Source organism: Orcinus orca, chromosome 4 (assembly GCF_937001465.1).
Source record: "Orcinus orca chromosome 4, mOrcOrc1.1, whole genome shotgun sequence".
NCBI classification, from domain to species: Eukaryota; Metazoa; Chordata; class Mammalia; order Artiodactyla; family Delphinidae; genus Orcinus; species Orcinus orca.
The window spans coordinates 58904158-58976246 of record NC_064562.1 but is presented as its reverse complement, the minus strand read 5'-3'; positions in this window follow the sequence as shown (position 1 = coordinate 58976246).

Sequence of the window (72089 nt, the reverse complement as noted above, 5' to 3'; positions counted from 1 at the left end):
TAACAAGGCTCCCAGTTCTCCATGGCCTGTCCTGCCTTTCTGGATTTTACACTTTTTTCAGATGGCCCTTTGGACCAGGTGGCAGTGAGACTTCATTGTAGTGCAGATTTCCTTTGCAAGCTTGCTTGGTTGGCCAAAAAGGGCGTATGCGTTTTTTCCTGAATATATTCAGGAAAAAACGCATACGCCCTTTTTGGCCAAGTGCATCATTGTGGACGTTCTGCCTCTTTTCCTATGCTTTACATGCAATTCCAGTCTACCTCCTGAAATCGGTTTCCTGCAATTCTGCCCCGCTTTCAAGTCCTCTTGGCAGCCTTACTTCAATATATTTTTGGACGATAGCCGTCATTTATAACTCTGCAGGTTTGTGAATTACAGTGCCCCTGAGGTCCTTTCTTCAACTCGATTTCTTGTGAGCTGGCCGCAACACTGCAGGATTGCTTCAGGCCCCAGTGCAGTTCTGGCATGACAAGCTGAGCCTTTGGTTAATTTCTCTTCCTGGTGGGAAATGAGAGTTAAATTTGCCCGTCCAGACACCTCCAGCTAGTCTCTCATTGGTTCTCCCTATTCCTGTTCATTTTCCGCAGAAATTACAAACTGGGCCAAACAGAAGTTTAAAGGCACTGACTCTCCAAGTGGGGAGAGTGTTAGTAACGTGTCTGGAATGTTGCACCCGAGTACCAGGGGACGAAAACTGAGACACATTTGAACACGTTTCCCGATCACACGGTGGATCATACTCTGGGTTCCACATGCATGTTTTAGCTGAAGGAAGAATCCCTTAAACCTGGAGAGTTGAGACCCATGGAATGGGTACCATGCAATATGACTTCAAAGGGTCTGCATTTGTTCACCGAACCTCACCAATCCTATCTCTGCTGCGTTTATGCCGCTGTACACACGCTTGATTCTCTTTCGGAGACATATAAATCCATAGGTTTTAAGATTCTTACTAGTCAGTTATATTCTAAGGCATTTAATATGGGGTGTTGAGTCCACTTCGTTGAGCAAGGAGTAGCTCTTGTCTATTATATATTTGGCTTATGGAACGATATCTGTGCTAATTTCAATCTCTGGTTTTATGCAGCACCCCAACTCACCTTTCCCCTTAAGCAAGCATAAGTTGGTTTTCTACATTTGAGACCCTGTTCTGTTTTGTAATTCAGTTCCTGGGTAGCCAAGTTTACATTCCGTGTATTAGTGATATCTTATGATGTTTCTTTTTCTGTGTGACTTATTTCACTTAGAATCATCGTACCTGAATCCACTCATTATGCTGGTTCGGGCCAGATGACATAGATTTCATTGCTGAGTGATATTGCATTGTACGTAAGTACCACAACTTCTTTATCCATTTTTCACTTTCTGTGATATTGAACTTGTACCGTAAATGAGGTTGTGTAAACAGAGCCGTCCCAAACTTTGGGGTGGCTGTGTCTTTTTGATTTTAATTTCCCTAAGCTATAGGACCATAAGTGGAAGTGCCCTAAGCTCTGTTGCTTTGTTTTGTAGATGTTTCAGGAAACACCATACACTTCTCCAGAGTGGCTGTTGGCAATTTACATCCCGCCCATCAGCATAACAAGGCTCCCAGTTCTCCATTACCTGTCCTGCCTTTCTGGATATTACACTTTTTTCAGATGGCCCTTTTGACCAGGGGGCAATGAGACTTCATTGTAGTGCAGATTTCCTTTGCAAGCTTGCTTGGTTGGCCAAAAAGGGCGTATGCGTTTTTTCCTGAATATATTCAGGAAAAAACGCATACGCCCTTTTTGGCCAAGTGCATCATTGTGGACGTTCTGCCTCTTTTCCTATGCTTTACATGCAATTCCAGTCTACCTCCTGAAATCGGTTTCCTGCAATTGTGCCCCACATCCAAGTCCTCTTGGCAGCCTTACTTCAATATATTTTTGGACGATAGCTTTCATTTATAACTCTGCAGGTTTGTGAATGAGAGTGCCCCTGAGCTCCTTTCTTCAACTCGCTTTTGTTGTGAGCTGGCCGCAACACCGCAGGATTGCTTCAGGCCCTAGTGTGGTTCCGGCACGGCACGCTGAGCCTTGGTTAAATCCTCTTCCTGGTGGGAAATGGGAGTTAAATTTGCCCGTCCAGACACCTCCAGCTAGTCTCTCATTGGTTCTCCCTATTCCTGTTCATTTTCTGCAGAGATTGCAAACTGGGCCAAACAGGAGTTTAAAGGCACTGACTCTCCAAGTGGGGAGAGTGTTAGTAAAGCGTCTGGAATGTTGCACCCGAGTACCAGGGGGCGAAAACTAAGACACATTTGAACACGTTTCCCGGTCACACGGTGGATCATACTCAGGGTTCCACATGCATGTTTTAGCTGAAGGAAGAATCCCTTAAACCTGCAGAGTTCAGACCCATGGAAAGGGTACCATGCAATATGACTTCTAAGGGTCTGCATTTGCTCACCGAACCTCACCAATCCTATCACTGCTGCGTTTATGTCGCTGTACACACGCTTGATTCTCTTTCGGAGACATATAAATCCATAGGTTTTAAGATTCTTACTAGTCAGGTATATTCTTAGGCGTTTAATATAGGGTGTTGAGTCCACTTCGTTGAGCAAGGAGTAGCTCTTGCCTATTACATATTTGGCTTATGGAACGGTATCTGTGCTAATTTCAATCTCTGGTTTCATACAGCACCCCAACTCACCTTTCCCCTTAAGCAAGCATAAGTTGGTTTTCTACATTGGAGACCCTGTTCTGTTTTGTAATTCAGTTCCTGTGTAGCCAAGTTTACATTCCGTGTATTAGTGATAACTTATGATGTTTCTTTTTCTGTGTGACTTATTTCACTTAGAATCATCGTACCTGAATCTACTCATTATGCTGCTACGGGTCTGATGACATAGATTTCATTGCTGAGTGATATTGCATTCTACGTAAGTACCACAACTTCTTTATCCATTTTTCGTTTTCTGTGATATTGAACTTGTACCGTAAACGAGGTTGTGTAAACAGAGCCGTCCCAAACTTTGGGGTGGCTGTGTCTTTTTGATTTTAATTTCCCTAAGCTATAGGACCTTAAGTGGAAGTGCCCTAGGCTCTGTTGCTTTGTTTCTTAGATGTTTCAGGAAACACCATACACTTCTCCAGAGTGGCTGTTGGCAATTTACATCCCGCCCATCAGCATAACAAGGCTCCCAGTTCTCCATGGCCTGTCCTGCCTTTCTGGATTTTACACTTTTTTCAGATGGCCCTTTGGACCAGGTGGCAGTGAGACTTCATTGTAGTGCAGATTTCCTTTGCAAGCTTGCTTGGTTGGCCAAAAAGGGCGTATGCGTTTTTTCCTGAATATATTCAGGAAAAAACGCATACGCCCTTTTTGGCCAAGTGCATCATTGTGGACGTTCTGCGTCTTTTCCTATGCTTTACATGCAATTCCAGTCTACCTCCTGAAATCGGTTTCCTGCAATTCTGCCCCGCTTTCAAGTCCTCTTGGCAGCCTTACTTCAATATATTTTTGGACGATAGCCGTCATTTATAACTCTGCAGGTTTGTGAATTACAGTGCCCCTGAGGTCCTTTCTTCAACTCGATTTCTTGTGAGCTGGCCGCAACACTGCAGGATTGCTTCAGGCCCCAGTGCAGTTCTGGCATGACAAGCTGAGCCTTTGGTTAATTTCTCTTCCTGGTGGGAAATGAGAGTTAAATTGGCCCGTCCAGACACCTCCAGCTAGTCTCTCATTGGTTCTCCCTATTCCTGTTCATTTTCCGCAGAAATTACAAACTGGGCCAAACAGAAGTTTAAAGGCACTGACTCTCCAAGTGGGGAGAGTGTTAGTAACGTGTCTGGAATGTTGCACCCGAGTACCAGGGGACGAAAACTGAGACACATTTGAACACGTTTCCCGATCACACGGTGGATCATACTCTGGGTTCCACATGCATGTTTTAGCTGAAGGAAGAATCCCTTAAACCTGGAGAGTTGAGACCCATGGAATGGGTACCATGCAATATGACTTCAAAGGGTCTGCATTTGTTCACCGAACCTCACCAATCCTATCTCTGCTGCGTTTATGCCGCTGTACACACGCTTGATTCTCTTTCGGAGACATATAAATCCATAGGTTTTAAGATTCTTACTAGTCAGTTATATTCTAAGGCATTTAATATGGGGTGTTGAGTCCACTTCGTTGAGCAAGGAGTAGCTCTTGTCTATTATATATTTGGCTTATGGAACGATATCTGTGCTAATTTCAATCTCTGGTTTTATGCAGCACCCCAACTCACCTTTCCCCTTAAGCAAGCATAAGTTGGTTTTCTACATTTGAGACCCTGTTCTGTTTTGTAATTCAGTTCCTGGGTAGCCAAGTTTACATTCCGTGTATTAGTGATATCTTATGATGTTTCTTTTTCTGTGTGACTTATTTCACTTAGAATCATCGTACCTGAATCCACTCATTATGCTGGTTCGGGCCAGATGACATAGATTTCATTGCTGAGTGATATTGCATTGTACGTAAGTACCACAACTTCTTTATCCATTTTTCACTTTCTGTGATATTGAACTTGTACCGTAAATGAGGTTGTGTAAACAGAGCCGTCCCAAACTTTGGGGTGGCTGTGTCTTTTTGATTTTAATTTCCCTAAGCTATAGGACCATAAGTGGAAGTGCCCTAAGCTCTGTTGCTTTGTTTTGTAGATGTTTCAGGAAACACCATACACTTCTCCAGAGTGGCTGTTGGCAATTTACATCCCGCCCATCAGCATAACAAGGCTCCCAGTTCTCCATTACCTGTCCTGCCTTTCTGGATATTACACTTTTTTCAGATGGCCCTTTTGACCAGGGGGCAATGAGACTTCATTGTAGTGCAGATTTCCTTTGCAAGCTTGCTTGGTTGGCCAAAAAGGGCGTATGCGTTTTTTCCTGAATATATTCAGGAAAAAACGCATACGCCCTTTTTGGCCAAGTGCATCATTGTGGACGTTCTGCCTCTTTTCCTATGCTTTACATGCAATTCCAGTCTACCTCCTGAAATCGGTTTCCTGCAATTGTGCCCCACATCCAAGTCCTCTTGGCAGCCTTACTTCAATATATTTTTGGACGATAGCTTTCATTTATAACTCTGCAGGTTTGTGAATGAGAGTGCCCCTGAGCTCCTTTCTTCAACTCGCTTTTGTTGTGAGCTGGCCGCAACACCGCAGGATTGCTTCAGGCCCTAGTGTGGTTCCGGCACGGCACGCTGAGCCTTGGTTAAATCCTCTTCCTGGTGGGAAATGGGAGTTAAATTTGCCCGTCCAGACACCTCCAGCTAGTCTCTCATTGGTTCTCCCTATTCCTGTTCATTTTCTGCAGAGATTGCAAACTGGGCCAAACAGGAGTTTAAAGGCACTGACTCTCCAAGTGGGGAGAGTGTTAGTAAAGCGTCTGGAATGTTGCACCCGAGTACCAGGGGGCGAAAACTAAGACACATTTGAACACGTTTCCCGGTCACACGGTGGATCATACTCAGGGTTCCACATGCATGTTTTAGCTGAAGGAAGAATCCCTTAAACCTGCAGAGTTCAGACCCATGGAAAGGGTACCATGCAATATGACTTCTAAGGGTCTGCATTTGCTCACCGAACCTCACCAATCCTATCACTGCTGCGTTTATGTCGCTGTACACACGCTTGATTCTCTTTCGGAGACATATAAATCCATAGGTTTTAAGATTCTTACTAGTCAGGTATATTCTTAGGCGTTTAATATAGGGTGTTGAGTCCACTTCGTTGAGCAAGGAGTAGCTCTTGCCTATTACATATTTGGCTTATGGAACGGTATCTGTGCTAATTTCAATCTCTGGTTTCATACAGCACCCCAACTCACCTTTCCCCTTAAGCAAGCATAAGTTGGTTTTCTACATTGGAGACCCTGTTCTGTTTTGTAATTCAGTTCCTGTGTAGCCAAGTTTACATTCCGTGTATTAGTGATAACTTATGATGTTTCTTTTTCTGTGTGACTTATTTCACTTAGAATCATCGTACCTGAATCTACTCATTATCCTGCTACGGGTCTGATGACATAGATTTCATTGCTGAGTGATATTGCATTCTACGTAAGTACCACAACTTCTTTATCCATTTTTCATTTTCTGTGATATTGAACTTGTACCGTAAAGGAGGTTGTGTAAACAGAGCCGTCCCAAACTTTGGGGTGGCTGTGTCTTTTTGATTTTAATTTCCCTAAGCTATAGGACCTTAAGTGGAAGTGCCCTAGGCTCTGTTGCTTTGTTTCTTAGATGTTTCAGGAAACACCATACACTTCTCCAGAGTGGCTGTTGGCAATTTACATCCCGCCCATCAGCATAACAAGGCTCCCAGTTCTCCATGGCTTGTCCTGCCTTTCTGGATTTTACACTTTTTTCAGATGGCCCTTTTGACCGGGGGGCAGTGAGACTTCATTGTAGTGCAGATTTCCTGTGCAAGCTTGCTTGGTTGGCCAAAAAGGGCATATGCATTTTTTCCTGAATATATTCAGGAAAAAACGCATACGCCCTTTTTGGCCAAGTGCATCATTGTGGACGTTCTGCCTCTTTTCATATGCTTTACATGCAATTCCAGTCTACCTCCTGAAATCGGTTTCCTGCAATTCTGCCCCGCTTTCAAATCCTCTTGGCAGCCTTACTTCAATATATTTTTCGACGATAGCTGTCATTTATAACTCTGCAGTTTTGTGAATTACAGTGCCACTGAAGTCCTTTCTTCAACTCGCTTTCTTGTGAGCTGCCTGCAACACCGCAGGATTGCTTCAGGCCCTAGTGTTGTTCCGGCACGGCATGCTGAGCCTTTTGTTAATTCTTCTTCATGGTGGGAAATGAGAGTGAAATTTGCCCGTCCAGACACCTCCAGCTAGTCTCTCATTGGTTCTCCCTATTCCTGTTCATCCTCCGTAGAAATTGCAAACTGGGCCAAACAGGAGGCTAAAGGCACTGACTCTCCAAGTGGGGCGAGTGTTAGTAAAGCGTCTGGAAAGTTGCATCCAAGTACCAGGAGACGAAAACTGAGACACATTTGAACACGTTTCCCGATCACACGGTGGATCATACTCTGGGTTCCACATGCATGTTTTAGCTGAAGGAAGAATCCCTTAAACCTGGAGAGTTGAGACCCATGGAATGGGTGCCATGCAATATGACTTCAAAGGGTCTGCATTTGCTCACCGAACCTCACCAATCCTATCACTGCTGCGCTTATGCCACTGTACACATGCTTGATTCTCTTTCGGAGACATATAAATCCATAGGTTTTAAGATTCTTACTAGTCAGGTATATTGTTAGGCGTTTAATATGGAGTGTTGAGTCCACTTCGTTGAGCAAGGAGTAGCTCTTGTCTATTACATATTTGGCTTATGGAACGGTATCTGTGCTAATTTCAATCTCTGGTTTTATGCAGCACCCCAACTCACTTTTCCCCTTAAGCAAGCATAAGTTGTTTTTCTACATTTGAGACCCTGTTCTGTTTTGTAATTCAGTTCCTGTGTAGCCAAGTTTACATTTCGTGTATTAGTGATATCTTATGATGTTTCTTTTTCTGTGTGACTTATTTCACTTAGAATCATCATACCTGAATCCACTCATTATGCTGCTACGGGCCTGATGACATAGATTTCATTGCTGAGTGATATTGCATTGTACGTAAGTACCACAACTTCTTTATCCATTTTTCGCTTTCTGCGATATTGAACTTGTACTGTTAACGAGGTTCTTGTAAACAGAGCCGTTCCAAACTTTGGGGTGGCTGTGACTTTTTGATTTTAATTTCCCTAAGCTATAGGACCATAAGTGGAAGTGCCCTAGGCTCTGTTGCTTTGTTTTTTAGATGTTTCAGGAAACACCATACACTTCTCCAGAGTGGCTGTTGGCAATTTATATCCCGCCCATCAGCATAACAAGGCTCCCAGTTCTCCATGGCCTGTCCTGCCTTTCTGGATTTTACACTTTTTTCAGATGGCCTTTTTGACCGGAGGGAAGTGAGACTTCATTGTAGTGCAGATTTCCTTTGCAAGCTTGCTTGATTGGCCAGAAAGTGCGTATGCGTTTGTTCCTGAATATATTCAGGAAAAAACTCATAAGCCCTTTTTGGCCAAGTGCATCATTGTCGACGTTCTGAGTCTTCATATGTTTTCAATGCAATTGCAGTCTACCTCCTGAAATCGGTTTCCTGCAATTCTGCCTTGCTGTCAGTGCCTCTTCATAGGCTTACCTCAATATACTTTTGGAAAATAGTTGGCCTTTATAACTCTGCAGGTTTTTGAATTGCAGTGGGCCTTAGCTCTATTTTTCAGCTCTTATTTTTATGATCCTGCCTCATATACACAGGATTTCTTCAGGCCCTATTCTTCTTCTGGGGTGCCTTGCTCTGCCTTTGGTTAATTCTTCTTCCTAATGTGAAATTAAAGTGACATGTGCCCATTGAAACTGCTACAGCTATTTTCTCACTGGTTCCCCCTATTTCCATTCATCCTCCGCACTAACTGCAGACTGTGCGATACCGGAACTTAAAGGCATTGACTCTCCATGTGGAGATGTTGTTAGTAAAGTGGCTGGAATGTTGATCCGGAGCTCCAGGAGAGGAAAATGAGGTGCGTTTTAGAAACCTTTCCCGATCATATGGCATACCATCCGCTGGATTTCCCATGCATGGTTTAGCTGTAGGAAGATTCCCTTCAACCTGGAGTGTTGGGACCCTTGGAATGAGTAGCATGAAGTATTGCATTAAACTTTCGGCAGTTGCTCACCAAAGCTCACCAATCCTCTCAGCCGCAAGTGTCCAGCCTTATGTCTTATCCAGCTGTGGGTTTATATGTGGTCATTCCAGGTTGCATCACAGCCCCTGAGCGAATTTTGTAAGAATTTTTCTCTCTTTCATTGTTTCTGCGTTTTGGTTTTAAAATTTATTTTTATAATGGGGTTTAGCTCATTTTCACTGCTGTGTTTGTGCCTCTCTGCGCACACTTGATTCCCTTATGGAGATATATCAATACATGGGTTTTAAGATTCTTATTACTCAGATATATTTCTCTGCGATGTATAGGGTGTGTTGAGGCCAGTTCATTGAGCAAGGTGTAGATCTTGTCTAATACCTATTTGGTTTATTGAACGGTATCTGTGCTAATTTCAAACTCTGGTTTTATGCATCACCCCACCTCTCCTTTCCCCTTAAGCTGACATAAGTGTGTTTTCTAAATGTGAGACACTGTTCTGTTTTGTAATTCATTTTTTGTGCAGCCATATTTATCCTCCCTCTATAAGTGATATCTTATGATATGTTTCTTTTTCTGTTTGACTTATTTCAAGTAGTATTATCGGACCAAAATCCACTCTTTATGCTTCTACTAGCCTTATTACTTTGATTTCATGGTGAAGAGATATTCCATTGTACATAAGTACCACATTTTCTTTATCCATTGTTCTCTTTCCTGGGATATTTAAGGTGTACTGAAGTTGAGGTTCTTGTAAACAGAGTAGCCCTAAACTGTGGTGTGCTTGTGTCTTGTTGATTTTTAGACTTCCCTAGATATACTTCCATGATTGGAAGTGCCCTATGCTCTGTAGCTCTGTTTTTTAGATGATTTAGGAACCACCATACACTTCTCCGGAGTGGCTCTCGGCAGTTCACACACTGTCCATCAGCGTCTAAAGGCTCCCTGTTCTCCATGGCCTGTCCTGCATTTCTGGTTTTTACAATTTTTTCGGATGGCCCTTTTGACTGGTGGGAAATGAGACTTCTTTGTTGTGCACATTTGCATTGCTTCCTTGCTTGGTTGCCCATAAAGTGCGTATGCGTTTTTTCCTGGATATATTCAGGAAAAAACGCATACTCCCTTTTGGGCCAACTGCATCATTGTCGAAATTCTGCCGCTTTTCATGTGCTTTAAAGACGAGTCCAATCTATCTCTTGAAATCTGTTTCTTGCAATTCTGTCTTGCATTCAGATCCTCTTCTTTGCCTTACCTCAACATATTTTTGGACATTAGTTTTCATTTATAACTCTGCAGGTTTGTGAATTGCAGTGACCCTGAGCTCGATTTTTTAAGTTGCTCTTTTGTGAGCTGGCCTCAAAGCCGCAGGATTGCTTCAGGCCCTATTTTGGCTCCGGCGAGGTGGGCTGAGCCTTTTTTTAATTCTTATTCTTAATGGGAAATTAGAGTGACATGTGCCCGTCCAAACCCCTACAACTATTCTCTCATTGGTTCCCCCTCTTCCCATTCATCCTCCTCACAATTTGCAAAATGTGTGAAACAGAAGTTTAAATGTGCTGATTCTCTAAGTGGGGAGATTCTAAGTAACGTGGCTGGAATGATGAACAGGAGCACCAGGAGAGGATAAATGAGGTGCATTTTAGACACATCTCCCGATCACATGGTGTACAGTCCTCTGGGTTTTCCATGCATGTTTTAGCTGTAGGAAGATTCCTTGAACCTGCAGATTTGGGACCCATTGAATGGGTACCAGGTAGTATTACTTTAAAGGGTGTGCATTTCCTCACCCAACCTCACATTTCTCTTAGCGTGAACAGTTTCCAGCCTTATGTCTCATCCTGCTGTGGGTCTAGATGTGTTCAATCCATGTTGCATCACCGTCCCTGAGGAAAAGTTGTAAGAGGTTTTCTCTGTCTCTCTGTCGTTTATTTTTTTCAATTTATTACTATATTGGTTACAGCTGGTTTTCAAAGCTCTGTTTCTTGCTGCTGTACATCCACTTGATTCACATACAGAGAGACATCAATAAATTCTTTTTCAGATTCTTACCAGTCATAGATATCCTTTTCCGGTGACTTGAGTGTGCTGAGTGCAGTTCTTTTAGCTACCGTGTAGGCCTTGTTGATTATCAGTTTGGTATTTGGAATGGTATCTTTGCTAATTTCAACCTCCTGGATGATGCCTCACCCCTCCCCACCTTTCCCGTTTAGCAGCCTTACGCGTGTTTTCTACATATTTGACTATGTTTTTGTTTTGTAATTTATTTCATGTGTAGCCATTTTGGATTCCACCTTTAAGTGATATCTTATGATATGTGTCTTTTTCTTTTTGAATTATGTCACTTAGAATGATCATACGTAACTCCTCCGGAGTTGTTACAACTGGCCATATTTCATTGATTTCCAGGCTGAGTAATATTCCACTCTACATAAGTACCACATCTCTATCCATTTTTTCCCTCCAGAGACATTTAAGTTATATCCTAGTCGAGGATCTTTTAAACAGAGAGGCAGTAAACATTGGGGTGCCTGTGTCCTCTCGATTTTTGTTTTTCCCAAGATATACGCCCATGAGTGCAAGTGCCCTATGCTCTGTAGCTCATTTTTTAGATGCTTTAGTAAACACAATACACATCTCCAGAATGGCCGTTGGCAATATACATTTCCACTATAAGCCTCACAGGGCTCCCTCTTCTCCTTGCCCTGTCCTGCATTTCTGGTGTTTACACTTTATGAGGATGGCTCTTCTGACTGATGTGAAGTGATATCTTTTGTAGTATTGATTTCCAGTGCCCACCTGTTTGGTTGGCTAAAAAAGTGTATGCCCTTTTCTTGAATATATACAGAAAAATACGCATACAGCCTTTTTGGCCAACTGCAATGTTGGCAATGTTCAGCCCCTTTTCTTGTGCTTAATGGCAAGTCCTTTCTACCTCCTCAAATCCCTTTCCTGCCATTCTCCCTTGCTTACCAATCCTTTTCTCTGACTTTCCTCAAGACATTTTTCAGTGATAGATATTTTCAACTCTGCAGTTTCATGAATTTTACTGCCCCTGAGTTCCATTGTTTAACTTGTGTTTATGGAAACTGGCCACAAAGCAGTGGGATTTCCTTAAGCCCTATACTGTTTCCATGGGCAACCCTAGCCTTTGGTCAATTCGTCTTCCTGATTGGAAATTAGAGTGACATGTGCCTGTCTGAACACCTAGGACTTGTCTCTCATTATTCCTCATCCTTCCGCATCATCCTCTGGACAAATTCCAAACTGTACGCAACAGGATGTTGACAGTGCTGACATCTCCAAGTGGGGAGACTGTTAGTAAAGACGCTGGAGGGGTGAACCCGAGCACCAGGAGATGAGGAGATGAGATGCCTTTTCCAAACTCTTCCCGATCAGACGGTATACAATCCTCTGGGTGTGACAGACATGTTTTAGCAGTAGGAAGAGTCCCATTCATGTAAGGAGAACACCAGGGCTTTTTCAAAATCAGTGTCTCCCCGAAACCCAAACTGGGGAGTTTTTTAAGCTATGGCTACACATATGTTCATTAAGGGCCTTGGGAAGTAGGCAGAGTCCAAACTTTAGATGATTGAAGTCTTCAGGGTCAGAAGCACTCACCACCGGCTTCCCTTAGGTTACACTTTAACTGTCATTGATAGATGATGTCAATAAAAATATCTATTCTTTTTCCGATTATTTCCCCTTATAGGTTATTGCAAAATATTGAGTGTAGTTCCCTGTGCTATACAGTAGTTCCCTGTTGATGATCTATTTTATACATAGCAGTGTGTATGTGCTAATTCCAAACTGTTAATTTATCCCTCCTCCCACCTTTCCCCTTTGGTAATAATAAATTATAAGATTTTATACTTCTCAGAAATGGGGGAGCTGAAAGAGAGGTATCATTTTCAATGGAAAAGCATTTAAAACAAGATTGAAGCTTTAACCAAGATTATTAGATGTACATCCTTGGAAAGAAATCACTTCATTTCTCTAATATTGACCTGACAAATAAGACAAACCTTTTCACTGAACTTGCTTATAATAAAGTGATGGAAATATCAAATGGAAGTGTTAGAAACATCTTATTTTACCCGAGCCTTATAAACTGTTCTATGTTAACTACAGTTTGGCTCACACATCTGTTCATTGAAGTTACAATAGTCTCAATTTCTGTTACTGATCCTCCAGAGTGGACCCCAACAAGTGTCCCCCTGCCCAGTGTCATTGGGGCCAACAGATCGAGACTGAGTTTGGTTCACAAGCAAAGGAAACTTTATATTTTGATCAGAGAATGGAGAGGTGAGAGCATGCACTACCCCGTGGGCTGTGGGCTGGGCTGCTGTGTAGAGATCCTGTGAGAGTCAGTGGGAGGGAGGGGGCGGAGCTCTCGAGGGCCAGGTTGGCTGCAGCTCAGGCTCTATATCTCGGAGTCTGCACTGGGCCCCAGGAGCTGAGGTGTCGACCCAGCCATTCTGCACTAGGAAATCTGGTCTGAAGTGCCGGGTGTGGAACCTCTGCATGCGGGACCCTAGGAGCACGTGAAATTAGACAAAGCACAAAGGATAAAAAAGATCAGACTTGACTTTATTGCTCAGATTCTATTTTTATCTCCCAGGGATTTTTAATGGGCTTTGCTGGGGACAAACCCCTCCTCTGCCTTTTGTCCCGTTCCTCATTCTTGGAGTGCTGAGGGTGCAGACCCTTCTTCTGTAACTGCTGAGTGCTGAGTTGGGAGCCCTCATACCAGGGGACGAGGGTCAGAACTTCTCCCCAGCAGCCTCCAGGTGACGTTGATTGGCCCCAGGACCCCTGCCTCCCTGCTCGTCTGCCTGAGCACCAGCATTGGAAGTGTTATAGATTCTAATGACCTTTAAGGGTCCAGGAAAGAGATGTGCAGAGACGCTGTGGGGGCCGATTTCACCCCGCCCCACATTTGTTCGGCCACCTTAGGCTGACCATTTCTGCCAGCCTAGATGCTCTGACCAGTAGTCTGCTCTTTCTTCAATTAGGCCCCTGAATTAACGTAAAAACAGCACCAGGTGTCAGAGCCCTGTCCGCTCAACTCCCAGACAGTCCAGGGTCAGTGGTGATCAAGGACCATGATGGCCACTGAGTCAACAGCCTTTTGAAGTAAACAGGAGTCCAGCCGGTCTTATTGGCCACCATCATCACGGTGTCTGTAGGCTCTTCTATGGTGACAGTGTGATATACGGTTCCCCCGCCAAGATTATTATCTCCCCTCCGGGTGCAGTAAGTCCTGCAAGCAGTAGTCTACTCCTTCGGGACACACTATTGTTGTTTTATGAGAGAAACTCCAGGTCAAGTGATGTTCACACGAGTCGTCATGGTGCCCTGTTGCCCCCGGTTATCTCTCTGGATGTTGGAGTTGGAGGGCCTCCTCACTCGAGGTCGGTGTGCCCACGGAGCGAACCCTGCAACTTCAGGGCATGGTTGGTGATTAGGATCACCACGTGGGGTCCTTTTCCCTTAGGAGGGAGGTGGCCTTTTGGGCTGCTGATTTCCAGGTTTTTAGATACCGCCAGTATCTTGGCCAGATGTGGCAGTGGGCCAAGCCCCTTGGTGACTGTAGTTTATCCTACCTGGATGGCATTCTTGCGTTGTTCCATTTCAAGTGGTCCCAGTTTTTGCACTAATTCTCCAATGGCGATTCACCTTTCACCGGGAATGGAAAGGTCAAAGGGTTTAGCTCAATTAGGGAGTTTCAGGACAAGGGTCTGAATTGACTGCTCTTTCCATTCTTGAAAGGCCACATCTGGATTCTGTTCAAAAGGATCATCATCTTTTCCTTTCAGTGTTTCATATAGAGGCCCAGCTAGTAGACTGTAGTTAGGGATCCAGAAGCAGCAAACCCTGGCCTCCCCAGGAACCCCTAAGCTGTCTTCTAGTTTTAGAAAGGGGTAAGGCTGCAAATGGTTTCTTCCCTTTCCTGGGATGGGCTTCTCTGACCTTGTGTGAGAATGAAGCCCAGGCAGGTCACCGCAGTCTGTGATATTTGAGCTTTTTCTTGGACAACTTCTATCCTTTATTGGCTTGGTAGTTCAGAGGCCTCCTTAGTAGGGCTGGCGATCAGAATGTCATCTGCATATTGAAGGAGGGTTTCCTTTTCCAGAGGTAGAACTTTTCGGTCTTTAGCTAAGCTTTCCCCAAAGATGGTGTGGGAATTTTTGAACCCTTGGGGCAAGACGGCCCGGAAGTATTGTTTTAGTTGTATGTTGAGTCCTGCCACTCACAAGCCAAAATTTCTTGTGACTCTGGGACTAATGGAATACAAAAGAAGGCATCATTGAAGACTAATACAGAATACCATGTCCTGGTGGTTGGTAGAATGACCAGCAGGGTGTAGGAATCAGGAGCAACTGCAGGTATGTCCTCGGTGGCTTCACTGACTGTCCTGACATCCTTTACCAGGTCCCCAGCAGCCCATGGGGCTCTCGTGGTCAGGCCAATCCCAGGATATGGAGCTCTCCTGGGCAGGTACCCCACCCCCAACCCAGCCCACAGGGCTCTCATGGTCAGGCCCCTCCCAGGATACAGAGCTACCCTTGCAGGTACCATGGCAGGGCTGGGCACACAGGAACCATGCACATAGCCCTCATTGAAGAGCACCCCCAGCTCACCTGTTGCTCAGAGCTGACACAGAGCACCTCAGAGCAGGACTTGAACTAACAAACAGCAGCTCTGACAGGTCTGTGACCCTGGGCATCACTCTGTGTGGCCTCCCTCCACCTGGTCTTCCAGAGACTTCCACTGCACCCAGGGCACCAGGCCTCTGTCTCCAACCACCACCCACCCCTCCTCTCCCTGACTCCTGGGTTCCTCTCATTAGGAGAGGGTTTTCTTGAAGTTGTCTCCCACTCATGGGCCAGATAAAATGATTAGAAAACAAGCCAAAGCTGCAGCCCCTTGTCTATCCTGACTCTCAGGAGCCCACACCTGTTCCTTGGACCTGGCCAGTTCAGCAAGTTCCCTTTTCTGCAACTGTGAGCCCCTGAGGGGTGATGATTGGCTGACCTGGGCAGCCTTACCGTGCTGGCCAGCCCTCCCCAGGTGTGCCTGGGTTGAGATCAATATAAATACCACTCCAGGCAGCAAGAGCCCCTGCAGCTGTGCCTGACGCCATTTTCTCTGCCCTGTCAGCAGTCTCGGGGCTGGGCTGGTGGGAGGGAGTGAGAGGCCACGGCTTTGTGGGTGGCCCAGTGTGAGTGGGGCTCTGCTGGACTTTCTGCAGCAGTTGCCAGGCTGCCACCTGCTAAAGAAGAGGACGTGTCACCCATACCTGCTGTTGGAATTTCTCCCTGGGCAGAGGTGAGGAAGGAAAAAAGCAGTGGGGGCAGGGACAGGACGGGTATCTCAGGCAGGGAAATGGAAATCTTCCAGAAGAGCACCCAGGGCCAGGACCATCCTGGCTGGCCTGCAGGCACCAAGTCAGCTGGCATGCTCTCACTCATGTGGCTCCATGGCCCTTCCTCTAGGCTTTCAAGTCCTTGTATATATTCAGGTGTTTTACCTGGGAAGGGTGGGAACAGTTCAGCAGCAACTGGCCTGGGGCTCAGCTCACGTTTACTCACAGATGCCTCGGCACGGTGCCCCAGCTTTGCAATGAGGACGCTTGTTGTGTGGGGGCTGCTGGCTGAATGGGAGACGATTCCCCACCACTGACCAACTTCAGAATTGTTTACAACTGGAGCAAGTGCCCTGATACGGTTTTCCTCTGAGTAACTGGTGGGTTCTGTTTTTTTTTTTCTCTTTTTCGTTTTTGGTTCAAGGTAGATTTTATTCCTCTTTTTTGTATTTACAGATACAAGCATGGAAATAATTTATTCATATAAATACATGTATGTGAAGGGAATAATTGTTTTTTCTGTTTTATTTTTTAAATTTTATTTCTTTTTAATTTTGAATTTTATTTTATATTTTTATACAGCAGGTTCTTATTGGTTATCTATTTTATACATATAAATGTTTACATGCCAATCCCAATCTCTCAACTCCTCCCACCACCACCCCTCCAAGAGCTTTCCCCCCTTGTTGTCCATACGATTGTTGTCTACATCTGTTGCTCTATTTATGCCTTGCAAAATGGTTAATCTGTACAGTTTTTCTAGGTTCCACATATATGCATGAATATACAAGATTTGTTTTTCTCTTTCTGACTTACTTCACTCTGTATGACAGTCTCTAGATCCATCGACGTCTCTACAAATGACCCAATTTCATTCCTTTCATGGCTTAGTAATATTCCATTTTATATATGTACCACATCTTTATGCATTCGTCTGTCTGTGGGCATTTAGGTTGCTTCCATTACCTCGATATTGTAAATAGTGATGCAATGAACATTGCGGTGAATGTCTCTTTTTGATTTATGGTTTTGTCTGGGTATATGTCCAGTACTGGGATTGCTGTATCATATGGTAATTCTATTATTAGTTTCTTAAGAAACTCCATATTGTTCTCCATAGTGACTGTATCAATTTATATTCCCAACAATAGTGGAAGAGGCTTCCTTTTCTCCACACCCTTTCCAGCATTTGTTGTTTGTAGATTTTCAGATGATGCCCATTCTAACAGGTGTGAGGTGATACCTCATTGTTGAGTCCATTTCGTTGAGCAAGGGGTAGCTCTTGTCTGTTACATATTTGGCTTATGGAACGGTATCTGTGCTAATTTCAATCTCTGGTTTTATGCAGCACCCCAACTCACCTTTCCCCTTAAGCAAGCATAAGTTGGTTTTCTACATTTGAGACCCTGTTCTGTTTTGTAATTCAGTTCCTGTGTAGCCAAGTTTACATTCTGTGTATTAGTGATATCTTATGATGTTTCTTTTTCTGTGTGACTTATTTCACTTAGAATCATCGTACCTGAATCCACTCATTATGCTGCTACGGGCCTGATGACATAGATTTCATTGCTGAGTGATATTGCATTGTACGTAAGTACCACAACTTCCTTATCCATTTTTCGCTTTCTGTGATTTTGAACTTGTACCGTAAACGAGGTCTTGTATAACAGAGCCGTCCCAAACTTTGGGGTGGCTGTGTCTTTTTGATTTTAATTTCCCTAAGCTATAGGACCATAAGTGGAAGTGCCCTAGGCTCTGTTGCTTTGTTTTTTAGATGTTTCAGGAAACACCATACACTTCTCCAGAGTGGCTGTTGGCAATTTACATCCCGCCCATCAGCATAACAAGGCTCCCAGTTCTCCATGGCCTGTACTGCCTTTCTGGATTTTACACTTTTTTCAGATGGCCCTTTTGACCTGGGGGCAGTGAGACTTCATTGTACTGCAGATTTCCTTTGCAAGCTTGCTTGGTTGGCCAAAAAGGGCATATGCGTTTTTTCCTGAATATATTCAGGAAAAAACGCATACGCCCTTTTTGGCCAAGTGCATCATTGTGGACGTTCTGCCTCTTTTCCTATGCTTTACATGCAAGTCCAGTCTACCTCCTGAAATCGGTTTCCTGCAATTCTGCCCGGCATTCAAGTCCTCTTGGCAGCCTTACTTCAATATATTTTTGGACGATAGCTGTCATTTATAACTCTGCAGGTTTGTGAATTACAGTGCCCCTGAGCTCCTTCCTTCAACTCGATTTCTTGTGAGCTGGCCCCAACACCGCAGCATTGCTTCAGGCCCTAGTGTGGTTCCGGCATGGCACGCTGAGCCTTTGGTTAATTCCTCTTCCTGGTGGGAAATGAGAGTTAAATTTGCCTGTGCAGACACCTCCAGCTAGTCTCTCATTGGTTCTCCCTATTCCTGTTCATTTTCCGGAGAAATTGCAAACTGGGCCCAACAGGAGGTTAAAGGCACTGACTCTCCAAGTGGGGAGAGTTAGTAAAGCATCTGGAATGTTGCACCCGAGTACCAGGGGACGAAAACTGAGACACATTTGAACACATTTCCCGATCACACTGTGGATCATACTCTGGGTTCCACATACATGTTTTAGCTGAAGCAAGAATCCCTTAAACCTGGAGAGTTGAGACCCATGTAATGGGTACCATGCAATATGACTTCAAAGGGTCTGCATTTGCTCACCGAACGTCACCAATCCTATAACTGCTGCGTTTATGCCGCTGTACACACGCTTGATTATCTTTCGGAGACATATAAATCCATAGGTTTTAAGATTCTTACTAGTCAGGTATATTCTTAGACGTTTAATATGGGGTGTTGAGTCCACTTCGTTGAACAAGGAGTAGCTCTTGTCTATTACATATATGGCTTATGGAACGGTATCTGTGCTAATTTAAATCTCTGGTTTTATGCAGCACCCCAACTCACCTTTCCCCTTAAGCAAACATAAGTTGGTTTTCTACATTTGAGACACTGTTCTGTGTTGTAATTCTGTTCCTGTGTAGCCAAGTTTACATTCCGTGTAGTAGTGATATCTTATGATGTTTCTTTTTCTGTGTGACTTATTTCACTTAGAATCATCGTACCTGAATCCACTCATTATGCTGCTATGGGCCTGATGACATAGATTTCATTGCTGAGTGATATTGCATTGTACGTAAGTACCACAACTTCTTTATCCATTTTTCGCTTTCTGTGATATTGAACTTGTACCGTAAACGAGGTCTTGTAAACAGAGCCGTCCCAAACTTTGGGGTGGCTGTGTCTTTTTGATTTTAATTTCCCTAAGCTATAGGACCATAAGTGGAAGTGCCCTAGGCTCTGTTGCTTTGTTTTTTAGATGATTCAGGAAACACCATACACTTCTCCAGAGTGGCTGTTGGCAATTTACATCCCACCCATCAGCATAACAAGGCTCCCAGTTCTCCATGGCCTGTCCTGCCTTTCTGGATTTTACACTTTTTTCAGATGGCCCTTTTGACCCGGGGGCAGTGAGACTTCATTGTAGTGCAGATTTCCTTTGCAAGCTTGCTTGGTTGGCTAAAAAGTGTGTATGAGTTTTTTACCGAATACATTCAGGAAAAAAAGCATACGCCCTTTTTGGCCCAGTGCATCATTGTGCACGTTCTGCCTCTTTTCCTATGCTTTACATGCAATTCCAGTCTACCTCCTGAAATCGGTTTCCTGCAATTCTGCCCCGCTTTCAAGTCCTCTTGGCAGCCTTACTTCAATATATTTTTGGACGATAGCTGTCATTTATAACTCTGCAAGTTTGTGAATGACAGTGCCCCTGAGCTCCTTTCTTCAACTCGCTTTCTTGTGAGCTGGCCGCAACACCGCAGGATTGCTTCAGGCCCTAGTGTGGTTCTGGCATGGCACGCTGAGCCTTTGGTTAATTCCTCTTCCTGGTGGGAAATGAGAGTTAAATTTGCCCGTCCAGACACCTCCAGCTAGTCTATCATTGGTTCTCCCTATTCCTGTTCATTTTCCGCAGAAATTGCAAACTGGGCCAAACAGGATGTTAAAGGCACTGACTCTCCAAGTGGGGAGAGTTAGTAAAGCATCCGGAACGTTGTACCCGAGTACCAGGGGACGAAAACTGAGACACATTTGAACACGTTTCCTGATCACACGGTGGATCATACTCTGGGTTCCACATGCATGTTTTAGCTGAAGGAAGAATCCCTTAAACCTGGAGAGTTGAGACCCATGGAATGGGTACCATGCAATATGACTTCAAAGGGTCTGCATTTGCTCACTGAACCTCACCAATCCTATCACTGCTGTGTTTATGCCGCTGTACACACGCTTGATTCTCTTTCGGATACATATAAATCCATAGCTTTTAAGATTCTTACTAGTCAGGTATATTCTTAGGCGTTTAATATGGTGTGTTGAGTCCACTTCGTTGAGCAAGGAGTAGCTCTTGTCTATTACATATTTGGCTTATGGAACGGTATCTGTGCTAATTTCAATCTCTGGTTTTATGCAGCACCCCAACTCACCTTTCCCCTTAAGCAAGCATAAGTTGGTTTTCTACATTTGAGACCCAGTTCTGTTTTGTAATTCAGTACCTGTGTAGCCAAGTTTACATTCCGTGTATTAGTGATATCTTATGATGTTTCTTTTTCTGTGTGACTTATTTCACTTAGAATCATCGTACCTGAATCCACTCATTATGCTGCTACGGGCCTGATGACATAGATTTCATTGCTGAGTGATATTGCATTGTACGTAAGTACCACAACTTCTTTATTCATTTTTCGCTTTCTGTGATATTGAACTTGTACCGTAAACGAGGTCTTGTAAACAGAGCCGTCCCAAACTTTGGGGTGACTGTGTCTTTTTGATTTTAATTTCCCTAAGCTGTAAGACCATAAGTGGAAGTGCCCTAGGCTCTGTTGCTTTGTTTTTTAGATGTTTCAGGAAACACCATACACTTCTCCAGAGTGGCTGTTGGCAATTTACATCCTGCCCATCAGCATAACAAGGCTCCCTGTTCTCCATGGCGTGTCCTGCTTTTCTGGATTTTACAATTTTTTCAGATGGCCCTTTTGACCGGGGGGCAGTGAGACTTCATTGTAGTGCAGATTTGTTTGCAAGCTTGCTTGGTTGGCCAAAAAGGGCGTATGCGTTTTTTCCTGAATATATTCAGAAAAAATGCATACGCCCTTTTTGGCCAAGTGCATCATTGTGGACGTTCTGCCTCTTTTCCTATGCTTTACATGCAATTCCAGTCTACCTCCTGAAATCGGTTTCCTGCAATTCTGCCCCGCATTCAAGTCCTTTTGGCAGCCTTACTTCAATATATTTTTGGATGATAGCTGTCATTTATAACTCTGCAGGTTTGTGAATTACAGTGACCCTGAGCTCCTTTCTTCAACTCGCTTTCTTGTGAGCTGGCCGCAACACCGCAGGATTGCTTCAGGCCCTAGTGTGGTTCCGGCATGGCACGCTGAGACTTTGGTTAATTCCTCTTCCTGGTGGGAAATGAGAGTTAAATTTGCCCGTCCAGACACCTCCAGCTAGTCTCTCATTGGTTCTCCCTATTCCTGTTCATTTTCCGCAGAAATTGCAAACTGGGCCCAACAGGAGGTTAAAGGCACTGACTCTCCAAGTGTTGACAGTTAGTAAAGCATCTGGAATGTTGCACCCGAGTACCAGGGGACGAAAACTGAGACACATTTGAACACATTTCCCTTTCACACGGTGGATCATACTCTGGGTTCCACATGCATGTTTTAGCTGAAGGAAGAATCCCTTAAACCTGGAGAGTTGAGACCCATGGAATGGGTACCATGCAATATGACTTCAAAGGGTTTGCATTTGCTCACCAAACATCACCAATCCTATCACTGCTGCGTTTATGCCGCTGTACACACGCTTGATTCTCTTTCGGAGACATATAAATCCATAGGTTTTAAGATTCTTACTAGCCAGGTATATTCTTAGGCGTTTAATATGTGGTGTTGAGTCCACTTCGTTGAGCAAGGAGTAGCTCTTGTCTGTTACATATTTGGCTTATGGAACGGTATCTGTGCTACTTTCAATCTCTGGTTTCATACAGCACCCCAACTCACCTTTCCCCTTAAGCAAGCATAAGTTGGTTTTCTACATTTGAGACCCTGTTCTGTTTTGTAATTCAGTTCCTGTGTAGCCAAGTTTACATTCCGTGTAGTAGTGATATCTTATGATGTTTCTTTTTCTGTGTGACTTATTTCACTTAGAATCATCGTACCTGAATCCACTCATTATGCTGCTACGGGCCTGATGACATAGATTTCATTGCTGAGTGATATTGCATTGTACGTAAGTACCACAATTTCTTTATCCATTTTTTACCTTCTGCGATATTTAACTTGTACCGTAAACGAGGTTCTTGTAAACAGAGCCGTCCCAAACTTTGGGGTGGCTGTGTCTTTTTGATTTTAATTTCCCTAAGCTATAGGACCATAAGTGGAAGTGCCCTAGGCTCTGTTGCTTTGTTTTTTAGATGTTTCAGGAAACACCATACACTTCTCCAGAGTGGCTGTTGGCAATTTGCATCCCGCCCATCAGCATAACAAGGCTCCCAGTTCTCCATGGCCTGTCCTGCCTTTCTGGATTTTACACTTTTTTCATATGGCCCTTTTCACCGGGGGGCACTGAGACTTCATTGTAGTGCAGATTTCCTTTGCAAGCTTGCTTGGTTGGCCAAAAAGTGCGCATGCGTTTTTTCCTGAATATATTCACGAAAAAACGCATACGCACTTTTTGGCCAAGTGCATCATTGTGGACGTTCTGCCTCTTTTCCTATGCTTTACATGCAATTCCAGTCTACCTCCTGAAATCGGTTTCCTGCAATTCTGCCCCGCTTTCAAGTCCTCTTGGCAGCCTTACTTCAATATATTTTTGGACGATAGCTGTCATTTATAACTCTGCAGGTTTGTGAATGACAGTGCCCCTGAGCTCCTTTCTTCAACTCGCTTTCTTGTGAGCTGGCCGCAGCACCGCAGGATTGCTTCAGACCCTAGTGTGGTTCTGCATGGCATGCTGAGCCTTTGGTTAATTCCTCTTCCTGGTGGGAAAGTAGAGTTCAATTTGTCCGTCCAGACACCTCCAGCTAGTCTCTCATGGGTTCTCCCTATTCCTGTTCATTTTCCGCAGAAATTGCAAACTGGGCCAAACAGGAGGTTAAAGACACTGACTCTCAAAGTGGGGATAGTGTTATTAAAGCGTCTGGAATGTTGCACCCGAGTACCAGAGGACGAAATCTGAGACACATTTGAACACGTTTCCTGATCAGATGGTGGATCATACTCTGGGTTCCACATGCATGTTTTAGCTGAAGGAAGAATCCCTTAAACCTGGAGAGTTGAGACCCATGGAATGGGTACCATGCAACATGACTTCAAAGGGTCTGCATTTGCTCACCAAACCTCACCAATCCTATCACTGCTGCATTTATGCTGCTGTACACACGCTTGATTCTCTTTCGGAGACATGGAAATCCATAGGTTTTAAGATTCTTACTAGTCAGGTATATTCTTAGACTTTTAATATGGGGTGTTGAGTCCACTTCGTTGAGCAAGGAGTAGCTTTTGTCTATTACATATTTGGCTTATGGACCGGTATCTGTGCTAATTTCAATCTCTGGTTTTATGCAGCACCCCAACTCTCCTTTCCCCTTCAGCAAGCATAAGTTGGTTTTCTACATTTGAGACACTGTTCTGTTTTGTAATTCAGTTCCTGTGTAGCCAAGTTTACATTCCGTGTAGTAGTGATATCTTATGATGTTTCTTTTTCTGTGTGACTTATTTCACTTAGAATCATCGTACCTGAATCCACTCATTATGCTGCTATGGGCCTGATGACATAGATTTCATTGCTGAGTGATATTGCATTGTACGTAAGTACCACAACGTCTTTATCCATTTTTCGCTTTCTGTGATATTGAACTTGTACCGTAAACGAGGTTCTTGTAATCAGAGCCGTGCCAAAGTTTGGGGTGGCTGTGTCTCTTTGAGTTTAAGTTACCTAAGGTATAGGACCATAAGTGGAAGTGCCCTAGGCTCTGTTGCTTTCTTTTTTAGATGTTTCAGGAAACACCATACACTTCTCCAGAGTGGCTGTTGGCAATTTACATCCCGCCCATCAGCATAACAAGGCTCCCAGTTCTCCATGGCCTGTCCTGCCTTTCTGGATTTTACACTTTTTTCAGATGGCCCTTTTGACCAGGGGGCAGTGAGACTTCATTGTAGTGCAGATTTCCTTTGCAAGCTTGCTTGGCTGGCCAAAAAGGGCGTATGCGTTTTTCCTGAATATATTCAGGAATAAACGCATACACCCTTTTTTGCCAAGTGCATCATTGTGAACGTTCTGCCTCTTTTCCTATGCTTTACATGCAATTCCATTCTACCTCCTGAAATCGGTTTCCTGCAATTCTACCCACATTCAAGTCCTCTTGGCAGCCTTACTTCAATATATTTTTGGACATTAGCTGTCATTTATTACTCTGCAGGTTTGTGAATTACAGTGCCCCTGAGCTCCTTTCTTCAACTCGCTTTCTTGTGAGCTGGCCGCAACACCGCAGGATTGATCAGGCCCTAGTGTGGTTCTGGCATGGCACGCTGAGCCTTTGGTTAATTCCTCTTCCTGGTGGGAAATGAGAGTTAAATTTGCCCGTCCAGACACCTCCATCTAGTCTCTCATTGGTTCTCCCTATTCCTCTTCATTTTCCGCAGAAATTGCATACTGGGCCAAACAGGAGATTAAAGGTACTGACTCTCCAAGTGGGGAGAGTGTTAGTAAAGCGTCTGGAATGTTGCACCCGAGTACCAGGGGCCGAAAACTGAGACACATTTGAACACGTTTCCCGATCACACGGTGGATCATACTCTGGATTCCAGATGCATGTTTTAGCTGAAGGAAGAATCACTTAAACCTGGAGAGTTGAGACCCATGGAATTGTTACCATGCAATATGACTTCAAAGGGTCTGCATTTGCTCACCGAACCTCACCAATCCTATCACTGCTGCGTGTATGCCGCTGTACACACGCTTGCTTCTCTTTCGGAGACATATAAATCCATAGGTTTTAAGATTCTTACTAGTCAGGTATATTCTTAGGCGTTTAATATGTGGTGTTGAGTCCACTTCGTTGAGCAAGGAGTAGCTCTTGTCTATTACATATTTTGCTTATGGAACGGTATCTGTGCTAATTTCAATCTCTGGTTTTATGCAGCACCGCAACTCACCTTTCCCCTTAAGCAAGCATAAGTTGGTTTTCTACATTTGAGACCCTGTTCTGTTTTGTAATTCAGTTCCTGTGTAGCCAAGTTTACATTCTGTGTATTAGTGATATCTTATGATGTTTCTTTTTCTGTGTGACTTATTTCACTTAGAATCATCGTACCTGAATCCACTCATTATGCTGCTACGGGCCTGATGACATAGATTTCATTGCTGAGTGATATTGCATTGTACGTAAGTACCACAACTTCCTTATCCATTTTTCGCTTTCTGTGATTTTGAACTTGTACCGTAAACGAGGTCTTGTATAACAGAGCCGTCCCAAACTTTGGGGTGGCTGTGTCTTTTTGATTTTAATTTCCCTAAGCTATAGGACCATAAGTGGATGTGCCCTAGGCTCTGTTGCTTTGTTTTTTAGATGTTTCAGGAAACACCATACACTTCTCCAGAGTGGCTGTTGGCAATTTACATCCCGCCCATCAGCATAACAAGGCTCCCAGTTCTCCATGGCCTGTACTGCCTTTCTGGATTTTACACTTTTTTCAGATGGCCCTTTTGACCCGGGGGCAGTGAGACTTCATTGTACTGCAGATTTCCTTTGCAAGCTTGCTTGGTTGGCCAAAAAGGGCATATGCGTTTTTTCCTGAATATATTCAGGAAAAAACGCATACGCCCTTTTTGGCCAAGTGCATCATTGTGGACGTTCTGCCTCTTTTCCTATGCTTTACATGCAATTCCAGTCTACCTCCTGAAATCGGTTTCCTGCAATTCTGCCCGGCATTCAAGTCCTCTTGGCAGCCTTACTTCAATATATTTTTGGACGATAGCTGTCATTTATAACTCTGCAGGTTTGTGAATTACAGTGCCCCTGAGCTGCTTCCTTCAACTCGATTTCTTGTGAGCTGGCCCCAACACCGCAGCATTGCTTCAGGCCCTAGTGTGGTTCCGGCATGGCACGCTGAGCCTTTGGTTAATTCCTCTTCCTGGTGGGAAATGAGAGTTAAATTTGCCTGTGCAGACACCTCCAGCTAGTCTCTCATTGGTTCTCCCTATTCCTGTTCATTTTCCGCAGAAATTGCAAACTGGGCCCAACAGGAGGTTAAAGGCACTGACTCTCCAAGTGTTGACAGTTAGTAAAGCATCTGGAATGTTGCACCCGAGTACCAGGGGACGAAAACTGAGACACATTTGAACACATTTCCCGATCACACGGTGGATCATACTCTGGGTTCCACATGCATGTTTTAGCTGAAGGAAGAATCCCTTAAACCTGGAGAGTTGAGACCCATGGAATGGGTACCATGCAATATGACTTCAAAGGGTCTGCATTTGCTCACCAAACATCACCAATCCTATCACTGCTGCGTTTATGCCGCTGTACACACGCTTGATTCTCTTTCGGAGACATATAAATCCATAGTTTTTAAGATTCTTACTAGCCAGGTATATTCTTAGGCGTTTAATATGTGGTGTTGAGTCCACTTCGTTGAGCAAGGAGTAGCTCTTGTCTGTTACATATTTGGCTTATGGAACGGTATCTGTGCTAATTTCAATCTCTGGTTTTATGCAGCACCGCAACTCACCTTTCCCCTTAAGCAAGCATAAGTTGGTTTTCTACATTTGAGACACTGTTCTGTGTTGTAATTCAGTTCCTGTGTAGCCAAGTTTACATTCTGTGTATTAGTGATATCTTATGATGTTTCTTTTTCTGTGTGACTTATTTCACTTAGAATCATCGTACCTGAATCCACTCATTATGCTGCTACGGGCCTGATGACATAGATTTCATTGCTGAGTGATATTGCATTGTACATAAGTACCACAACTTCCTTATCCATTTTTCGCTTTCTGTGATTTTGAACTTGTACCGTAAACGAGGTCTTGTATAACAGAGCCGTCCCAAACTTTGGGGTGGCTGTGTCTTTTTGATTTTAATTTCCCTAAGCTATAGGACCATAAGTGGAAGTGCCCTAGGCTCTGTTGCTTTGTTTTTTAGATGTTTCAGGAAACACCATACACTTCTCCAGAGTGGCTGTTGGCAATTTACATCCCGCCCATCAGCATAACAAGGCTCCCAGTTCTCCATGGCCTGTACTGCCTTTCTGGATTTTACACTTTTTTCAGATGGCCATTTTGACCTGGGGGCAGTGAGACTTCATTGTACTGCAGATTTCCTTTGCAAGCTTGCTTGGTTGGCCAAAAAGGGCGTATGCGTTTTTCCTGAATATATTCAGGAAAAAACGCATACGCCCTTTTTGGCCAAGTGCATCATTGTGGACGTTCTGCCTCTTTTCCTATGCTTTACATGCAATTCCAGTCTACCTCCTGAAATCGGTTTCCTGCAATTCTGCCCGGCATTCAAGTCCTCTTGGCAGCCTTACTTCAATAAATTTTTGGACGATAGCTGTCATTTATAACTCTGCAGGTTTGTGAATTACAGTGCCCCTGAGCTCCTTCCTTCAACTTGATTTCTTGTGAGCTGGCCGCAACACCGCAGCATTGCTTCAGGCCCTAGTGTGGTTCCGGCATGGCACGCTGAGCCTTTGGTTAATTCCTCTTCCTGGTGGGAAATGAGAGTTAAATTTGCCTGTGCAGACACCTCCAGCTAGTCTCTCATTGGTTCTCCCTATTCCTGTTCATTTTCCGCAGAAATTGCAAACTGGGCCCAACAGGAGGTTAAAGGCACTGACTCTCCAAGTGGGGAGAGTTAGTAAAGCATCTGGAATGTTGCACCCGAGTACCAGGGGACGAAAACTGAGACACATTTGAACACATTTCCCGATCACACTGTGGATCATACTCTGGGTTCCACATACATGTTTTAGCTGAAGGAAGAATCCCTTAAACCTGGAGAGTTGAGACCCATGGAATGGGTACCATGCAATATGACTTCAAAGGGTCTGCATTTGCTCACCGAACGTCACCAATCCTATAACTGCTGCGTTTATGCCGCTGTACACACGCTTGATTATCTTTCGGAGACATATAAATCCATAGGTTTTAAGATTCTTACTAGTCAGGTATATTCTTAGACGTTTAATATGGGGTGTTGAGTCCACTTCGTTGAACAAGGAGTAGCTCTTGTCTATTACATATATGGCTTATGGAACGGTATCTGTGCTAATTTAAATCTCTGGTTTTATGCAGCACCCCAACTCACCTTTCCCCTTAAGCAAACATAAGTTGGTTTTCTACATTTGAGACACTGTTCTGTGTTGTAATTCAGTTCCTGTGTAGCCAAGTTTACATTCCGTGTAGTAGTGATATCTTATGATGTTTCTTTTTCTGTGTGACTTATTTCACTTAGAATCATCGTACCTGAATCCACTCATTATGCTGCTATGGGCCTGATGACATAGATTTCATTGCTGAGTGATATTGCATTGTACGTAAGTACCACAACTTCTTTATCCATTTTTCGCTTTCTGTGATATTGAACTTGTACCGTAAACGAGGTCTTGTAAACAGAGCCGTCCCAAACTTTGGGGTGGCTGTGTCTTTTTGATTTTAATTTCCCTAAGCTATAGGACCATAAGTGGAAGTGCCCTAGGCTCTGTTGCTTTGTTTTTTAGATGATTCAGGAAACACCATACACTTCTCCAGAGTGGCTGTTGGCAATTTACATCCCACCCATCAGCATAACAAGGCTCCCAGTTCTCCATGGCCTGTCCTGCCTTTCTGGATTTTACACTTTTTTCAGATGGCCCTTTTGACCCGGGGGCAGTGAGACTTCATTGTAGTGCAGATTTCCTTTGCAAGCTTGCTTGGTTGGCTAAAAAGTGTGTATGAGTTTTTTACCGAATACATTCAGGAAAAAAAGCATACGCCCTTTTTGGCCCAGTGCATCATTGTGCACGTTCTGCCTCTTTTCCTATGCTTTACATGCAATTCCAGTCTACCTCCTGAAATCGGTTTCCTGCAATTCTGCCCCGCTTTCAAGTCCTCTTGGCAGCCTTACTTCAATATATTTTTGGACGATAGCTGTCATTTATAACTCTGCAAGTTTGTGAATGACAGTGCCCCTGAGCTCCTTTCTTCAACTCGCTTTCTTGTGAGCTGGCCGCAACACCGCAGGATTGCTTCAGGCCCTAGTGTGGTTCTGGCATGGCACGCTGAGCCTTTGGTTAATTCCTCTTCCTGGTGGGAAATGAGAGTTAAATTTGCCCGTCCAGACACCTCCAGCTAGTCTATCATTGGTTCTCCCTATTCCTGTTCATTTTCTGCAGAAATTGCAAACTGGGCCAAACAGGATGTTAAAGGCACTGACTCTCCAAGTGGGGAGAGTTAGTAAAGCATCCGGAACGTTGTACCCGAGTACCAGGGGACGAAAACTGAGACACATTTGAACACGTTTCCTGATCACACGGTGGATCATACTCTGGGTTCCACATGCATGTTTTAGCTGAAGGAAGAATCCCTTAAACCTGGAGAGTTGAGACCCATGGAATGGGTACCATGCAATATGACTTCAAAGGGTCTGCATTTGCTCACTGAACCTCACCAATCCTATCACTGCTGTGTTTATGCCGCTGTACACACGCTTGATTCTCTTTCGGATACATATAAATCCATAGCTTTTAAGATTCTTACTAGTCAGGTATATTCTTAGGCGTTTAATATGGTGTGTTGAGTCCACTTCGTTGAGCAAGGAGTAGCTCTTGTCTATTACATATTTGGCTTATGGAACGGTATCTGTGCTAATTTCAATCTCTGGTTTTATGCAGCACCCCAACTCACCTTTCCCCTTAAGCAAGCATAAGTTGGTTTTCTACATTTGAGACCCAGTTCTGTTTTGTAATTCAGTTCCTGTGTAGCCAAGTTTACATTCCGTGTATTAGTGATATCTTATGATGTTTCTTTTTCTGTGTGACTTATTTCACTTAGAATCATCGTACCTGAATCCACTCATTATGCTGCTACGGGCCTGATGACATAGATTTCATTGCTGAGTGATATTGCATTGTACGTAAGTACCACAACTTCTTTATTCATTTTTCGCTTTCTGTGATATTGAACTTGTACCGTAAACGAGGTCTTGTAAACAGAGCCGTCCCAAACTTTGGGGTGACTGTGTCTTTTTGATTTTAATTTCCCTAAGCTGTAAGACCATAAGTGGAAGTGCCCTAGGCTCTGTTGCTTTGTTTTTTAGATGTTTCAGGAAACACCATACACTTCTCCAGAGTGGCTGTTGGCAATTTACATCCTGCCCATCAGCATAACAAGGCTCCCTGTTCTCCATGGCGTGTCCTGCTTTTCTGGATTTTACAATTTTTTCAGATGGCCCTTTTGACCGGGGGGCAGTGAGACTTCATTGTAGTGCAGATTTGTTTGCAAGCTTGCTTGGTTGGCCAAAAAGGGCGTATGCGTTTTTTCCTGAATATATTCAGAAAAAACGCATACGCCCTTTTTGGCCAAGTGCATCATTGTGGACGTTCTGCCTCTTTTCCTATGCTTTACATGCAATTCCAGTCTACCTCCTGAAATCGGTTTCCTGCAATTCTGCCCCGCATTCAAGTCCTTTTGGCAGCCTTACTTCAATATATTTTTGGATGATAGCTGTCATTTATAACTCTGCAGGTTTGTGAATTACAGTGACCCTGAGCTCCTTTCTTCAACTCGCTTTCTTGTGAGCTGGCCGCAACACGGCAGGATTGCTTCAGGCCCTAGTGTGGTTCCGGCATGGCAGGCTGAGACTTTGGTTAATTCCTCTTCCTGGTGGGAAATGAGAGTTAAATGTGCCCGTCCAGACACCTCCAGCTAGTCTCTCATTGGTTCTCCCTATTCCTGTTCATTTTCCGCAGAAATTGCAAACTGGGCCCAACAGGAGGTTAAAGGCACTGACTCTCCAAGTGGGGAGAGTGTTAGTAAAGCGTCTGGAATGTTGCACCCGAGTACCAGGGGACGAAAACTGAGACACATTTGAACACGTTTCCCGATCACACGGTGGATCATACTCTGGGTTCCACATGCATGTTTTAGCTGAAGGAAGAATCCCTTAAACCTGGAGAGTTGAGACCCATGGAATGGGTACCATGCAATATGACTTCAAAGGGTCTGCATTTGCTCACCGAACCTCACCAATCCTATCACTGTTGCGTTTTTGCCGCTGTACACATGCTTGATTCTCTTTCGGAGACATATAAATCCATAGGTTTTAAGATTCTTACTAGTCAGGTATATCCTTAGGCGTTTAATATGGGGTGTTGAGTCCACTTCGTTGAGCAAGAGGTAGCTCTTGTCTATTAAATATTTGGCTTATGGAACGGTATCTGTGCTAATTTCAATCTCTGGTTTTATGCAGCACCCCAACTCACCTTACCCCTTAAGCAAGCATAAGTTGGTTTTCTACATTTGAGACCCTGTTCTGTTTTGTAATTCAGTTCCTGTGTAGCCAAGTTTACATTCCGTGTATTAGTGATATCTTATGATGTTTCTTTTTCTGTGTGCCTTATTTCACTTAGAATCATCGTACCTGAATCCACTCATTATGCTGCTACGGGCCTAATGACATAGATTTCATTGCTGAGTGATATTGCATTGTACGTAAGTACCACAACTTCTTTATCCATTTTTCGCTTTCTGCGATATTGAACTTGTACCGTAAACGAGGTTCTTGTAAACAGAGCCGTCCCAAATTTTGGGGTGGCTGTGTCTTTTTGATTTTAATTTCCCTAAGCTATAGGACCATAAGTGGAAGTGCCCTATGCTCTGTTGCTTGTTTTTTACATGTTTCAGGAAACACCATAACTTCTCCAGAGTCGCTGTTGGCAATTTACATCCCGCCCATCAGCATAACAAGGCTCCCAGTTCTCCATGGCCTCTCCTGCCTTTCTGGATTTTACACTTTTTTCAGATGGCCCTTTTGACTGGGCGGAAGTGATACTTCATTGTAGTGCAGATTTCCTTTGCAAGCTTGCTTGGTTGGCCAGAACGTGCATATGCGTTTCTTCCTGAATATATTCAGGAAAAAACGCATACGCCCTTTTTGGCCAAGTGCATGATTGTCGATGTTCTGAGTCTTTTCATATGTTTTCAATGCAATTCCAGTCTACCTCCTGAAATCAGTTTCCTGAAATTCTGCCTTGCTGTCAGTGCCTCTTCATAGCCTTACCTCAATATACTTTTGAAAAATAATTGGCCTTAATAACTCTGCAGGTTTTTGAATTGCAGTGGCCCTTAGCTCCATTTTTCAGCTCTTATTTTTGTGATCTTGCCTCATATCCGCAGGATTTCTTCAGGCCGTATTCTTCTTCTGGGGCGCCTTGCTGTGCCTTTGGTTTATTCTTCTTCCTATGTGAAATTAGAGTGACATGTGGCCATTGAAACCGCTACAGCTATTTTCTCACTGGTTCCTCCTATTCTCATTCATCCTCCGCACTAACTGCAGACTGTGCGATACCGGAACTTAAAGGCATTGACTCTCCATGTGGGGATGTTGTTAGTAAAGTGGCTGGAATGTTGATCCGGAGCCCCAGGAGAGGAAAATGAGGTGTGTTTTAGAAACCTTTCCTGATCATATGGTATACCATCTGCTGGATTTCCCATGCATGGTTTAGCTGTAGGAAGATTCCCTTCAACCTGAAGTGTTGGGACCCTTGGAATGAGTAGCATGAAGTATTGCATTAAACTGTCAGCAGTTGCTCACCAAAGCTCACCAATCCTCTCAGCCCCAAGTGTCCAGCCTTATGTCTTATCCAGCTGTGGGTTTATATGTGGTCATTCCAGGTTGCATCACAGCCCCTGAGCGAATTTTGTAAGAATTTTTCTCTCTTTCATTGTTTCTGCGTTTTGGTTTTAAAATTTATTTCTATAATGGGGTTTAGCTCATTTTCACTGCTGTGTTTGTGCCGCTCTGCACACACTTGATTCCCTTATGGAGATATATCAATACATGGGTTTTAAGATTCTTATTACTCAGATATATTTCTCTGCGGTGTATAGGGTGTGTTGAGGCCAGTTCATTGAGCAAGGTGTAGATCTTGTCTAATACCTATTTGGTTTATTGAACGGTATCTGTGCTAATTTCAAACTCTGGTTTTATGCATCACCCCACCTCTCCTTTCCCCTTAAGCTGACATAAGTGTGTTTTCTAAATGTGAGACACTGTTCTGTTCTGTAATTCATTTTTTGTGCAGCCATATTTATCCTCCTTCTATAAGTGATATCTTATGATATGTTTCTTTTTCTGTTTGACTTATTTCAAGTAGTATTATCGGACCTAAATCCACTCTTTATCCTTCTACTAGCCTTATTACATTGATTTCATGGTGAAGAGATATTCCATTGTACATAAGTACCACATTTTCTTTATCCATTGTTCTCTTTCCTGGGATATTTATGGTGTACTTTATCCATTGTTCTCTTTCCTGGGATATTTAACCTCAACTGAAGTTGAGGTTCTTGTAAACAGAGTAGCCCTAAACTGTGGTGTGCTTGTGTCTTGTTGATTTTTAGACTTCCCTAGATATACTCCCGTGATTGGAAGTGCCCTATGCTCTGTAGCTCTGTTTTTTAGATGATTTAGGAACCACCATACACTTCTCCGGAGTGGCTCTCGGCAGTTCACACACTGTCCATCAGCGTCTACAGGCTCCCTGTTCTCCATGGCCTGTCCTGCATTTCTGGTTTTTACAATTTTTTCGGATGGCCCTTTTGACCGGTGGGAAATGAGACTTCTTTGTTGTGCACATTTGCATTGCTTGCTTGCTTGGTTGCCCATAAAGTGCGTATGCGTTTTTTCCTGGATATATTCAGGAAAAAACGCATACTCCCTTTTGGGCCAACTGCATCATTGTCGAAATTCTGCCGCATTTCATGTGCTTTAAAGACGAGTCCAATCTATCTCTTGAAATCTGTTTCTTGCAATTCTGTCTTGCATTCAGATCCTCTTCTTTGCCTTACCTCAACATATTTTTGGACGTTAGTTTTCATTTATAACTCTGCAGGTTTGTGAATTGCAGTGACCCTGAGCTCCATTTTTTAAGTTGCTCTTTTGTGAGCTGGCCTCAAAGCCACAGGATTGCTTCAGGCCCTATTTTGGCTCCGGCGAGGCAGGCTGAGCCTTTTTTTAATTCTTATTCTTAATGGGAAATTAGAGTGACATGTGCCCGTCCAAACCCCTACAACTATTCTCTCATTGGTTCCCCCTCTTCCCGTTCATCCTCCTCACAATTTGCAAAATGTGTGAAACAGAAGTTTAAATGTGCTGATTCTCTAAGTGGGGAGATTCTAAGTAACGTGGCTGGAATGATGAACAGGAGCACCAGGAGAGGATAAATGAGGTGCATTTTAGACACATCTCCCGATCACATGGTGTACAGTCCTCTGGGTTTTCCATGCATGTTTTAGCTGTAGGAAGATTCCTTGAACCTGCAGATTTGGGACCCATTGAATGGGTACCAGGTAGTATTACTTTAAAGGGTGTGCATTTCCTCACCCAACCTCACATTTCTCTTAGCACGAACAGTTTCCAGCCTTATGTCTCATCCTGCTGTGGGTCTAGATGTGTTCAATCCATGTTGCATCACCGTCCCTGAGGAAAAGTTGTAAGAGGTTTTCTCTGTCTCTCTGTCGTTTATTTTTTTCAATTTATTACTATATTGGTTACAGCTGATTTTCAAAGCTCTGTTTCTTGCTGCTGTACATCCACTTGATTCACGTACAGAGAGACATCAATAAATTCTTTTTCAGATTCTTACCAGTCATAGATATTCTTTTCTGGTGACTTGAGTGTGCTGAGTGCAGTTCTTTTAGCTACCGTGTAGGCCTTGTTGATTATCAGTTTGGTATTTGGAATGGTATCTTTGCTAATTTCAACCTCCTGGATGATGCCTCACCCCTCCCCACCTTTCCCGTTTAGCAGCCTTACACATGTTTTCTACATATTTGACTATGTTTTTGTTTTGTAATTTATTTCATGTGTAGCCATTTTGGATTCCACCTTTAAGTGATATCTTATGATATGTGTCTTTTTCTTTTTGAATTATGTCACTTAGAATGATCATACGTAACTCCTCCGGAGTTGTTACAACTGGCCATATTTCATTGATTTCCAGGCTGAGTAATATTCCACTCTACATAAGTACCACATCTCTATCCATTTTTTCCCTCCAGAGACATTTAAGTTATATCCTAGTCGAGGAGCTTTTAAACAGAGAGGCAGTAAACATTAGGGTGCCTGTGTCCTCTTGATTTTTGTTTTTCCCAAGATATACGCCCATGAGTGCAAGTGCCCTATGCTCTGTAGCTCATTTTTTAGATGCTTTAGTAAACACAATACACTTCTCCAGAATGGCCGTTGGCAATATACATTTCCACTATAAGCCTCACAGGGCTCCCTCTTCTCCTTGTCCTGTCCTGCATTTCTGGTGTTTACACTTTATGAGGATGGCTCTTCTGACTGATGCGAAGTGATATCTTTTGTAGTATTGATTTCCAGTGCCCACCTGTTTGGTTGGCTAAAAAAGTGTATGCCCTTTTCTTGAATATATAGAGAAAAAAACGCATACAGCCTTTTTGGCCAGCTGCAATGTTGGCAATGTTCAGCCCCTTTTCTTGTGCTTAATGGCGAGTCCTTTCTACCTCCTCAAATCCCTTTCCTGCCATTCTCCCTTGCTTACCAATCCTTTTCTCTGACTTTCCTCAAGACATTTTTCAGTGATAGATATTTTCAACTCTGCAGTTTCGTGAATTTTACTGCCTCTGAGTTCCATTGTTTAACTTGTGTTTATGGGAACTGGCCACAAAGCAGTGGGATTTCCTCAAGCCCTATACTGTTTCCATGGGCAACCCTAGCCTTTGGTCAATTCGTCTTCCTGATTGGAAATTCGAGTGACATGTGCCTGTCTGAACACCTAGGACTTGTCTCTCATTGTTCCTCATCCTTCTGCTTCATCCTCTGGACAAATTCCAAACTGTACGCAACAGGATGTTGACAGTGCTGACATCTCCAAGTGGGGAGACTGTTAGTAAAGACGCTGGAGGGGTGAACCCGAGCACCAGGAGATGAGGAGATGAGATGCCTTTTCCAAACTCTTCCCGATCAGACGGTATACCATCCTCTGGGTGTGACAGACATGTTTTAGCAGTAGGAAGAGTCCCATTCATGTAAGGAGAACACCAGGGCTTTTTCAAAATAAGTGTCTTCCCGAAACCCAAACTGGGGAGTTATTTAAGCTACGGCTACACATATGTTCATTAAGGGCCTTGGGAAGTAGGCAGAGTCCAAACTTTAGATGATTGAAGTCTTCAGGGTCAGAAGCACTCACCACCGGCTTCCCTTAGGTTACACTTTAACTGTCATTGATAGATGATGTCAATAAAAATATCTATTCTTTTTCCGATTATTTCCCCTTATAGGTTATTGCAAAATATTAAGTGTAGTTCCCTGTGCTATACAGTAGTTCCCTGTTGATGATCTATTTTATACATAGCAGTGTGTATGTGTTAATTCCAAACTGTTAATTTATCCCTCCTCCCACCTTTCCCCTTTGGTAATAATAAATTATAAGATTTTATACTTCTCAGAAATGGGGGAGCTGAAAGAGAGGTATCATTTTCAATGGAAAAGCATTTAAAACAAGATTGAAGCTTTAACCAAGATTATTAGATGTACATCCTTGGAAAGAAATCACTTCATTTCTCTAATATTGACCTGACAAATAAGACAAACCTTTTCACTGAACTTGCTTATAATAAAGTGATGGAAATATCAAATGGAAGTGTTAGAAACATTTTATTTTACCCGAGCCTTATAAACTGTTCTATGTTAACTACAGTTTGGCTCACACATCTGTTCATTGAAGTTACAATAGTCTCAATTTCTGTAACTGATCCTCCAGAGTGGACCCCAACAAGTGTCCTCCTGCCCAGTGTCATTGGGGCCAACAGATCGAGACTGAGTTTGGTTCACAAGCAAAGGAAACTTTATATTTTGATCAGAGAATGGAGAGGTGAGAGCATGCACTACCCCGTGGGCTGTGGGCTCTGCTGCTGTGTAGAGATCCTGTGAGAGTCAGTGGGAGGGAGGGGGCGGAGCTCTCGAGGGCCGGGTTGGCTGCAGCTCAAGCTCTATATCTCGGAGTCTGCACTGGGCCCCAGGAGCTGAGGTGTCGACCCAGCCATTCTGCACTAGGAAATCTGGTCTGAAGTGCCGGGTGTGGAACCTCTGCATGCGGGACCCTAGGAGCACGTGAAATTAGACAAAGCACAAAGGATAAAAAAGGTCAGACTTGACTTTATTGCCCAGATTCTATTTTTATCTCCCAGGGATTTTTAATGGGCTTTGCTGGGGACAAACCCCTCCTCTGCCTTTTGTCCCGTTCCTCATTCTTGGAGTGCTGAGGGTGCAGACCCTTCTTCTGTAACTGCTGAGTGCTGAGTTGGGAGCCCTCATACCAGGGGACGAGGGTCAGAACTTCTCCCTAGCAGCCTCCAGGTGACGTTGATTGGCCCCAGGACCCCTGCCTCCCTGCTCGTCCGCCTGAGCACCAGCATTGGAAGTGTTATAGATTCTAATGACCTTTAAGTGTCCAGGAAAGAGATGTGCAGAGACGCTGTGGGGGCCGGTTTCAACCCGCCCCACATTTGTTCGGCCACCTTAGGCTGACCGTTTCTGCCAGCCTAGATGCTCTGACCAGTAGTCTGCTCTTTCTTCAATTAGGCCCCTGAATTAACGTAAAAACAGCACCAGGTGTCAGAGGCCTGCCCGCTCAACTCCCAGACAGTCCAGGGTCAGTGGTGATCAAGGACCATGATGGCCACTGAGTCAACAGCCTTTTGAAGTAAACAGGAGTCCAGCCAGTCTTATTGGCCACCATCATCACGGTGTCTGTAGGCTTTTCTATGGTGACAGTGTGATATACGGTTCCCCCGCCAAGATTATTAGCTCCCCTCCGGGTGCAGTAAGTCCTGCAAGCAGTAGTCTACTCCTTCGGGACACACTATTGTTGTTTTATGAGAGAAACTCCAGGTCAAGTGATGTTCACACGAGTCGTCATAGTGCCCTGTTGCCCCCGGTTATCTCTCTGGATGTTGGAGTTGGAGGGCCTCCTCACTCGAGGTCGGTGTGCCCACGGAGCGAACCCTGCAACTTCAGGGCATGGCTGGTGATTAGGATCAGCACGTGGGGTCATTTTCCCTTAGGAGGGAGGTGACCTTTTGGGCTGCTGATTTCCAGGTTTTTAGATACCGCCAGTATCTTGGCCAGATGTGGCAGTGGGCCAAGCCCCTTGGTGACTGTAGTTTATCCTACCTGGATGGCATTCTTGCATTGTTCCATTTCAAGTGGTCCCAGTTTTTGCACTAATTCTCCAATGGCGATTCACCTTTCACCGGGAATGGAAAGGTCAAAGGGTTTAGCTCAATTAGGGAGTTCCAGGACAAGGGTCTGAATTGACTGCTCTTTCCATTCTTGAAAGGCCACTTCTGGATTCTGTTCAAAAGGATCATCATCTTTTCCTTTCAGTGTTTCATATAGAGGCCCAGCTAGTAGACTGTAGTTAGGGATCCAGAAGCAGCAAACCCTGGCCTCCCCAGGAACCCCTAAGCTGTCTTCTAGTTTTAGAAAGGGGCAAGGCTGCAAATGGTTTCTTCCCTTTCCTGGAATGGGCTTCTCTGACCTTGTGTGAGAATGAAGCCCAGGCAGGTCACCGCAGTCTGTGATATTTGAGCTTTTTCTTGGACAACTTCTATCCTTTATTGGCTTGGTAGTTCAGAGGCCTCCTTAGTAGGGCTGGCGATCAGAATGTCATCTGCATATTGAAGGAGGGTTTCCTTTTCCAGAGGTAGAACTTTTCGGTCTTTAGCTAAGCTTTCCCCAAAGATGGTGTGGGAATTTTTGAACCCTTGGGGCAAGACGGCCCGGAAGTATTGTTTTAGTTGTATGTTGAGTCCTGCCACTCACAAGCCAAAATTTCTTGTGACTCTGGGACTAATGGAATACAAAAGAAGGCATCATTGAAGACTAATACAGAATACCATGTCCTGGTGGTTGGTAGAATGACCAGCAGGGTGTAGGAATTAGGAGCAGCTGGAGGTATATCCTCGGTGGCTTCACTGACTGTCCTGACATCCTTTACCAGGTCCCCAGCAGCCCATGGGGCTCTCGTGGTCAGGCCAATCCCAGAATATGGAGCTCACCTGGGCAGGTACCCCACCCCCACCCCAGTCCACGGGGCTCTCGTGGTCAGGCCCCTCCCAGGATACAGAGCTACCCTTGCAGGTACCGTGGCAGGGCAGGGCACACATGAACTGTGCACATAGCCCTCATTGCAGAGCACCCCCAGCTCACCTGTCACTCAGAGCTGACACAGAGCACCTCAGAGCAGGACTTGAACTAACAAACAGCAGCTGCGATAGGTCTGTCACCCTGGGCATCACTCTGTGTGGCCTCCCTCCACCTGGTCTTCCAGAGACTTCCACTGCACCCGGGGAACCAGGCCTCTGTCTCCAACCACCACCCACCCCTCCTCTCCCTGACTCCTGGGTTCCTCTCATTAGGAGAGGGTTTTCTTGAAGTTGTCTCCCACTCATGGGCCAGATAAAATGATTAGAAAACAAGCCAAAGCTGCAGCCCCTTGTCTATCCTGACTCTCAGGAGCCCACACCTGTTCCTTGGACCTGGCCGGTTCAGCAAGTTCCATTTTCTGCAACTGTGAGCCCCTGAGGGGTGATGATTGGCTGACCTGGCAGCCTTACTGTGCCGGCCAGCCCTCCCCAGGTGTGCCTGGGTTGAGATCAATATAAATACCACTCCAGGCAGCAAGAGCCCCTGCAGCCGTGCCTGACGCCATTTTCTCTGCCCTGTCAGCAGTCTCGGGGCTGGGCTGGTGGGAGGGAGTGAGAGGCCATGGCTTTGTGGGTGGCCCAGTGTGAGTGGGGCTCTGCTGGACTTTCTGCAGCAGTTGCCAGGCTGCCACCTGCTAAAGAAGAGGATGTGTCACCTATACCTGCTGCTGGAATTTCTCCCTGGGCAGAGGTGAGGAAGGAAAAAAGCAGTGGGGGCAGGGACAGGACGGGTATCTCAGGCAGGGAAATGGAAATCTTCCAGAAGAGCACCCAGGGCCAGGACCATCCTGGCTGGCCTGCAGGCACCAAGTCATCCGGCATGCTGTCACTCGTGTGGCTCTATGGCTCTTCCTCTAGGCTTTCAAGTCCTTGTATATATTCAGGTGTTTTACCTGGGACGGGTGGGAATAGTTCAGCAGCAACTGGCCTGGGGCTCAGCTCACGTTTACTCACAGATGCCTCGGCACGGTGCCCCAGCTTTGCAATGAGGACGCTTGTTGTGTGGGGGCTGCTGGCTGAATGGGAGACGATTCCCCACCACTGACCAACTTCAGAATTGTTTACAACTGGAGCAAGTGCCCTGATACGGTTTTCCTCTGTGTAACTGGTGGGTTCTGTGTTTTTTTTCTCTTTTTCGTTTTTGGTTCAAGGTAGATTTTATTCCTCTTTTTTGTATTTACAGATATAAGCATGGAAATAATTTATCCATATAAATACATGTATGTGAAGGGAATAATTGTTTTTTCTGTTTTATTTTTTAAATTTTATTTCTTTTTAATTTTGAATTTTATTTTATATTTTTATACAGCAGGTTCTTATTGGTTATCTATTTTATACATATAAATGTATACATGCCAATCCCAGTCTCTCAACTCCTCCCACCACCAACCTCCAACAGCTTTCCCCCCTTGTTGTCCATACGTTTGTTGTCTACATCTGTTGCTCTATTTATGCCTTGCAAAATGGTTAATCTGTACAGTTTTTCTAGGTTCCACATATATGCATGAATATACAAGATTTGTTTTTCTCTTTCTGACTTACTTCACTCTGTATGACACTCTCTAGATCCATCGACGTCTCTACAAATGACCCAATTTCATTCCTTTTCATGGCTTAGTAATATTCCATTTTATATATGTACCACAGCTTTATGCATTCGTCTGTCTGTGGGCATTTAGGTTGCTTCCATTACCTCGATATCGTAAAGAGTGAGGCAATGAACATTGCAGTGAATGTCTCTTTTTGATTTATGGTTTTGTCTGGGTATATGTCCAGAACTGGGATTGCTGTATCATATGGTAATTCTACTGTTAGTTTCTTAAGAAACTCCATATTGTTCTCCATAGTGACTGTATCAATTTATATTCCCAACAATACTGGAAGAGGGTTCCTTTTCTCCACACCCTTTCCAGCATTTTTTGTTTGTAGATTTTCTGATGATGCCCATTCTACCAGGTGTGAGGTGATACCTCATTGTTGAGTCCATTTCCTTGAGCAAGGGGTAGGTCTTGTCTATTACATATTTGGCTTATGGAACGGTATCTGTGCTAATTTCAAACTCTGGTTTTATGCAGCACCCCAACTCACCTTCGCCCTTAAGCAAGCATAAGTTGGTTTTCTAAACATGAGACCCTGTTCTGTTTTGTAATTCAGTTCATGTGTAGCCAAGTTCTCATTCCATGTATTAGTGATACCTTATGATGTTTCTTTTTCTGTGTGACTTTTTTCACTTAGAATCACCGTGCCTCAATCCACTCATTATGCTGGTACGGGCCTGGTGACATAGTTTTCATTGCTGAGAGGTATTCTGTTGTACATAAGTACCGCAACTACTTTATCCATTATTTGCTCTCTGGCATATTTAACTTGTGCTGCAGAAGAGGTTCCTGTAAACAGAGCCATCCAAAATGTTGGGGTGGCTGTGTCTTTTTGATTTTAATTTCCCTAAGCTATAGGACCATAAGTGGAAGTGCCCTAGGCTCTGTTGCTTTGTTTTTTAGATGTTTCAGGAAACACCATACACTTCTCCCAAATGGCTGTTGGCAATTTACATCCCGCCCATCAGCATAACAAGGCTCCCAGTTCTCCATGGCCTGTCCTGCCTTTCTGGATTTTACACTTTTTTCAGATGGCCCTTTTGACCGGGGGGAAGTGAGACTTCATTGTAGTGCAGATTTCCTTTGCAAGCTTGCTTGGTTGGCCAAAAAGTGCGTATGCGTTTTTTCCTGAATATATTCAGGAAAACACGCATACGCCCTTTTTGGCCAAGTGCATCATTGTGGACGTTCTGCCTCTTTTCCTATGCTTTACATGCAATTCCAGTCTACCTCCTGAAATCGGTTTCCTGCAATTCTGCCCCACTTTCAAATCCTCTTGGCAGCCTTACTTCAATATATATTTGGACCATAGCTGTCATTTATAACTCTGCAGGTTTGTGAATTACAGTGCCCCTGAGCTCCTTTCTTCTACTCGCTTTCCTGTGAGCTGGCCGCAACATCGCAGATTAGCCCGTCCAGACACCTCCAGCTAGTCTCTCATTGGCTCTCCCTATTGCTGTTCATCTTCTGCAGAAATTGCAAACTGGGCCAAACAGGAGGTTAAAGGCACTGACTCTCTAAGTGGGGAGAGTGTTAGTAAAGCGTCTGGAATGTTGCACCCGAGTACCAGGGGACGAAAACTGAGACACATTTGAACACGTTTCCCGATCACACGGTGGATCATACTCTGGATTCCACATGCATGTTTTAGCTGAAGGAAGAATCCCTTAAACCTGGAGAGTTGAGACCCATGGAATGGTTACCATGCAGTATGACTTCAGAGGGTCTGCATTTGCTCACCGAACCTCACCAATCCTATCACTGCTGCATTTATGCCGCTGTACACACGCTTGATTCTCTTTCGGAGACATATAAATCCATAGGTTTTAAGATTCTTACTAGTCAGGTATATTCTTAGGCGTTTAATATGGGGGGTTGTGTCCATTTCGTTGAGCAAGGAGTAGCTCTTTTCTATTACATATTTGGCTTATGGAACGGTATCTGTGCTAATTTCAATCTCTGGTTTTATGCAGCACCCCAACTCACCTTTCCCCTTAAGCAAGCATAAGTTGGTTTTCTACATTTGAGACCCTGTTCTGTTTTGTAATTCAGTTCCTGTGTAGCCAAGTTTACATTCCGTGTAGTAGTGATATATTATGATGTTTCTTTTTCTGTGTGACATATTTCAATTAGAATCATCCTATCTGAATCCACTCATTATACTGCTACGGGTCTGATGTCATAGATATCATTGCTGAGTGATATTGCATTGTACATAAGTACCACAACTTCTTTACCCATTTATCGCTTCTTGAGATATTGAACTTGTACCGTAAACAAGGTTCTTGTAAACAGAGCCATCCCAAACTTTGGGGTGGCTGTGTCTTTTTGATTTTAATTTCCCTAAGCTATAGGACCATAAGTGGAAGTGCCCTAGGCTCTGTTGCTTTGTTTTTTGATATTTCAGGAAACACCATACACTTCTCCAGAGTGGCTGTTGGCAATTTACATCCCACCCATCAGCATAACAAGTCTCCCAATTCTCCATGGCCTATCCTGCCTTTCTGGATTTTACACTTTTTTCAGATGGCCCTTTTGCCCGGGGGGCAGTTAGACTTCATTGTATTGCAGATTTCCTTTGCAAGCTTGCTTGGTTGGCCTAAAAGGGCGTTTGCGTTTTTTCCTGACGAAAAAACGCATACGCCCTTTTTGGCCAAGTGCATCATTGTGGACGTTCTGCCTCTTTTCCTATGCTTTACATGCAACTCCAGTCTACCTCCTGAAATCGGTTTCCTGCAATTCTGCCCCTCTTTCAAGTGTTCTTGGCAGCCTTACTTCAATATATTTTTGGACGATAGCTGTCATTTATAACTCTGCAGGTTTGTGAATTACAGTGTCCTTGAGCTCCTTTCTTCAACTCGCTTTCTTGTGCGCTGGCCGCAACACCACAGGATTGCTTCAGGCCCTAGTGTGGTTCCGGCACGGCATGCTGAGCCTTTGGTTAATTCCTCTTTCTGGTGGGAAATGAGAGTTAAATTTGCCCGTCCACACACCTCCAGCTAGTCTCTCATTTGTTCTCCCTATTCCTGTTCATCTTCCACAGAAATTGCAAACTGGGCCAAACAGGAGGTTAAAGGCACTGGCTCTCCAAGTGGGGAGAGTGTTAGTAAAGCGTCTGGAATATTGCACCCGAGTACCAGGGGATGAAAACTGAGACACATTTGAACCCATTTCCCAATCACACGGTGGATCATACTCTGGGTTCCACATGCATGTTTTAGCTGAAGGAAGTATCTCTTAAACCTGGAGAGTTGAGACCCATGGAATGGGTACCATGCAATATGACTTCAAAGGGTCTTCATTTGCTCAGCGAACCTGACCACTCCTATCACTGCTGCGTTTTTGCCACTGTACAAATGCTTGATTCTTTTTTGGAGACATATAAATCCATAGGTTTTAAATTTCTTACTAGTCAGGTATATTCTTAGGCGTTTAATATGGTGTGTTGAGTCCACTTCGTTGAGCAAGGAGTAGCTCTTGTCTATTACATATTTTGCTTATGGAACGGTATCTGTGCTAATTTCAATCTCTGGTTTTATGCAGCACCCCAACTCACCTTTCCCCATAAGCAAGCATAAGTTGGTTTTCTACATTTGAGACCCTGTTCTGTTTTGTAATTCATTTCCTGTGTAGCCAAGTTTACATTCCGTGTGGTAGTGACATCTTATGATGTTTCTTTTTCTCTTTGATTTATTTCACTTAGAATCATCGTACCTGAATCCACTCATTATGCTGCTATGGGCCTGATGACATAGATTTCATTGCTGAGTGATACTGTATTGTATGTAAGTACCACAACTTCTTTATCCATTTTTCACTTTCCGTGATATTGAACTTGTACCGTAAACGAGGTTCTTGTAAACAGAGCCGTCCCGAACTTTTGGGTGGCTGTGTCTTTTTGATTTTAATTTCCCTAAGCTATAGGACCATAAGTGGAAGTGCCCTAGGCTCTGTTGCTTTGTTTTTTAGATGTTTCAGGAAACACCAACCACTTGTCCAGAGTGGCTATTGGCAATTACATCCCGCCCATCAGCATAACAAGGCTCCCAGTTCTCCATGGCCTGTCCTGCCTTTCTGGATTTTACACTTTTTTTCTGATGGCCCTTTTGCCCAGGGGGCAGTTAGACTTCATTGTAGTGCAGATTTCCTTTGCAAGCTTGCTTGGTTGGCCTAAAAGGGCGTTTGTGTTTTTTCCTGACGAAAAAACGCATACGCCCTTTTTGGCCAAGTGCATCATTGTGGACGTTCTGCCTCTTTTCCTATGCTTTACATGCAACTCCAGTCTTCCTCCTGAAATTGGTTTCCTGCAATTCTGCCCCGCTTTCAAGTGTTCTTGGCAGCCTTACTTCAATATATTTTTGGACGATAGCTGTCATTTATAACTCTGCAGGTTTGTGAATTACAGTGCCCTTGAGCTCCTTTCTTCAACTCGCTTTCTTTTGAGCTGGCCGCAACACCGCAGGATTGCTTCAGGCCCTAGTGTAGTTCCGGTATGGCATGCTGAACTTTTGGTTAATTCCCCTTCCTGGTGGGAAATGAGAGTTAAATTTGCCCGTCTATACACCACCAGCTACTCTCTCATTGGTTTGCCCTATTCCTGTTCATCTTCCGCAGAAATTGCAAACTGGGCCAAACAGGAGGTTAAAGGCACTGACTCTCCAAGTGGGGAGAGTGTTAGTAAAGCGTCTGGAATGTTGCACCCGAGTACCAGGGAACGAAAACTGAGACACATTTGAACACGTTTCCCGATCACATGGTGGATCATACTCTGCATACCTAATGCATGTTTTCGCTGAAGGAAGAATCCCTTAAACCTGGAGAGTTGAGACCCATGGAATGGGTCCCATGCAATATGACTTCAAAGGGTCTGCATTTGCTCACCGAACCTCACCAATCCTATCACTGCTGCATTTATGCCACTGTACACATGCTTGATTCTCTTTCAGAGACATAGAAATCCATAGGTTTTAAGATTGTTACTAGTCAGGTATATTCTTAGGCGTTTAATATGGGGTGTTGAGTCCACTTCGTTGAGCAAGGAGTAGCTCTTGTCTATTACATATTTGGCTTATGGAACGGTATCTGTGCTAATTTCAATCTCTGGTTTTATGCAGCACCCCAACTCACCTTTCCCCTTATGCAAGCATAAGTTGGTGTTCTACATTTGAGACCCTGTTCTGTTTTGTAATTCAGTTCCTGTGTAGCCAAGTTTACATTCCGTGTAGTAGTGATATCTTATGATGTTTCTTTTTCTGTGTGACTTATTTCACTTAGAATCATCGTACCTGAATCCACTCATTATGCTGCGACGGGCCTGATGACATAGATTTCATTGCTGAGTGATATTGCATTGTACTTAAGTACCACAACTTCTTTATCCATTTTTCGCTTTCTGTGATATTGAACTTGTATCGTAAATGAGGTTCTTGTAAACAGAGCCGTCCCAAACTTTGGGGTGGCTGTGTCTTTTTGATTTTAATTTCCCTAAGCTATAGGACCATAAGTGGAAGTGCCCTATGCTCTGTTGCTTTGTTTTTTGGATGTTTCAGGAAACACCATACACTTCTCCAGAGTGGCTGTTGGCAATTTACATCCCGCCCATCAGCATAACAGGGCTCCCAGTTCTCCATGGCCTGTCCTGCCTTTCTGGATTTTACACTTTTTTCAGATGGCCCTTTTGACCGGGGGACAGTGAGACTTCATTGTAGTGCAGATTTCCTTTGCAAGCTTGCTTGGTTGGCCAAAAAGGGCGTATGCGTTTTTTCCTGAATATATTCAGGAAAAAACGCATACGCCCTTTTTGGCCAAGTGCATCATTGTGGACGTTCTGCCTCTTTTCCTATGCTTTACATGCAATTCCAGTCTAACTCCTGAAATCGGTTTCCTGCAATTCTGCCCCGCATTCCAATCCTCTTGGCAGCCTTACTTCAACATATTTTGGGATGATAGCTGTCATTTATAACTCTGCAGGTTTGTGAATGACAGTGCCCCTGAGCTCCTTTCTTCAACTCGCTTTCTTGTGAGCTGGCCGCAACACCGCAGGATTGCTTCAGGCCCTAGTGTGGTTCCGGCATGGCACGCTGAGCGTTTGGTTAATTCCTCTTCCTGGTTGGAAATGAGAGTGAAATTTGCCCGTCTAGACACCTCCAGCTAGTCTCTCATTGGTTCTCCCTATTCCTGTTCATTTTCCGCAGAAATTGCAAACTGGGTCAAACAGGAGGTTAAAGGCACTGACTCTCCAAGTGGGCAGAGTGTTAGTAAAGCGTGTGGAATGTTGCACCCGAGTACCAGGGTATGAAAACTGAGACACATTTGAACACGTTTCCCGATCACACGGTGGATCATACTCTGGGTTCCACATCCATGTTTTAGCTGAAAGAAGTATCCCTTAAACCTAGAGAGTTGAGACCCATGGAATGGGTACAATGCAATATGACTTCAAAGGGTCTGCATTTGCTCACCGAACCTCACCAATCGTATCACTGCTGCGTTTATGCCGCTGTACACACGCTTGATTCTCTTTCGGAGACATATAAATCCATAGGTTTTAAGATTCTTACTAATCAGTTATATTCTTAGGCGTTTAATATGGGGTGTTGAGTCCATTTCATTGAGCAAGGAGTAGCTCTTGTCTATTACATATTTTGCTTATGGAACGGTATCTGTGCTAATTTCAATCTCTGGTTTTATGCAGCACCCCAACTCACCTTTCCCCTTAAGCAAGCATAAGTTGGTTTTCTACATTTGAGACCCAGTTCTGTTTTGTAATTCATTTCCTGTGTAGCCAAGTTTATATTCCATGTAGTAGTGATATCTTATGATGTTTCTTTTTCTGTGTGACTTATTTCACTTAGAATCATCGTACCTGAATCCACTCATTATACTGCTACGGGCCTGATGACATGGATTTCATTGCTGAGTGATATTGCATTGTACGTAAGTACCACAACGTCTGTATCCATTTTTCGCTTTCTGTGATATTGAACTTGTACTGTAAACGAGGTTCTTGTAAACAGAGCCGTCCCAAACTTTGGGGTGGCTGTGTCTTTTTGATTTTAATTTCCCTAAGCTATAGGACCATAAGTGGAAGTGCCATAGGCTCTGTTGCTTTGTTTTTTGGACGTTTCAGAAAACACCATACACTTCTCCAGAGTGGCTGTTGGCAATTTACATCCCGCCCATCAGCATAACAAGGCTCACATTTTTCCATGGCCTGTCCTCCCTTTCTGGATTTTACACTTTTTTCAGATGGCCCTTTTGACCGGGGGGCAGTGAGACTTCATTGTAGTGCAGATCTCCTTTGCAAGCTTGCTTGTTTGGCCAAAAAGGGCATATGAGTTTTTTCCTGAATATATTCAGGAAAAAACGCATACGCAATTTCCGGCAAAGTGCATCATTGTGGACGTTCTGCCTCTTTTCCTATGCTTTACATGCAACTCCAGTCTACCTCCTGAAATCGGTTTCCTGCAATTCTGACCCGCTTTCAAGTGTTCTTGGCAGCCTTACTTCAATATATTTTTGGACGATAGCTGTCATTTATAACTCTGCAGGTCTGTGAAATACAGTGCCCCTGAGCTCCTTTCTTCAACTCGCTTTCTTGTGAGCTGGCCGCAACACCGCAGGATTGCCTCAGGCCCTAGTGTGGTTCCCGCAGGGCATGCTGAGCCTTTGGTTAATTCCTCTTCCTGGTGGGAAATGAGAGTTAAATTTGCCCGTCCAGACACCTGCATGTAGTCTCTCATGGGTTCTCCCTATTCCTGTTCATCTTACGCAGAAATTGCAAACTGGGCCAAACAGGAGGTTAAAGGCACTGACCCTCCATGTGGGGAGAGTGTTAGTAAAGCGTCTGGAATGTTGCACCCGAGTACCAGGGGACGAAAACTGAGACACATTTGAACACGTTTCCTGATCACATGGTGGATCATACTCTGGGTTCCACATGCATGTTTTAGCTGAAGGAAGAATCCCTTAAACCTGCAGAGTTGAGACCCATGGAATGGGTACCATGCAATATGACTTCAAAGGGTCTGCATTTCCTCACCAAACCTCACCAATCCTATCACTGCTGCGTTTATGCCGCTGTACACATGCTTGATTCTCTTTCGGAGACATATAAATCCATAGGTTTTAAGATTCTTACTAGTCAGGTATATTCTTAGGCGTTTAATATGGGGTGTTGAGTCCACTTTGATGAGCAAGGAGTAGCTCTTGTCTATTACATATTTGGCTTATGGAACGGTATCTGTGCTAATTTCAATCTCTGGTTTTATGGAGCACCCCAACTCACCTTTCCCCTTAAGCAAGCATAAGTTGTTGTTCTACATTTGAGACCATGTTCTGTTTTGTAATTCAGTTCCTGTGTAGCCAAGTTTACATTCCTTGTATTAGTGATATCTTATGATGTTTCTTTTTCTGTGTGACTTATTTCACTTAGAATCATCGTACCTGAATCCACTCATTATGCTGCGATGGGCCTGATGATATAGATTTCATTGCTGAGTGATACTGCATTGTACGTAAGTACCAAAACTTCTTTATCCATTTTTTGCCTTCTGTGATATTGAACTTGTACCGTAAACGAGGTTCTTGTAAACAGAGTCGTTCCAAACTTTGGGGTGGCTGCGTCTTTTTGATTTTAATTTCCCTAAGCTATAGGACCATAAGTGGAAGTGCCCTAGGCTCTGTTGCTTGGTTTTTTAGATGTTTCAGGAAACACCATACACTTCTCCAGAGTGGCTGTTGGCAATTTACATCCCTCCCATCAGCATAACAAGGCTCCCAGTTCTCCATGGCTTGTCCTGCCTTTCTGGATTTTACACTTTTTTCAGATGGCCCTTTTGACCATGGGGCAGTGAGACTTCATTGTAGTGGAGATTTCCTTTGCAAGCTTGCTTGGTTGGCCAAAAAGGGCGTATGCGTTTCTTCCTGAATATATTCAGGACAAAACACATACGCCCTTTTTGGCCAAGTGCATCATTGTGGACGTTCTGCCTCTTTTCCTATGCTTTACATGCAATTCCAGTCTACCTCCTGAAATCGGTTTCCTGCAATTCTGCCCCGCTTTCAAGTCCTCTTGGCAGCCTTACTTCAATATATTTTTGGACGATAGCTGTCATTTATAACTCTGCAGGTTTGTGAATTACAGTGCCCCTGAGCTCCTTTCTTCAACTCGCTTACTTGTGAGCTGGTTGCAACACTGCAGGATTGCTTCAGGTCCTAGTGTGGTTCCGGCACGGCACGCTGAGCCTTTGGTTAATTCCTCTTCCTGGTGGGAAATGAGAGTTAAATTTGCCCGTCCAGAAACCTGCAGGTAGTCTCTCATGGGTTCTCCCTATTCCTGTTCATCTTCCGCAGCAATTGCAAACTGGGCAAAACAGGAGTTTAAAGGCACTAACCCTCCAAGTGGGGAGAGTGTTAGTAAAGCGTCTGGAATGTTGCACCCGACTACCAGGGGACGAAAACTGAGACACATTTGAACACGTTTCCCGATCACACGGTGGATCATACTCTGGGTTTCACATGCATGTTTTAGCTGAAGGAAGAATCCCTTAAACCTGCAGAGTTGAGACCCATGAAATGGGTACCATGCAATATGACTTCAAAGGGTCTGCATTTGCTCACTGAACCTCACCAATCCTATCACTGCTGCGTTTATGCCGCTGTACACACGCTTGATTCTCTTTCGGAGACATATAAATCCATAGGTTTTAAGATTCTTACTAGTCAGGTATATTCTTAGGCGTTTAATATGGGGTGTTGAGTCCACTTCGTTGAGCAAGGAGTAGCTCTTGTCTATTACATATGTGGCTTATGGAACGGTATCTGTGCTACTTTCAATCTCTGGTTTTATGCAGCACCCCAACTCACCTTTCCCCTTAAAAAAGCATAAGTTGGTTTTCTACATTTGAGACCCTGTTCTGTTTTGTAATTCAGTTCCTGTGTATTCAAGTTTACATTCCGTGTATTAGTGATATCTTATGATGTTTCTTTTTCTGTGTGACTTATTTCACTTAGAATCATCGTACCTGAATCCACTCATTATGCTGCTACGGGCCTGATGACATAGATTTCATTGCTGAGTGATATTGCATTGTACGTAAGTACCACAACTTCTTTATCCATTTTTCGCTTTCTGTGATATTGAACATGTACCGTAAACGAGGTTCTTGTAAACAGAGCCGTCCCAAATTTTGGGGTGGCTGTGTCTTTTTGATTTTAAATTCCCTAAGCTATAGGACCATAAGTGGAAGTGCCCTAGGCTCTGTTGCTTTGTTTTTTGGATGTTTCAGGAAACACCATACACTTCTCCAGAGTGGCTGTTGGCAATTTACATCCCACCCATCAGCATAACAAGGCTCCCAGTTCTCCATGGCCTGTCCTGCCTTTCTGGATTTTACACATTTTTCAGATGACCCTTTTGACCGGGGGACAGTGAGACTTCATTGTAGTGCAGATTTCCTTTGCAAAATTGCTTGGTTGGCCAAAAAGGGCGTATGCGTTTTTTCCTAAATATATTCAGGAAAAAACGCATACGCCCTTTTTGGCCAAGTGCATCATTGTGGACGTTCTGCCTCTTTTCCTATGCTTTACATGCAATTCCAGTCTACCTCCTGAAAACGGTTTCCTGCAATTCTGCCCCGCTTTCAAGTCCTCTTGGCAGCCTTACTTCAATATAATTTTGGACGATAGCTGTCATTTATAACTCTGCACGTTTGTGAATTACAGTGCCCCTGAGCTCCTTTCTTCAACTCGCTTTCTTGTGAGCTGGCCGCAACACCGCAGGATTGCTTCAGGCCCTAGTGTGGTTCCGGCACGGCACGCTGAGCCTTTGGTTAATTCCTCTTCCTGGTGGGAAATGAGAGTTAAATTTGCCCGTCCAGACACCTCCAGCTAGTCTCTCATTGGTTCTCCCTATTCCTGTTCATTTTCCGCAGAAATTGCAAACTGGGCCAAACAGGAGGTTAAAGGCACTGACTCTCAAAGGGGTAGAGAGTTAGTAAAGCGTCTGGAATGTTGCATCCAAGTACCAGGGCCCGAAAACTGAGACACATTTGAACACGTTTCCCGATCACACGGTGGATCATACTCTGGGTTCCACATGCATGTTTTAGCTGAAGGAAGAATCCCTTAAACCTGGAGAGTTGATACCCATGGAATGGGTACCATGCAATATGACTTCAAAGGGTCTGCATTTGCTCACCGAACCTCACCAATCCTATCACTGCTGCGCTTACACTGTACACACGCTTGATTCTCTTTCAGAGACATATAAATCCATAGCTTTTAAGATTCTTACTAGTCAGGTATATTCTTAGGCATTTAATATGGGGTGATGAGTCCACTTCGTTGAGCAATGAGTAGCTCTTGTCTATTACATATTTGGCTTATGGAACGGTATCTGTGCTAATTTCAATCTCTGGTTTTATGCAGCACCCCAACTGACCTTTCCTCTTAAGCAAGCATAAGTTGGTTTTCTACATTTCAGACCCTGTTCTGTTTTGAATTCAATTCCTGTGTAGCCAAGTTTACATTCCGTGTATTAGTGATATCTTATGATGTTTCTTTACCTGTGTGACTTATTTCACTTAGAATCATCGTACCTGAATCCACTCATTATGCTGCTACGGGCCTGATGACATAGATTTCATTGCTGAGTGATATTGCATTGTACGTAAGTACCACAACTTCTTTATCCATTTTTCGCGTTTTGTGATATTGAACTTGTACCATAAACGAGGTCTTGTAAATAGAGCCGTCCCAAACTTTGGGGTGGCTGTGTCTTTTTGATTTTAATTTCCCTAAGCTATAGGACCATAAGTGGAAGTGCCCTAGGCTCTGTTGCTTTGTTTTGTAGATGTTTCAGAAAACACCATACACTTCTCCAGAGTGGCTGTTGGCAATTTACATCCCGCCCATCAGCATAACAAGGCTCCCAGTTCTCCATGGCCTGTCCTGCCTTTCTGGATTTTACACTTTTTTCAGATGGCCCTTTTGACCGTGGGGCAGTGAGACTTCATTGTAGTGGAGATTTCCTTTGCAAGCTTGCTTGGTTGGCCAAAAAGGGCGTATGCGTTTCTTCCTGAATATATTCAGGAAAAAACGCATACGCCCTTTTTGGCCAAGTGCATCATTGTGGACGTTGTGCCTCTTTTCCTATGCTTTACATGCAATTCCAGTCTACCTCCTGAAATCGGTTTCCTGCAATTCTGCCCCGCTTTCAAGTCCTCTTGGCAGCCTTACTTCAATATATTTTTGGACGATAGCTGTCATTTATAACTCTGCAGGTTTGTGAATTACAGTGCCCCTGAGCTCCTTTCTTCAACTCGCTTTCTTGTGAGCTGGCCGCAACACCGCATGATTGCTTCAGGCCCTAGTATGGTTCCGGCATGGCACGCCGAGCCTTTGGTTAATTCCTCTTCCTGGTGGGAAATGAGAGTTAAATTTGCCCGTCCAGACACTTCCAGCTAGTCTCTCATTGGTTCTTCCTATTCCTGTTCATTTTCCGCAGAAATTGCAAACTGGGCCAAACAGGAGGTTAAAGGCACTGACTCTCTAAGTGTGGAGAGTGTTAGTAAAGCGTCTGGAATGTTGCACCCGAGTACCAGGGGACGAAAACTGAGACACATTTGAACACGTTTCCCGATCACATGGTGGATCATACTCTGGGTTCCACATGCATGTTTTAGCTGAAGGAAGAATCCCTTAAACCTGGAGAGTTGAGACCCATGGAATGGGTACCATGCAATATGACTTCAAAGGGTTTGCATTTGCTCACCAAACCTCACCAATCCTATCACTGCTGCGTTTATGCCGCTGTACACATGCTTGATTCTCTTTCGGAGACATATAAATCCATAGGTTTTAAGATTCTGACTAGTCAGGTATAGTCTTAGGCATTTAATATAGGGTGTTGAGTCCACTTCATTGAGCAAGGAGTAGCTCTTGTCTATTACATATTTGGCTTATGGAATGGTATCTGTGCTAATTTCAATCTCTGGTTTTATGCAGCACCCCAACTCACCTTTCCCCTTAAGCAAGCATAAGTTGGTTTTCTACATTTGAGACCCTGTTCTGTTTTGTAATTCAGTTCCTGTGTAGCCAAGTTTACATTCCGTGTAGTAGTGATATCTTATGATGTTTCTTTTTCTGTGTGACTTATTTCACTTAGAATCATCGTACCTGAATCCACTCATTATGCTGCTACGGGCCTGATGACATAGATTTCATTACTGAGTGATATTGCATTGTATGTAAGTACCACAACTTCTTTATCCATTTTTCGCTTTCTGTGATATTGAACTTGTACCGTAAACGAGGTTCTTGTAAACACAGCCGTCCCAAATTTTGGGGTGGCTGTGTCTTTTTGATTTTAATTTCCCTAAGCTATAGGGCCATAAATGGAATTGCCCTAGGCTCTCTTGCTTTGTTTGTTAGATGTTTCAGGGAACACCATACATTTCTCCAGAGTGGCTGTTGGCAATTTACATCCCGCCCATCAGCATAACAAGGCTCCCAGTTCTCTATGGCCTGTCCTGCCTTTCTGGATTTTACACTTTTTTCAGATGGCCCTTTTGACCGGGGGGCCGTGGGACATCATTGTAGTGCAGATTTCCTTTGCAAGCTTGCTTGGTTGGCCAAAAAGGGCGTATGCGTTTTTTCCTGAAAATATTCAGGAAAAAACGCATACGCCCTTTTTGGCCAAGTGCATCATTGTGGACGTTCTGCCTCTTTTCCTATGCTTTACATGCAATTCCAGTCTACCTCCTGAAATCGGTTTCCTGCAATTCTGCCCCGCTTTCAAGTCCTCTTGGCAGCCTTACTTCAATATATTTTTGGACGATAGCTGTCATTTATAACTCTGCAGGTTTGTGAATTACAGTGACCCTGAGCTCCGTTCTTCAACTCGCTTTCTTGTGAGCTGGCCGCAACACCGCAGGATTGCTTCAGGCCCTAGTGTGGTTCCGGCACGGCACGCTGAGCCTTTGGTTAATTCCTGTTCCTGGTGGGAAAGTAGAGTTAAAATTGCCCGTCCAGACACCTCCAGCTAGTCTCTCATGGGTTCTCCCTATTCCTGTTCATTTTCCGCAGAAATTGCAAACTGGGCCAAACAGGAGGTTAAAGGCACTGACTCTCCAAGTGGGGAGAGTGTTACTAAAGCGTCTGGAATGTTGCACCCGAGTACCAGGGGAAGAAAACTGAGACACATTTGAACACATTTCCTGATCACATGGTGGATCATTCTCTGGGTTCCACATGCATGTTTTAGCTGAAGGAAGAATCCCTTAAACCTGGAGAGTTGAGACCCATGGAATGGGTACCATGCAAGATGACTTCAAAGGGTCTGCATTTGCTCACCGAACCTCACCAGTCCTATCACTGCTGCGTTTATGCCGCTGTACACACACTTGACTGTCTTTCGGACACATATAAATCCATAGGTTTTAAGATTCTTACTAGTCAGGTATATTCTTAGGCGTTTAATATGGGGTGTTGAGTCCACTTCGTTGAGCAAGGAGTAGCTCTGGTCTATTACATATTTGGCTTATGGAATGGTAACTGTGCTAATTTCAATCTCTCGTTTTATGCAGCACCCCAACTCACCTTTCCCCTTAAGCAAGCATAAGTTGGTTTTCTATATTTGAGTCCCTGTTCTGTTTTGTAATTCACTTCCTGTGTAGCCAAGGTTACATTCCACGTATTAGTGACATCTTATGATGTTTCTTTTTCTGTGTGACTTATTTCACTTAGAATCATCATACGTGAATCCACTCATTATGCTGCTACGGGCCTGATGACGTAGATTTCATTGCTGAGTTATATTGCATTGTACGTAACTACCACAACTTGTTTATCCATTTTTCGCTTTCTGCGATATTTAACTTGTACTGTAAACGAGGTTCTTGTAAACAGAGCCGGCCCAAATTTTGGGGTGGCTGTGTCTTTTTGATTTTAATTTCCCTAAGCTATAGGACCATAAGTGGAAGTGCCCTAGGTCTGTTGCTTTGTTTTTTGTATGTTACAGGAAACACCGTACACTTCTCCAGAGTGGCTGTTGGCAATTTACATCCCGCCCATCAGCATAACAAGGCTCCCAGTTCTCCATGGCCTGTCCTGGCTTTCTGGATTTTACACTTTTTTCAGATGGCCCTTTTGACCGGGAGGCAGTGAGACTTCATTGTAGTGCAGATTTCCTTTGCAAACTTGCTTGGTTGGCCAAAAAGGGCGTATGCGTTTTTTCCTGAATATATTCAGGAAAAAACGCATACGCCCTTTTTGGCCAAGTGCATCATTGTGGACGTTCTGCCTCTTTTCCTATGCTTTACATGCAATTCTAGTCTACCTCCTGAAATCGGTTTCCTGCAATTCTGCCCCGCTTTCAAATCCTCTTGGCAGCCTTCCTTCAATATATTTTTGGACGATAGCTGTCATTTATAACTCTGCATGTTTGTGGATGACAGTGTCCTAGAGCTCCTTTCTTCAACTCGCTTTCTTGTGAGCCGGCCGCAACAGCGCAGGATTGCTTCAGGCCCTAGTGTGGTTCTGGCATGGCACGCTGAGCCTTTGGTTAATTCCTCTTCCTGGTGGGAAATGAGAGTTAAATTCGCCCGTGCAGACACCTCCAGCTAGTCTCTCATTGGTTCTCCCTATTCCTGTTCATCTTCCACAGAAATTGCAAACTGGGCCAAACAGGAGGTTAAAGGCACTGACTCTACAAGTGGGGAGAGTGTTAGTAAAGCGTCTGGAATGTTGCACCCAAGTACCAGGGGACGATAAGTGAGACACGTTTGAACACGTTTCCCGATCACACGGGGGATCATACTCTGGGTTCCACATGCACGTTTTAGATGAAGGAAGAATCCCTTAAACCTGGAGAGTTGAGACCCATGGAATGGGTACCATGCAATATGACTTCAAAGGGTCTGCATTTGCTCACCGAACCTCACCAATCCTATCACTGCTGTGTTTATGCCACTGTACACAGGCTTGATTCTCTTTCGGAGACATAGAAATCCATAGGTTTTAAGATTCTTACTAGTCAGGTATATTCTTAGGCGTTTAATATGGGGTGTTGTGTCCACTTCGTTGAGCAAGGAGTAGCTCTTGTGTATTATATATTTGGCTTATGGAACGGTATCTGTGCTAATTTCAATCTCTGGTTTTATGCAGCACCCCAACTCACCTTTCCCCTTAAGCAAGCATAAGTTGGTTTTGTACATTTGAGACCCTGTTCTGTTTTGTAATTCAGTTCCTGTGTAGCCAAGTTTACATTCCGTGTATTAGTGATATCTTATGCTGTTTCTTTTTCTGTGTGACTTATTTCACTTAGAATCATCGTACCTGAATCCACTCATTATGCTGCTACGGGCCTGATGACATAGATTTCATTGCTGAGTGATATTGCATTGTACGTAAGTACCACAACTTCTTTATCCATTTTTCGCTTTCTGTGATATTGAACTTGTACCGTAAACGAGGTTCTTGTAAACAGAGCCGTCCCAAACTTTGGGGTGGCTGTTTCGTTTTGATTTTAATTTCCCTAAGCTATAGGACCATAAGTGGAAGTGCCCTAGGCTCTGTTGCTTTGTTTTTTGGATGTTTCAGAAAACACATACACTTTTCCACAGTGGCTGTTGGCAATTTACATACCGCTCATCAGCATAACAAGGCTCCCAGTTCTCCATGGCCTGTCCTGCCTTTCTGGATTTTACACTTTTTTCAGATGGCCCTTTTGACCGGGGGGCAGTGAGACTTCATTGTAGTGCAGATTTCCTTTTCATGCTTGCTTGGTTGGCCAAAAATTGCGTACGCGTTTTTTCCTGAATATATTCAGGAAAAAACGCATACGCCCTTTTTGGCCAAGTGCATCATTGTGGACGTTCTGCCTCTTTTCCTATGCTTTACATGCAATTCCAGTCTACCTCCTGAAATCGGCTTCCTGCAATTCTGCGACACCTTCAAGTTCTCTTGGCAGCCATACTTCAGTATATTGTTGGACGATAGCTGTCATTTATAACTCTGCACGTTTGTGAATTACAGTGCCCCTGAGCTCCTTTCTTCAACTCGCTTTCTTGTGAGCTGGCCGCAACACCGCAGGATTGCTTCAGGCCTTAGTGTGGTTCCGGCATGGCTCACTGAGCCTTTGGTTAATTCCTCTTCCTGGTGGGAAATGAGAGTTAAATTTGCCCGTCCAGACACCTCCAGCTAGTCTCTCATTGGTTCTCCCTATTCCTGTTCATTTTCCGCAGAAATTGCAAACTGGGCCAAACAGGAGGTTAAAGGCACTGACTCTCCAAGTGGGGAGAGTGTTAGTAAAGCGTCTGGAATGTTGCACCCAAGTACCAGGGGACGATAACTGAGACACGTTTGAACACGTTTCCCGATCACACGGGGGATCATACTCTGGGTTCCACATGCACGTTTTAGATGAAGGAAGAATCCCTTAAACCTGGAGAGTTGAGACCCATGGAATGGGTACCATGCAATATGACTTCAAAGGGTCTGCATTTGCTCACCGAACCTCACCAATCCTATCACTGCTGTGTTTATGCCACTGTACACAGGCTTGATTCTCTTTCGGAGACATAGAAATCCATAGGTTTTAAGATTCTTACTAGTCAGGTATATTTTTAGGCGTTTAATATGGGGTGTTGTGTCCACTTCGTTGAGCAAGGAGTAGCTCTTGTCTATTACATATTTGGCTTATGGAATGGTATCTGTGCTAATTTCAATCTCTCGTTTTATGCAGCACCCCAACTCACCTTTCCCCTTAAGCAAGCAAAAGTTGGTTTTCTACATTTGAGACCCTGTTCTGTTTTGTAATTCACTTCCTGCGTAGCCAAGTTTACATTCCACGTATTAGTGATATCTTATGATGTTTCTTTTTCTGTGTGACTTATTTCACTTAGAATCATCATACGTGAATCCACTCATTATGCTGCTACGGGCCTGATGACGTAGATTTCATTGTTGAGTGATATTGCATTCTACGTAAGTACCACAACGTCTTTATCCATTTTTCGCTTTCTGCGATATTTAACTTGTACTGTAAACGAGGTTCTTGTAAACAGAGCCGGCCCAATTTTGGGGTGGCTGTGTCTTTTTGATTTTAATTTCCCTAAGCTATAGGACCATAAGTGGAAGTGCCCTAGGCTCTGTTGCTTTGTTTTTTGTATGTTACAGGAAACACCGTACACTTCTCCAGAGTGGCTGTTGGCAATTTACATCCCGCCCATCAGCATAACAAGGCTCCCAGTTCTCCATGGCCTGTCCTGCCTTTCTGGATTTTACACTTTTTTCAGATGTCCCTTTTGACCGGGGGGCAGTGAGACTTCATTGTAGTGTAGATTTCCTTTGCAAGCTTGCTTGGTTGGCGAAAAAGTGTGTATGCGTTTTTTCTTGAATATATTCAGGAGAAAACGCATACGCCCTTTTTGGCCAAGTGCATCATTGTGGACGTTCTGCCTCTTTTCCTATGCTTTACATGCAATTCCAGTCTACCTCCTGAAATCGGTTTCCTGCAATTCTGCCCCGCTTTCAAGTCCTCTTGGCAGCCTTACTTCAATATATTTTTGGACGATAGCTGTCATTTATAACTCTGCAGGTTGGTGGATGACAGTGTCCTAGAGCTCCTTTCTTCAACTCGCTTTCTTGTGAGCTGGCCGCAACAGCGCAGGATTGCTTCAGGCCCTAGTGTGGTTCCGGCATGGCACGCTGAGCCTTTAGTTAATTCCTCTTCCTGGTGGGAAATGAGAGTTAAATTCGCCCGTGCAGACACCTCCAGCTAGTCTCTCATTGGTTCACCCTATTCCTGTTCATCTTACGCAGAAATTGCAAACTGGGCCAAACAGGAGGTTAAAGGCACTGACTCTCCAAGTGGGGAGAGTGTTAGTAAAGCGTCTGGAATGTTGCACCCGAGTACCAGGGGACGAAAACTGAGACACATTTGAACACGTTTCCCGATCACACGGTGGATCATACTCTGGGTTCCACATGCATGTTTTAGCTGAAGGAAGAGTCCCTTAAACTTGGAGAGTTGAGACCCATGGAATGGGTACCATGCAATATGACTTCAGAGGGTCTGCATTTGCTCACCGATTCTCACCAATCCTATCACTGCTGTGTTTATGCCACTGTACACAGGCTTGATTCTCTTTTGGAGACATAGAAATCCATAGGTTTTAAGATTCTTACTAGTGAGGTATATTCTTAGGCGTTTAATATGTGGTGTTGTGTCCACTTCATTGAGCAAGGAGTAGCTCTTGTCTATTACATATTTGGGTTATGGAACGGTATCTGTGCTAATTTCAATCTCTGGTTTTATGCAGCACCCCAACTCACCTTTCCCCTTAAGCAATCATAAGTTGGTTTTCTACATTTGAGACCCTGTTCTGTTTTGTAATTCAGTTCCTGTGTAGCCAATCTTTCATTCCGTGTAGTACTGATATCTTATGATGTTTCTTTTTCTGTGTGACTTATTTCACTTAGAATCATCGTACCTGAATCCACTCATTATGCTGCTACGGGCCTGATGACATAGATTTCATTGCTGAGTGATATTGCATTGTACGTAAGTACCACAACTTCTTTATCCATTTTTCGCTTTCTGCGATATTGAACTTGTACCGTAAACGAGGTTCTTGTAAGCAGAGCTGTTCCAAACTTTGGGGTGGCTGTGTCTTTTTGATTTTAATTTCCCTAAGCTATAGTACCATAAGTGGAAGTGCCCTAGGCTCTGTTGCTTTGTTTTTTGCATGTTTCAGGAAACACCATACACTTCTCCAGAGTGGCTGTTGGCAATTTACATCCCGCCCATCAGCATAACAAGGCTCCCAGTTCTCCATGGCCTGTCCTGCCTTTCTGGATTTTACACTTTTTTCAGATGTCCCTTTTGACCGGGGGGCAGTGAGACTTCATTGTAGTGCAGATTTCCTTTGCAAGCTTGCTTGGTTGGCCAAAAAGTGCGTATGCGTATTTTCCTGAATATATTCAGGAAAACACGCATACGCCCTTTTTGGCCAAGTGCATCATTGTGGACGTTCTGCCTCTTTTCCTATGCTTTACATGCAATTCCAGTCTACCTCCTGAAATCGGTTTCCTGCAATTCTGCCCCACTTTCAAATCCTCTTGGCAGACTTACTTCAATATATATTTGGACCATAGCTGTCATTTATAACTCTGCAGGTTTGTGAATTACAGTGCCCCTGAGCTCCTTTCTTCTACTCGCTTTCTTGTGAGCTGGCTGTAACACCGCAGAATTGCTTCAGGCCCTAGTGTTTTTCCGGCACGGCACACTGAGCCTTTGGTTAATTCCCCTTCCTGGTGGGAAATGAGAGTTAAATTAGGCCGTCCAGACACCTCCAGCTAGTCTCTCATTGGTTCTCCCTATTCCTGTTCATTTTCCGCAGAAATTGCAAACTGGGCCAAACAGGAGGTTAAAGGCACTGACTCTCCAAGTGGGGAGAGTGTTAATAAAGCGTCTGGAACGTTGCACCCGAGTACCAGGGGATGAAACCTGAGACACATTTGAACACGTTTCCCGATCACACGGTGGATCATACTCTGGGTTCCACATGCATGTTTTAGCTGAAGGAAGAATCCCTTAAACCTGGAGAGTTGAGACCCATGGAATGGGTACCATGCAGCATGACTTCAGAGGGTCTGCATTTGCTCACCGAACCTCACCAATCCTATCACTGCTGCGCTTATGCCGCTGTACACACGCTTGATTCTCTTTGGGAGACATATAAATCCATAGGTTTTAAGAGTCTTACTAGTCAGGTATATTCTTAGGCGTTTAATATGGGGTGTTGAGTCCACTTCGTTGAGCAAGGAGTAGCTCTTGTCTATTACATATTTAGCTTATGGAATGCTACCTGTGCTAATTTCAATCTCTGGTTTTATGCAGCACCCTAACTCACCTTTCCCCTTAAGCAAGCATAAGTTGGTTTTCTACATTTGAGACCCTGTTCTGTTTTGTAATTCAGTTCCTGTGTAGCCAAGTTTACATTCCGTGTAGTAGTGACATCTTATGATGTTTCTTTTTTTCTTTGATTTATTTCACTTAGAATCATCGTACCTGAATCCACTCATTATGCTGCTACGGGCCTGATGACATAGATTTCATTGCTGAGTGATATTGCATTGTACGTAAGTACCACAACTTCTTTATCCATTTTTCGCTTTCTGCGATATTGAACTTGTCCCGTAAATGAGGTTCTTGTAAACAGAGCCGTCCCAAACTTTGGGGTGGCTTTTTGATTTTAATTTCCCTAAGCTATAGGACCATAAGTGGAAGTGCCCTAGGCTCTGTTGCTTTGTTTTTTAGATGTTTCAGGAAACACCATACACTTCTCCAGAGTGGCTGTTGGCAATTTACATCCCGCCCATCAGCATAACAAGGCTCCCAGTTCTCCATGGCCTGTCCTGCCTTTCTGGATTTTACACTTTTTTCAGATAGCCCTTTTGACCGGGGGGCAGTGAGACTTCATTGTAGTGCAGATTTCCTTTGCAAGCTTGCTTGGTTGGCCAAAAAGTGCGTATGCGTATTTTCCTGAATATATTCAGGAAAAAACGCATACGCCCTTTTTGGCCACGTGCATCATTGTGGACGTTCTGTCTCTTTTCCTATGCTTTACATGCAATTCCAGTCTACCTCCTGAAATCGGTTTCCTGCAATTCTGCCCCGCTTTCAAGTCCTCTTGGCAGCCTTACTTCAATATATTTTTGGACGATAGCTGTCATTTATAACTCTGCAGGTGTGTGAATGACAGTGCCCCTGAGCTCCTTTCTTCAACTCGCTTTCTTGTGAGCTGGCCGCAACACCGCAGGATTGATTCAGTCCCTAGTGTGGTTCTGGAACGGCACGCTGAGCCTTTTGTTAATTCCTCTTCCTGGTGGGAAATTAGAGTTAAATTTGCCTGTGCAGACACCTCCAGCTAGTCTCTCATTGGTTCTCCCTATTCCTGTTCATTTTCCGCAGAAATTGCAAACTGGGCCAGACAGGAGGTTAAGGGCACTGACTCTCCAAGTGGGGAGAGTGTTAGTAAAGCGTCTCGAATGTTGCACCCGAGTACCAGGGGACGAAAACTGAGACACATTTGAACACGTTTCCCGATCACACGGCGGATCATACTCTGGGTTCCACATGCATGTTTTAGCTGAAGGAAGAATCCCTTAAACCTGGAGAGTTGAGACCCATGTAATGGGTACCATGCAATATGACTTCAAAGGGTCTGCATTTGCTCACCGAACCTCACCAATCCTATCACTGCTGCATTTATGCCGCTGTACACACGCTTGATTCTCTTTCGGAGACATATGAATCCATAGGTTTTAAGATTCTTACTACTCAGCTATATTCTTAGGCGTTTAAAATGGGGTGTTGAGTCCACTTCGTTGAGCAAGGAGTAGCTCTTGTCTATTACATATTGGGCTTATGGAACGGTATCTGTGCTAATTTCAATCTCTGGTTTTATGCAGCACCCCAACTCACCTTTCCCCTTAAGCAAGCATAAGTTGGTTTTCTACATTTGAGACCCTGTTCTGCTTTGTAATTCAGTTCCTGTGTAGCCAAGTTTACATTCCGTGTAGTAGTGATATATTATGATGTTTCTTTTTCTGTGTGACTTATTTCACTTAGAATCATCGTACCTGAATCCACTCATTATGCTGCTACGGGCCTGATGACATAGATTTCATTGCTGAGTGATATTGCATTGTACGTAAGTACCACAACTTCTTTATCCATTTTTCGCTTTCTGTGATATTGAACTTGTACCGTAAACGAGTTTCTTGTAAACAGAGCCGTCCCAAACTTTGGGGTGCCTGTGTCTTTTTGATTTTAATTTCCCTAAGCTATAGGACCATAAGTGGAAGTGCCCTAGGCTCTATTGCTTTGTTTTTTAGATGTTTCAGGAAACACTATACACTTCTCCAGAGTGGCTGTTGGCAATTTACGTCCCGCACATCAGCATAACAAGGCTCCCAGTTCTCCATGGCCTGTCCTGCCTTTCTGGATTTTACACTTTTTTCAGATGGCTCTTTTGACCGGGGGGCAGTGAAACTTCATTGTAGTGCAGATTTCCTTTGCAAGCTTGCTTGGTTGGCCAAAAAGGGCGTATGAGTTTTTTCCTGAATATATTCAGGAAAAAACGCATACGCGCTTTTTGGCCAAGTGCATCATTGTGGACGTTCTGCCTCTTTTCCTATGCTTTACATGCAATTCCAGTCTACCTCCTGAAATCGGTTTCCTGGAATTCTGCCCCACTTTCAAGTCCTCTTGGCAGCCTTACTTCAATATCTTTTTGGACGATAGCTGTCATTTATAACTCTGCACATTTGTGAATTACAGTGCCCCTGAGCTCCTTTCTTCAACTCGCTTTCTTATGAACTGACCGCAACACCGCAGGATTGCTTCAGGCCCTAGTGTTGTTCCGGCATGGCACGCAGAGCCTTTGGTTAATTCCTCTTCCTGGTGGGAAATGAGAGTTAAATTTGCCCGTCCAGACACCTCCAGCTAGTCTCTCATTGGTTCTCCCTATTCCTGTTCATTTTCCGCAGAAATTGCAAACTGGGCCAAACAGGAGGTTAAAGGCACTGACTCTCCAAGTGGGGAGAGTGTTAGTAAAGCGTCTGGAACATTGCACCCGAGTACCAGGGGATGAAACCTGAGACACATTTGAACATGTTTCCTGATCACACGGTGGATCATACTCTGGGTTCCACATGCATGTTTTAGCTGAAGGAAGAATCCCTTAAACCTGGAGAGTTGAGACCCATGGAATGGGTACCATGCAGCATGACTTCAGAGGGTCTGCATTTGCTCACCGAACCTCACCAATCCTATCACTGCTGCGCTTATGTCGCTGTACACACGCTTGATTTTCTTTCGGAGACATATAAATCCATAGGTTTTAAGATTCTTACTAGTGAGGTATATTCTTAGGCGTTTAATATGGGGTGTTGAGTCCACTTCGTTGAGCAAGGAGTAGCTCTTGTCTATTACATATTTGGCTTATGGAATGGTACCTGTGCTAATTTCAATCTCTGGTTTTATGCAGCACCCCAACTCACCTTTCCCCTTGAGCAAGCATAAGTTGGTTTTCTACATTTGAGACCCTGTTCTGTTTTGTAATTCAGTTCCTGTGTAGCCAAGTTTACATTCCGTGTAGTAGTGACATCTTATGATGTTTCTTTTTCTCTTTGATTTATTTCACTTAGAATCATCGTACCTGAATCCACTCATTATGCTGCTACGGGCCTGATGACATAGATTTCATTGCTGAGGGATACTGCATTGTACGTAAGTACCACAACTTCTTTATCCATTTTTCGCTTTCTGTGATATTGAACTTGTACCGTAAACGAGGTTCTTGTAAACAGAGCCGTCCCAAACTTTGGGGTGGCTGTGTCTTTTTGATTTTAATATCCCTAAGCTATAGGACCATAAGTGGAAGTGCCCTAGGCTCTGTTGCTTTGTTTTCTAGATGTTTCAGGAAACACCATACACTTCTCCAGAGTGGCTGCTGGCAATTTACATCCCGCCCATCAGCATAACAAGGCTCCCAGTTCTCCATGGCCTGTGCTGCCTTTCTGGATTTTACACTTTTTTCAGATGGCCCTTTTGACCGGGGGTCAGTGAGACTTCATTGTAGTGCAGATTTCCTTTGCAAGCTTGCTTGATTGGCCAAAAAGGGCGTAAGCATTTTTTCCTGAATATATTCAGGAAAAAACGCATACGCCCTTTTTGGCCAAGTGCATCATTGTGGACGTTCTGCCTCTTTTCCTATGCTTTACATGCAATTCCAGTCTACCTCCTGAAATCGGTTTCCTGCAATTCTGCTCCGCTTCCAATTCCTCTTGGTAGCCTTACTTCAATATATTTTTGTTCGATAGGTGTCATTTATAACTCTGCAGATTTGTGAATGACAGTGCCCCTGAGCTCCTTTCTTCAACTGGCTTTCTTGTGAGCTGGCCGCAACACCGCAGGATTGCTTCAGGCCCTAGTGTGGTTCCGGCACGGCACGCTGAGCCTTTGGTTAATTCCTCTTACTGGTGGGAAATGAGAGTTAAATTTGCCCGTCCAGACACCTCCAGCTAGTCTGTCATTGGTTCTCCCTAATCCTATTCATTTTCCACAGAAATTGCAAACTGGGCCAAACAGGAGGTTAAAGGCACTGACTCTCCAAGTGGGGAGAGTGTTAGTAAAGCGTCTGGAATGTAGCACCCAAGTACCAGGGGACGAAAACTGAGACACGTTTGAACACGTTTCCCGATCACACGGTGGATCATACTCTGGGTTCCACATGCATGTTTTAGCTGAAGGAAGAATCCCTTAAACCTGGAGAGTTGAGACCCATGGAATGGGTACCATGCAGCATGACTTCAAAGGGTCTGCATTTGCTCACCGAACCTCACCAATCCTATCACTGCTGCGTTTATGCCGCTGTACACACGCTTGATTCTCTTTCGGAGACATATAAATCCATAGGTTTTAAGATTCTTACTAGTGAGGTATATTCTTAGGCGTTTAATATGGGGTGTTGAGTCCACATCGTTGAGCAAGGAGTAGCTCTTGTCTATTACATATTTGGCTTATGGAACGGTATCTGTGCTACTTTCAATCTCTGGTTTTATGGAGCACCCCATCTCACCTTTCCCCTTAAGCAAGCATAAGTTGGTTTTCTACATTTGAGACCCTGTTCTGTTTTGTAATTCAATTCCTGTGTAGCCAAGTTTACATTTCGTGTATTAGTGATATCTTATGATGTTTCTTTTTCTGTGTGACTTATTTCACTTAGAATCATCGTACCTGAATCCACTCATTATGCTGCTACGGGCCTGATGACATAGATTTCATTGCTGAGTGATATTGCATTGTACGTAAGTACCACAACTTCTTTATCCATTTTGTGCTTTCTGTGATATTGAACTTGTACCGTAAACGAGGTTCTTGTAAACAGAGCCGACCCAAACTTTGGGGTGACTGTGTCTTTTTGATTTTAATTTCCCTAACCTATAGGACCATAAGTGGAAGTGCCCTAGGCTCTGTTGCTTTGTTTTTTAGATGTTTCAGGAAACACCAACCACTTCTCCAGAGTGGCTGTTGGCAATTACATCCCGCCCATCAGCATAACAAGGCTCCGAGTTCTCCATGGCCTGTCCTGCCTTTCTGGATTTTACACTTTTTTCAGATGTCCCTTTTGACCGGGCGTCAGTGAGACTTCATTGTAGTGCAGATTTCCTTTGCAAGCTTGCTTGAGTGGCCAAAAAGGGCGTAAGCATTTTTACTTGAATATATTCAGGAAAAAACGCATACGCCCTTTTTGGCCAAGTGCATCATTGTGGACGTTCTGCCTCTTTTCCTATGCTTTACATGCAATTCCAGTCTACCTCCTGAAATCGGTTTCCTGCAATTCTGCCCCGCTTTCAAGTCCTCTTGGCAGCCTTACTTCAATATCTTTTTGGACGATAGCTGTCATTTATAACTCTGCACATTTGTGAATTACAGTGCCCCTGAGCTCCTTTCTTCAACTCGCTTTCTTATGAACTGACCGCAACACCGCAGGATTGCTTCAGGCCCTAGTGTTGTTCCGGCATGGCACGCTGAGCCTTTGGTTAATTCCTCTCCCTGGTGGGAAATGAGAGTTAAATTTGCCCATCCAGACACCTCCAGCTAGTCTCTCATTGGTTCTCCCTATTCCTGTTCATCTTACGCAGAAATTGCAAACTGGGCCAAACAGGAGGTTAAAGGCATTGACTCTCCAAGGGGGACAGTGTTAGTAAAGCATCTGGAATGTTGCACCCAAGTTCCAGGGGCCGAAAAGTGAGACACATTTGAACACATTTCCTGATCACATGGTGGATCATTCTCTGGGTTCCACATGCATGTTTTAGCTGAAGGAAGAATCCCTTAAACCTGGAGAGTTGAGACCCATGGAATGGGTACCATGCAAGATGACTTCAAAGGGTCTGCATTTGCTCACCGAACCTCACCAGTCCTATCACTGCTGCGTTTATGCCGCTGTACACACACTTGACTCTCTTTCGGACACATATAAATCCATAGGTTTTAAGATTCTTACTAGTCAGGTATATTCTTAGGCGTTTAATATGGGGTGTTGAGTCCACTTCGTTGAGCAAGGAGTAGCTCTTGTCTATTACATATTTGGCTTATGAAACGGTATCTGTGCTACTTTCAATCTCTGGTTTTATGCAGCACCCCAACTCACCTTTCCCCTTAAGAAAGCATAAGTTGGTTTTCTGCATTTGAGAACCTGTTCTGTTTTGTAATTCAGTTCCTGTGTAGCCAAGTTTACATTCTGTATATTAGTGATATCTTATGACGTTTCTTTTCCTGTGTGACTTATTTCACTTAGAATCATCGTACCTGAATCCACTCATTATGCTGCTATGGGCCTGATGACATAGATTTCATTGCTGAGTGATATTGCATTGTACGTAAGTACCACAACTTCTTTATCCATTTTTCGCTTTCTGCGATATTGAACTTGTCCCGTAAACGAGGTTCTTGTAAACAGAGCCGTCCCAAACTTTGGGGTGGCTGTGTCTTTTTGATTTTAATTTACCTAACCTATAGGACCATAAGTGGAAGTGTCCTAGGCTCTGTTGCTTTGTTTTTTAGATGTTTCAGGAAACCCCATACACTTCTTCAGAGCATCTGCTGTCCATTTACATCCCGCCCATCAGCATAACAAGGCTCCCAGTTCTCCATGGCCTGTGCTGCCTTTCTGGATTTTACACTTTTTTCAGAAGGCCCTTTTGCCCAGGGGGAAGTGAGACTTCATTGTAGTGCAGATTTCCTTTGCAAGCAAGCTTGGTTGGCCAAAAAGGGCGTATGCATTTTTTTCTGAATATATTCAGGAGTAAACGCATACGCAATTTTTGGCCAAGTGCATCATTGTGGACGTTCTGCCTCTTTTCCTATGCTTTAAATGCATTTCCAGTCTACCTCCTGAAATCGGTTTCCTAAAATTCTGCCCCACTTTCAAGTCCTCTTGGCAGCCTTACTTCAATATATTTTTGGACGATAGCTGTCATTTATAACTCTGCAGGTTTGTGAATTACAGTGCCCCTGAGCTCCTTTCTTCAATTCGCTTTCTTGTGAGCTAGCCACAACACCGCAGGATTGCTTCAGACCCTAGTGTGGTTCCGGCACGGCACGCAGAGCCTTTGGTTAATTCCTCTTCCTGGTGGGAAATGAGAGTTAAATTTGCCCGTCCAGACACCTCCAGCTAGTGTCTCATTGGTTCTCCCTATTGCTGTTCATCATCTGCAGAAATTGCAAACTGGGCCAAACAGGAGGTTAAACGCACTGACTCTCTAAGTGGCGAGAGTGTTAGTAAAGCATCTGGAATGTTGCACCCGAGTACCAGGGGACAAAAACTGAGACACATTTGAACACGTTTCCTGATCACACGGTGGATCATACTCTGGGTTCCACATGCATGTGTTAGCTGAAGGAAGAATCCCTTAAACCTGGAGAGTTGAGACCCATGGAATGGGTAATATGCAATATGACTTCAAAGGGTCTGCATTTGCTCACCGAACCTCACCAATGCTATCACTGCTGTGTTTATGCCACTGTACACACGCTTGTTTCTCTTTCGGAGACATATAAATCCATAGGTTTTAAGATTCTTACTAGTCAGGTATATTCTTAGGCGTTTAATATGGGGTGTTGAGTCCACTTCGTTGAGCAAGGAGTAGCTCTTGTCTATTACATATTTGGCTTATGGAACGGTATCTGTGCTACTTTCAATCTCTGGTTTTATGCAGCACCCCAACTCACCTTTCCCCTTAAGCAAGCATAAGTTGGTTTTCTGCATTTGAGACCCTGTTCTGTTTTGTCATTCAGTTCCTGTGTAGCCAAGTTTACATTCCGTGTAGTAGTGATATCTTATGGTGTTTCTTTTTCTGTGTGACTTATTTCACTTAGAATCATCGTACCTGAATCCACTCATTATGCTGCTACGGGCCTGATGACATAGATTTCATTGCTGAGTGATATTGCATTGTACGTAAGTACCACAACTTCTTTATCCGTTTTTTGCTTTCTCTGATATTGAACTTGTACCGTAAACGAGGTTCTTTTAAACACAGCCGTCCCAAACTTTGGGGTGGCTGTGTCTTTTTGATTTTGATTTCCCTAAGCTATAGGACCATAAGTGGAAGTGCCCTAGGCTCTGTTGCTTTGTTTCTTAGATGTTTCAGGAAACACCATACACTTCTCCAGAGTGGCTGTTGGCAATTTACATCCCGCCCATCAGCATAACAAGGCTCCCAGTTCTCCATGGCCTGTCCTGCCTTTCTGGATTTTACACTTTTTTCAGATGGCCCTTTTGACTGGGGGACAGTGAGACTTCATTGTAGTGCAGATTTCCTTTGCAAGCTTGCTTGGTTGGCCAAAAAGGGCGTATGCATTTTTTTCTGAATATATTCAGGAATAAACGCATACGCAATTTTTGGCCAAGTGCATCATTGTGGACGTTCTGCCTCTTTTCCTATGCTTTAAATGCATTTCCAGTCTACCTCCTGAAATCGGTTTCGTGAAATTCTGCCCCACTTTCAAGTCCTCTTGGCAGACTTACTTCAATATATTTTTGGACGATAGCTGTCATTTATAACTCTGCAGGTTTGTGAATTACAGTGCCCCTGAGCTCCTTTCTTCAATTCGCTTTCTTGTGAGCTAGCCACAACACCGCAGGATTGCTTCAGACCCTAGTGTGGTTCCGGCACTTCACGCTGAGCCCTTGGTTAATTCCTCTTCCTGGTGGGAAATGAGAGTTAAATTTGCCCGTCCAGACACCTCCAGCTAGTCTCTCATTGGTTCTCCCTATTGCTGTTCATCTTCTGCAGAAATTGCAAACTGGGCCAAACAGGATGTTAAACGCACTGACTCTCTAAGTGGCGAGAGTGTTAGTAAAGCATCTGGAATGTTGCACCCGAGTACCAGGGGACAAAAACTGAGACACATTTGAACACGTTTCCTGATCACACGGTGGATCATACTCTGGGTTCCACATGCATGTTTTAGCTGAAGAAAGAATCCCTTAAACCTGGAGAGTTGAGACCCATGGAATGGGTAATATGCAATATGACTTCAAAGGGTCTGCATTTGCTCACCGAACCTCACCAATGCTATCACTGCTGTGTTTATGCCACAGTACACACGCTTGTTTCTCTTTCGGAGACATATAAATCCATAGGTTTTAAGATTCTTACTAGTCAGGTATATTCTTAGGCGTTTAATATGGGGTGTTGAGTCCACTTCGTTGAGCAAGGAGTAGCTCTTGTCTATTACATATTTGGCTTATGGAACGGTATCTGTGCTACTTTCAATCTCTGGTTTTATGCAGCACCCCAACTCACCTTTCCCCTTAAGCAAGCATAAGTTGGTTTTCTGCATTTGAGACCCTGTTCTGTTTTGTCATTCAGTTCCTGTGTAGCCAAGTTTACATTCCGTGTAGTAGTGATATCTTATGGTGTTTCTTTTTCTGTGTAACTTATTTCACTTAGAATCATCGTACCTGAATCCACTCATTATGCTGCTACGGGCCTGATGACATAGATTTCATTGCTGAGTGATATTGCATTGTACGTAAGTACCACAACTTCTTTATCCGGTTTTTGCTTTCTCTGATATTGAACTTGTACCGTAAACGAGGTTCTTTTAAACACATCCGTCCCAAACTTTGGGGTGGCTGTGTCTTTTTGATTTTGATTTCCCTAAGCTATAGGACCATAAGTGGAAGTGCCCTAGGCTCTGTTGCTTTGTTTCTTAGATGTTTCAGGAAACACCATACACTTCTCCAGAGTGGCTGTTGGCAATTTACATCCCGCCCATCAGCATAACAAGGCTCCCAG